Source organism: Mustela nivalis, assembly GCF_964662115.1.
Source record: "Mustela nivalis genome assembly, chromosome: 15".
Taxonomy (NCBI): domain Eukaryota; kingdom Metazoa; phylum Chordata; class Mammalia; order Carnivora; family Mustelidae; genus Mustela; species Mustela nivalis.
In genome coordinates this window covers 56,708,773-56,780,861 of record NC_139034.1, presented here as the reverse complement: position 1 = coordinate 56,780,861, position 72,089 = coordinate 56,708,773, and the positions used below count along the sequence as shown (strand labels likewise).

General features: G+C 39.1%; 1 protein-coding gene and 1 long non-coding RNA gene across 2 annotated transcripts in view; one reads left to right on the top strand and one right to left on the bottom strand.

Moving 5' to 3' along the window:
* Positions 1 to 22,752: 22,752 nt before the first annotated feature.
* Positions 22,753 to 49,683, bottom strand: LOC309849059. Its single transcript, XR_014303460.1, has 3 exons — positions 49,587 to 49,683; positions 40,508 to 40,562; positions 22,753 to 22,954 (listed from the first exon to the last, which is right to left on the bottom strand). It is a non-coding gene; the product is annotated as an uncharacterized lncRNA (long non-coding RNA).
* A 14,279-nt stretch (positions 49,684 to 63,962) lies between these two features.
* KLF12 (KLF transcription factor 12) overlaps positions 63,963 to 72,089 on the top strand; it is a 512,550-nt gene continuing 504,423 nt past the window's right edge. Inside the window, exon 1 of the mRNA XM_082701278.1 lies at positions 63,963 to 64,150. The gene's annotated coding sequence lies outside the window, so the exon portion shown is untranslated. The remainder of the gene's footprint in view (positions 64,151 to 72,089) is intronic.

The window sequence follows — 72,089 nt, the reverse complement described above, 5'->3', positions numbered from 1 at the left end:
AGGAATTCTTTTAAAAAAAAAATTAGAAACTCACCCTTCAAGTCTGGATAGTTGGGAAGGGGTCCAAAAACTCTGCCTAGCTCTTATCATTTCCTTTTTCCCTGTACCAGGATCTCTATCAAAAGGCTATGCTCTATTGAGTAAGTCTCCCAGGAAACAACAACTACCACCCTTCCCCTAGCTCTGATATGCTCCTCCCACTCCTCCCTTTCGAAGGCCTCATATCAACAATATATGAATTTAATTGCAAAACCTTTGTTTTCCTTGGGCACAGAGTCTGTACCACCTGATTTCCCTCCAGGACCAGAATTTAAAGTGCAATGCATTGCCTTGAAACCCTTCTGGCCTGAAGGCCAGGCACTGCTGCACACAAGGCAAGTACCAGGTGGATATAACCCAAGTGTGGTAAATCACCACTGCAGTTCAGTTAATTATAAGGATTTCATGGAGGAAGTGACAGTAGAACTGTCCTTGTCCCTCTGTCTACTCCAACTCACAGCTGGGACCACTTGTGCCCATACTTCCTTCCCTGACTTGTGAGATAAGTGCTATTCAGTTCCTGACCCACCATTCGTCACAGCAAGAAGTGTGTCAGAAGGTCCTATCAAATTCTATAATGGAATTAAGTCTCATTTCCAGAATTGGAGTCTGAAGACTTCCATTTTACCTCCTTGTCTCCACCTTTGCACCTCTAACCATTCCAAGGATTTTGATAAGCCATCCCTTTAATTCAACATGTGTCACATGGAAAAATCACCTAGTCAAGCCCCTCCGGGCCCGCTGATTCTCATCAGGGAACTATCACTCAGAAAACTGAAACTACGCATGTATGCTCTTTGGTCCTTCATAATGTTTTGTGATCTGAATCAGTCATAGATAAAACTACCAGTAGTGGCCATGCAATGTCCACTCAAGAATAATATTGAATAATATTATTCAACTTAAATCCCTAATATTTATCTTTCTTCCTCTAAGGAAATGCATTTTATTTTATTTATTTGATTCCTATTAGTTCCTAGTACATAAAAATGATGATAAGTGCTCAATGGATTATTGACTGAGTGATTTAATCAATGTACAAACCAGATGTAGCCAAGAGGGACAGAGCTGAAGTGATCTCTTAGCACCTGCTCTAAACCATACTTGGTCTTGCTGTGCCCTTTGGACCCTAGGCCTTAGACAATTTCTCTTGCCTCCTAGGTCAGTGCATCTTCCTATCTTGTACTCTTCAAAGTGGATCTCTACCAAGTGTCAGCATCTTTTTTTTCCCTGATATTTACTCAGTGCAGAGGGCATGAGCACTTTCTAGTGGGTCCTTGAAAGCTGGACAGTATTTTGTTAGATATATTTGAAGGTGTTTCAGAAAATTTGGTGACCAAGGATATAGAGACAAAAACCCTCTTGGTTTCTTTAGGGAATGGAAGTAGTCCTATTTAAAATGTAAGGTTTATTTCAGAGATTAGATTGAAATGATTAATGTGAATGAATATAGATGACTGTACATAAGCTAAATCCTCATATGTATGGAAATCTTGCATATTAATTCAAATTCCTGTCAAGATGGGATATTGAAACCTAAATATATTAATACATCTTATAAAATAAAGCCAAATGTTCTGAGAGTAGAAATGGTGCACTTTTAGCTGTGGAAGACATTTACTGGCGAAGAATTTGGAGATTATGGTTTGGGTATAGGGTGGTAACTTGTATGTAATTGAGAAGGTGCTAAAATATTCAAAATATGCAAAGCAAATAAATGAATTAGGTTAGGCTAGACTTTCCCCACAGCAGGTGCATCCTCTCATATATGTTAAAATGCACAGGTGGCTCTGTGATCTATCCCTTGCAAATAAGTTCAGTCTAGGCTATAAGACTCTAGAATTTATTAGGATAGATCTGCATTCCAATTTTGGTTCTGCTATTCACCGACTGTGAGACCTTGGACCATTTCTATAACCTCTGTAATATTATTTTCTCCGTTGTGAAATATAATTCTTGCCTCATAGGTTAATAGAAGGACTACATGAAATAATCTAAGTACATGTCCAACACAGTGCCTAGGATACAATTAATGCTCAGCAAATGTCAGTTTGTCTTCCCCTCTTAAGAGAACATACTCTTGGGACGCCTGGGTGGCTCAGTTGGTTAAGCAGCTGCCTTCGGCTCAGGTCATGATCCCAGCATCCTGGGATAGAGTCCCACATCGGGCTCCTTGCTCCGCAGGGAGCCTGCTTCTCCCTCTGACTCTGTCTTCCACTCTGTCTGCCTGTGCTTGCTCTCGCTCGTGCTCTCTCTCTGACAAATAAATAAATAAAATCTTTAAAAAAAAAAAAAAAGGGGCGCCTGGGTGGCTCAGTGGATTAAGCCGCTGCCTTCGGCTCAGGTCATGATCTCAGTGTCCTGGGATCGAGCCCCGCATTGGGCTCTTTGCTCAGCGGGAGCCTGCTTCTCTCTCTCTCTCTGCCTGACTCTCCGCCTACTTGTGATTTCTCTCTCTGTCAAATAAATAAATAAAAAATCTTTAAAAAAAAAAAAAAAAAAGAGAACATACTCTTTCATGTATCCATATGCATGCATACTAGGGTAGTGATTATATCTACTTTTACTAGTAAATAGAGTAAAAAAGAAGAGAGTTGTAATTGTTTATACTTTAAATAATTCTATCGACTTTAGGAAAACTATTAATAACCACACCATGAGTTTTTAAAATTTGTATATCAGGATGGTAGGATGAGAAATAAATGAGAGAAATGGGGGGAAAATAAATGGAATAAAAAAGAGTCTCAGGGAACAAACTCTAAATGATTAAGAAGTCCAGAATGTTACTAAGGTTAAAATGATCTAGCATGCCCTTTCTTCTTTCTTACCCACATATTTTTCTGTTTTTACCCCTTTCTGCTACTTTAAAAGTCCAGTTTCTATCATGTGTTGAGAATGTCCTCCATACCACATACTGTGCTAGGAACTCAGCATTACACAGGCAGACAGGGTGGAATCCCTATCAGAGGTGAAAGGCAGCCATAAAATACCATGACACATGTAGGAGAGTTATTTACAGGGAGCCAAGATAGATTGGAGCCTGGTTTTGCCAAGGAATGAAGGGTACTTCATAGAGGAGGTGAGTTGAAGATTGAGTACAAGTTAGATAGCTAGGCATGGTTATTTCAGTTATAGTCCATAACTATTTTTTCTTCTACTGTCATCCACCCAACCGTCAATGCTTGTACACACACATGTGTGCACACACACATAATCCTTTCTTCCGATTCTCTTCTCCTATGTTCTAGGAATTTAAATTCACTGATGGAGGAGAAGATGTACTAATCAGGGACATAATTTATATCAATTGAGACTTAGTTGGGACTTGAAACAGCAAATTTCATTTAAAAGATGGTGACAGGTAATTGGTTCTTGGATAAGAGCATCACAAACATTAGAAACCATTGCTTTTCACATCAGACCTACTGAGCTGAAACTCAATAAAGAGAATAAAGTAGATCACAAACATGTGCATGTATCAGAATCTTCAGGGAGACTTAATAAAAACTCAAATGCACAAGCTTTCCACTTTCCTCCATTCCCATTTCTGAAACCTTGTATTTGCCCAGACCTGCTGAATCAAAATTTCTGGTGATAAGAGATTGAATTTGGAAAACTAATAAATAAAATTCTCCATGTAAGTTAGCGGCCTTCTTGTTAAGAAATTTGTACCTAGGTATATTTCCACTTGCATTTTTATTGAAACAAAATCTTGCCATTATGTAAACATGCCCTTAGCAAATAATAGATTTTTGAATACTCACCAAGAGAAACAAGGTTTTTCTTAATATTAATAAATTAATAGTGTTCTAAACCTCCAAACAGGTTATTACTTTAATGGAATATTTTCAAAGTAATTTTAGTTGTATCTAGTTATAAATATTTTGTGTTTATACTTTCTTAAGAAAAATGTCTTTTTTACATGATATCTAAGGACAAGAAATATAAATAATATTTTAATTGTTATAACAGAATTACCATAAACTACAAATGTTTATTTTTCTTTATATCCTCATTTTTATAATTTGCTGAGTCAAATTGCAATAGCTTATTTTAAAAATAAGCAAAAATAGTTCATATAATTTTATTGTACAGCTGACTCTTTCTAAAAAAATAAAGACCAAATTAGAAAGAAATTTCTATTAGAAGCAGCTATCCAGATGGAGATGTAACATAAGATGAGCTGTTTTGCTATCATTGTTGCTATATAATTTAATTATTTTAGTGAATGATTCCATCATCTTATATCCTGAAGTGTAGGAAAATAACTTGAGAGGAGTGGGCAAGGATTTCATCCACTGAGATCCAAAATTGAAGTAGTTATGTAGTATTTTGTATTGGTGTGGGGTTTGGGATTGTCGTTTTCATGAAATGCATCACTATCGGTGTATTAGCTTTCTACCGCTGTGTAAAAAAATGATAAAATCTTAGTTGCTTAAAATAATACATGTTTATTGTCTCACAATTTCTGGGGTCAGGAGTCTAGATTTGGCTTAGCGTAGGGTTTTGCGTGGCTATAATGAAGGTATGGACGGCTGTGTTCTCATTTGGAAGCTTGACTGCAGAAGAGTTGGTTTCCAGTCTCATCCTGGTTGTTGGCAAAATTCATCCTTGCAGCTGTATGATTTGAGGGCCCACTTTTTGTTGTCTATCAACCTTAGACCACCCATAAGTCCCAGAGGTTACCACACTATGGTGGAGGATCACTAAGTTATCCATAGCTTACAATGTAGATGTTTGCTTCTTCAGGGCATGCAGGAGAGTGTGTCTACAGTCTTCTGAAATGGACTCTACTACAATGTAACGTAATTGTAAAAGTGATACCCCAACACCTTAACACAAGCCAGCCTCATTCAAGGGGAGGGGATTATTCAAAGGTACAACTCAATGGTGTGCCTCTCAAAATCAGAAGTTCTATTGCACATTTTTCATTTATTTTTTTGTCTTCCCTCTGTCCTAGGATACATGTCCTTTGAGAACAGGAAAATATGTAAATGATGTTGAAGATTTTATTTACTTATTCGTCAGAGAGAGAGAACACAAGCAGGCAAAGGGAGAAGCAGGCTCCCTGCTGAGCAAGGAGACCAATGAAGGACTCTATGCCAGGATCCTGGGATCATTACCTGAGCTGAAGGTAGATGCTTAACCAACGGAGCCACCCAGGTGTCCCTTAAGTGATATTGAAAAGAAATGCTTTCTTATGAATAAAATCTAGATACAGAAAGTGTTTAAAGTTATGGATGAATTAATTACAAATAAAGAAAAATGTTAGTTATCTTTATACTTTATAATTTAGTATTGCTTTTAGATATATCGACTTCAATAACTTGCTTAGTTTACTGACTTCATCAATTGTCTGGCCCTTCTAAGAATTAGTCACAAAGAAATAAATTCTATTTTGTTAATTAAGGAATAAGCTAAGTACATGTGACAAAGAAGCCAGTAATACAATAACTGATGTAAGGCAGAAGTTTTTTTTTTTTTTCTTACACAACAGTTAGGCCAATACAAACAGATAGGGCAACTCAGTCTTCCAACTGTATCATCCACAAGGTACCATCCTTGTCTTCTTGGCCAAAACAACACACATCCATTTTCCAGAAAAAAGAAGAGTCAAGGTCCAAGGAAATAACTTCTGCTTATATCCCCTTGGCTCAAACATAGTCACAAGGTCACACAGAGCTGCAAGGAACCAATGAAATCTAGCTGCTTTATGTACGGTAGGAGCCCAGGACAAGGGGAGAAACAGAGTATGGGGAACAACCAGCAATCTTCTATAACAGTTAAACAGTTTATCAGAGTTCCTGAGTAAGATGGCCAAATCAACTTCTAATTACAGGAGCTCTCTGGTGACCTGGTTTATTATATCTCCCTTGGAATGCTAGTGTGAGTCTCCTTTGAAATGCATTTTTTTTTTTTTTTTGCTCACTTACAAAATAGAATTAATGTAAGCTTTCCTGCGTTTGCCTAATAAGGTTTTTGTGATGAATACTCAGAAGATGGTGTTTTTCAAAAGTACTCTCTTGAGCTTAATAAGCAGCCTCTAATAAGATAGTTGCACAAAGTCATTATGTAAGTATCACAATTTTTCTTTTTAACCAATATAAGATCATTTTTCTCAAGAAAATAAAATAAAAATTTTAGCACTCTTCCTTTTTTATAAAATGGTAAGAAAGTCTCTTTTTGAATATTCATGGCTCTTAATTTCCAAATTCTTAATTTCCAAAACTGTACCTAATTGTGATTTACCAGAGTATTGTTGGGCTTTTGTTTTTATAAGTCTCATTTGGTTTTAGGCCGTTTGAGTGAAAATTTTTTCTCTAGATGCAAAATTCCATACTGAACAAACTGTCTCTTATATACACAAGTTTCTGGAAGAACTAAGCAAGAGGATTTTTGTCCCCTGACACAGCAAATCATTTTTTTTTTCAATCTGAATATTTAACCTCCCTTAGTCATCTCTACATGTCTTAAGTGATAATCGCAACTATAAAAATTCTTATATAGTGATTATATATTCTAACGAGTCCTGATCCCACAGAAAGAGTATTTTAAGGTATAAGAAAGTGTGAAAGCACTGTTTACAACTGTAGATGAAACATGATACCCGTATACTGTACTCTACTTATACATTAGTCACAAAGAAAGAGCAAGTATGGGAAGAAAGACATAAAAATAGGCACCCAGCCACACCACACTTAAAATTCTATCAGTTCTAAGTCTAATCCTAACTGCCCCCTCCACCACACACACACACACACACTCATGCGCGCACGCGCACGAACCACGCTTTTTTTCACTTAGTTCATTGCTCAAGCAAGCTTCCCTGCATGACTTGCCTTTATATCCTCCACTACCCTAGTTCGTGCTCATTTTTAACAGTTCAATTATTGCCTCCTCTGGAGATCTTTTTGGGAACCTCAGGATGGATTGAGGGCCCCTTGTCCAGCATATTTCCATGATTGTATTTACTATGATGTGATTGATTTCTTTTTGTCTCTACCTCCCCATTAGGCAGAGAATGCCTTAAAGGCAGCAATGCATTTTATTTCCCTTTACTAGAGATGCCCAGACCAAAGCTTGGTACATGATGTACCCTCAATTAATGTGTGTTGAAAAATTAATGAAGTTTTAAAATCATAGTATCTGTGACAACATTGAATGCCATGCATTGAATGTAGACAGACTAGTTTAGGGATCTAATTTATCTAGAATTATTGTCAACATTAATTGAAATAATTATTTCAATGCTCTGTTTGGTAAAAAAAGAAAGAACAAATTACTTAGTGTTCAGCATCTAATATGTGAAGACACTGTTCTGGCACAAATACATTGTCTCATCCATTCATTCATTCTACAAATATTTATGGAGTGCTGACTATGTACTACCAACAGCTTTAGTCAATAAAGATACACAATAAAAACAGCAGATAACGGGATGCCCGGGTGGCTCAGTTGGTTAAGCGACTGCCTTCTGCTCAGGTCATTATCCTGGAGTCCTGGGATCAAGTCCTGTATCGGGGTCCCTGCTCAGCAGGGAATCTGCTCCTCCCTCTGACCCTCCCACTTCTCATGCTCTCGCTCTCTCTCTCTCTCTCATCCTCTCTCTCTCAAATAAATAAATAAAATCTTTAAAAATATATATTTTAAAAAAAGCCAAACAGCAGATAACAATCCTGCCTTCATGAAACTTACATGTGGTAGGAAAGGTGGAGGCCAGCAGGGAGGAGATAAGGCAGAAAGTAAACAAGACAAATAAGTAAAATATATTAAATTGCTAAGAACAGCAGGAAGCAAGAACATGAAATACAGGAATAGAAGGTGAAATTTTGAATTGGATAATCAGGATGGTCTTCCTGAGCAAATGAATTTGAGTAAAGACCTAAGTCAAGTGAAGGTGATGGGTGTACACCTGTCCAGAGGGACATGTGATAAAACAGGTAAGATAAGATAGTGAGAGGCTTCTTATATTCTTGCCAATGTGAAGGCCATCGTGCCTTTCAGTAGAGTGATGGAGGTAAAAACTGATAGAAAGGGATTCAAGAGTGAAGGAGAGGAGAGAATATGGCAAAGTAAGCCTAATTTAATCTTCTAAACAACTCTGTGAGCTAAGTAGTTTTAGTCCAGTTATAGATGAAAATGAAGCCCAAACATGTTAAATAATTTGCCTAAAGTGCTCGTGGAGGCAGAGTTGGGATTCCAATCCAAGCCGAATCTATTTTCCCAAGAGCCCTCCAAATTAGCAAATTGTTCACTGGCTCTTTTGGCTATATTAATCAGTAGTTCAGAGTCAGCTCCACTGCACAGTAAATGAATTTAATATAATGGGTATATGACTGATCATCATCACAAAAAAAAATGATTTAACTAGAAAGCTATTAAATGGGTGACTGCATGAAGGTGTGAATACTGATTCCAACACTTAGCAAGATACACAGTTCAAATCAGAGTAAGTGCCCTGCGCTGATATTTGCACAACAAAACTGTAAGACTAAAAGAGGATCCATGCACTCTCCATGCAAAGCATTAAAGTAGACAGTATCCACAGTATTAAAAGTCAGCAAGGCTGAAACCCTACTCCTTTTAAAGCTAATAGGAATTATAAATGAAATTATTGTAATAGATGGTTGTAGAAATGTTTTCCATGTTCTTCCTTAAGGATATGTGTGTGCACATTTAATTTCCTATAGATTATTTTTCTGGTTTTATACATCACTGGGGAGTCAGAAAATTTGGCAGGAGAGATAGACATCAATTTCACAAGAATGATGCATCATGCAGATAAAGTAGGAGAATGTTTTTTAAATTCTTTTGTTATGGAAAATGTCAATAAAAAAACAAGTAGAATTGTATACCAAATTTCATGTACCCATAATTCAGCATCAACAGTCACCAACTCATGACCAATTTTGTTTCATTTCTATCCTCACCTCCTTTTCTCTTCCACTGTCAGATTATTTTGAAGTAAATAAACATCATACCATTTTATCTGAATACATTTCAGTGTGAGGAGAAGATTTAAAAATAAGTAATTTGCAGGGCTTAATTACATGATAACAAGGTTTTTTAAAAAAAAATGTAAGTTCATCACCTTTATTTGGAAGTATCCAAGTTCAAATTGTACATAAATAATGCTACCTATTTATTTTTTTGAAAAGTTTTTTCATATGTGTCTATTTTTATTTAATTGAATACAGCTGGCACCCAATGCTTCATTAGTTTTAGGCATACAACATAGTGATCCAATATCTCTATGTGTTATGCTATGCTCACAAGTATAACTACAGTCTGTCATCATACAACACTATTACAGTACTACTGACTATATGCTCTATGCCATAGCTTTTATTCCCATGATTTATTGTGGGAGATACAGGCTTTTAGTAACGATATCTATTTTAGATGACCACATAGGCTAGGGCAGATTGAATCTTGGAACACACCTTGCTTCTCATGGCTTTTCAACCTAGCCTTCTAGTATATACTGATCCACTGTTTCCCGCTGTGTCCTCATGGCCAGGCCTCTCTTCTCAATCTCTTTCATTGGTGCCACATTCAAACCCCTGTTAGCCTCTCTCAGGTCTAGAATACCACTGTCCCTCATTCAAAATGAACACCTTTTTTTTTTTTAACTCAAGTCCAACCTAATTCAGGAAGTCTTCCTGAACTACTATGAGTCCCAGTGACCTCTCTGTTTCTTAACGCTATTGCTCTCGTAATTTTGACCTCCACCATGCAAGATTTTATTATATATACTATTCCATGTTTGCTTTCCCAATATTACTAAAAGCTCCTATAGGACAAAGATTATAATCTATAATTGATTTGTATCTTAAACTTCATAGCCTCTTCCACATAACTGGTTATATAGCAAGTATGCAATAAATACGTATCACTTATTAATGAACTTAGTGGATTCAAATATATGCATTGGACCAGAAACACCTTGAATTTCGTTGCATGTAATACTGATTTAAATTTGCAAACTGCTCAAGTTCTCCCAAAGAGAAATTTACTAATAACCTACAACCTCTTAGGACTTCAAAAAAAGAGTCAAAGCTCTAATCTAAATTCTTCAAGATTTAAAATTTACCTGGGACGCCTGGGTGGCTCAGTTGGTTAAGCAGCTGCCTTAGGCTCAGGTCATGATCCCAGCATCCTAGGATCAAGTCCCACATTGGGCTCCTTGCTCAGCAGGGAGCCTGTTTCTCCCTCTGCCTCTGCCTGCCATTCTGTCTGCCTGTGCTTGCTCTCTCCCCCTCTCTCTCTCTGATAAATAAATAAAATCTTAAAAAAAAAAAACCTGAATTTAAAAAAAAAAGAAAAAAGATTTAAGATTTACCTAATCATGATGATAGTCCTGACATAGAGTTCTTTGGTATTTATTTCTTATAAAGTCCCTGAAAGTCATCTCCTTAAGAAATACCAGGAACACTTCAGTCAAGACTGAATGTTCTCTCTTATTTCAAGAGAGTTCATCATAAATGCTGAATAGGGGACAGCCTCGAAAATAGCACTACTCAATCTATTTCATTTATATTGCAAGGCATTTGAAAATGGAATATTTTATGTGCTGAACCAATTTGATTTCTCTGTATGATTTGCCATTCATATTTTTTTCTTTTTTCCACTCAAGCCTGTGATTTTAATAGTGATTATATATAGAGACAAACATGTGAATGAAAGTGATACAGAATTTGTTATTATTCTTGATAGAGACAGTATGCTAACTCTATGAAAATTTAGTATTAAAATTGACTTTATGATAATATTAGAAGGAAAATAAGCTGGCTATCTTAACAATATTAAAATATCTGGGGTAGGTGTCACAAAGTTCAGGGGTTATCATTTCTTAGAATATTTCTCAATTGCAAACTCTTTTAGAGCATATCAATTTTTGCATACCCTATTTCCTCTGAATATCAGTGAGTACCTAATATACATGTGACCCTCAAGTATTTGATGGGAGTAATTATTGGATAGATGATGTTAATTTCATGATGGAGTAAGAAAGAAGATGCCTCTCTATGATAATATTTGGGGAAAAAAAGATTATCCATGCAAACTGCTGTACTCCAACTTAAATTTTAATCCCCAATAGGAGAAAGTCAATAGGGGAAAGAGAAGAGTGTAGACACCCCTCCGAACTCCCCTCCAGTGCTGGAAGGTCTGAATACCAACAGTCAGCAATCCCAGCTCTCAGCCCCTAGAGGAAGTAGAGAAATAGCTCCGTGGCTCAGAATCATTAAAGTAAGTGGTAGTACCTAAAATGTACTGAGTGTTTATTTACTATGACAGTCATTGCACTAAGTGCTTTGCAGGCATTATCTCATTTGATTTCATCACAAACCTATGAGATATCATTTTTTATGTCCATATTGCAAGTAAGGGGCTGAGAGCCCTGAAGCCCTAGGACATTAACCTAGAGCCCCCACACTTAGCTTTCCTTCCTACTGCCTCTTTCCCAAAATAATTCCTCTCCATGCAACTTTATCTTGGCACTTACTCTCTAATGTATGTAATAGCTTGTATCCCAACCTGCAAAGGGCAAGTTTCCAAACTTGCTACTATAACTAGTTAATGTAAGTTCATTCATTTGCCCACAAGCCTAATGAAACCAGAGTCTTTTGTGTCACTTTGCTCACTGTCTTCCCTTGTGAAATATATATCTTCTAATAATATAGGAACCATTATCAAGCATGGATATCAGTCCTAGAAATTTAACTCAGCCTTCTCTTCTCTAATTGAAATTAAACCCTAATGTCTGCATTTAACTTTGCCCTTTGCCATGATATAAGCAACCTGCCTGTCCCATCCTCAGAACTAGGCTCCTGGTCTAATCCAATCTTCTGGAATCACATCTCCATGTCTGTCTCCCATAATGGAGACATTATGTGGTATCACCTGGTCCCTAGTATCCTCTCTCCTCAGTACCCAGTCAGGTTGGTTCTGCTCCAATGCTAACTTAGAGTCTACCTTCACAGAGAAGGAAGTCATGCCTGAATCTGACATAGTCTCCTTCTTCTCATTCCAAAAAATAAACTTTAAGAAATCCACGTGACTCCAGACCCCAATAGATACTTTCAAACTCAACGTTCATTCAATAGAAGTATTTTTCTTGAAGGGAAGTGTGAGCTTGTGCTCAATATTATAATAAAATTGAGGTCATCTTTCTGTATCCTCTATTGTCTAATGATGTCTAATGAATCAAGCTCGCAGGGACATCTTTAGATACAGAAGGCAGTGGGAAAAATGTGGACTCAAATCTTCCCGGTTTTCCTTCTCATTTTCTTCCTCCATTATATTCCCTCTCCACAAAAGTCCAAATGCTACCAGTTTCAGCACTTCAATCAGGTCTGCTCTTCTTGAATGTTGAACTATCACATAAACTTATTTTCTCTATTCTGTTTTGCTCGAAACAAACAAAATGACCCCTAACTTAATCAGTCTTAATCAGGCTCCTTTGACAAATTCACATTTACCATAGCAATTACTTATAACAGCTTCATGCTTTCTCCTTCTTGATAACAACTCCATATTTAATGAGCACACTTAGAAAGTGAACCATAAGCCATAGAATATATTTCTACTTCTGAAGTTTCAGGAAATGTGATAAAAGATAAATTAGAGCCCGGTGCCTCTAAATAACACCAAGTGAGAACAGTCCTGTTGTTTGATCTTAGAGTCATTTTTCCAAATTTCGTATAATGATACACCTTCTTTAAAGAAGGGAAATGATATTTTTGAACACTCTATGCCTATGCACTGTGTGTTTTGCATATGCAATTTCATTTAATCCTCAGTAATAGTCCTGTTCAATGGGTGATATTTTCCCCCATTTTATAGTTAAAGAAATGGAGATCTTCGAGATTAGGCAGATTCTAGTTTCTTTCTCAGTTAAGCAATTGGCTGAGAACTAGAACCCAGCTGTGCCTGCCTCCAAACCATGGTCTTTATTCACACTGCTCAATTCAACCTGGCCCAGCAAAGGGTATGTTACTAAATGATTGCACATATTTTTTCACAGATGCATCAATATCTTGGCCTACCATTCACCCTCGAATAACAAAAGCTCCAGGAAGTTAGAACCTTGGATTGGGGGTAGGGAGGGGTTGCAGATTTTTGTTTGTTTTGGTTTTTGTTTGTTTGTTTTTACTTTACATAACTAGTGCCTAGAAAAAGGAATGAAACACACTAGTCATTGTGGTAAGTGGCATGGTGGTCCCCAAAGGTGTCCACACCCTGATCCCCAGAACCTGTCAGTATGTTACCTCACACAGCGAAAGAAACTGTGCACGTGTGATTAAGGGTATAGTCCTTGGCACGGGAGATCATCTTGGATTATCCAGGTGGACCCAGTTAATCACATGAATCTTAAAAGTGGAGAAATTTTTCAGGCTTTGATCAGAGGGAAAGATGTGAAGACAAAAAAGGGTTAATAAGAGAAGCGACATTTCTGGCTTTGAGTTTGGGGGGAAGAAGGTTTAGAAACCAAGGAATGTAGCCGCTTTATGAAGCTGGAAAAGGCAAGGAAATAGATTCTCCCCCAGAGTCTCCAGAAAAGAATATGATCTTGCCAATACCTTGATTTTAGCTCAGCGTGACCCATGTCAGACATATGACCTATAGAACTGTAAGGTCATACATTTTTGTTATTTTCAGTGATTAAGTTTGTGGCAATTTTTTTATAGCAGTAATACAAAACTAATATAGTGCCTTAATATTTGTAAAACAAATAAATAAATTAATCCACAGATTGACATTATCTCCATAAACTGGACTCCCATGTCAAAGATCAAAAATACAGAGGTCTAACCAGCTGCTCATGGAGTTTGCTAAATGAGGACTTTATGACTTAATGAGGTTTACATCTGTTTAATTTTATTCTACATTGCATATTTCAAACAATGCTCAAAATATATTTGCCTTTGGGTGGGTGTCATCAAAGATTCATAAGGACTCATGTACTGAAAACTTTGAATTTGATTACTCTTGATTTGCCTTACCCGATCTAATGGTCATATAAAATCAAGTGTCAGATCAAGCTGATTGCCTTTGTCCTAAAAGAGGAAACGCATTTATTCTTTAATGGTGTCTAAATGAGTCTAAACTCTGGAATAAGCTAGAGAAGTGATAGGAGTATTTAAGACTCTCAACAGCATGGGTGCCTGGGTGGCTCAGTGGGTTAAAGCCTCTGCCTTCAGCTCAGGTCATGATCTGAGGGTCCTGGAATCGAGCCCCACATCGGGCTCTCTGATCAAGCAGCAAGCCTGCTTCCTCCTCTCTCTCTCTCTCTCTGCCTGCCTCTCTGCCTACTTGTGATCTCTGACTGTCAAATAAATAAATAAAAATCTTTAAAGACTCTCAACAACATACTCCAATGAGCACAGTGAATTTCGGGTACAATAGACCAGTACCTTATATTCCTAGAATTGAGAGCTCTTTCCTTGCTGTAAAACAAATTTTTCCAAATCATTACAAAGACTTTTCAAGACACTGTGCTTTAGTGAGTTTAGCACAAAACCTGAGTTTATTCTGAAGCCTAACACCCAAATTTTGTAATATTAGTTATCACTCTGTATCTGTATCTCTCATATCAGTCTGTCTATGATAATATTGGCCCCACTTAGAGACAATCTCCATCTTTAGAACCCCAAGTGTCAATGCCATTGCCCAAAATGGGCAGAACAGAATGATTCAGGTCACTGAAGGTTCTCCTATGGGTACTAAAAAGCTTGCTGAATGAAAATAAGGCTTATGTTTTTAAGTGATTCCAAGGAAAGGAGAATTAGCTTTGCTGTGACAAGGGCATGGGTAAGGCAGGAGAGTGGCTGCGGTTCCTCCAATGGTAAGAGCCTACCCTAAAGTTCAGTATCTCTGATGATGGCAGGTGGGAGCTAAGGGGGTGATCACAAAAAGCTGAGGCCTTGGGAAGGGTGACAAAAGATCCCCAGTTCTTAAGGAAGGAGCAACCATGTTGGATTCTGAGGGTACCACTACCAGATGAACTACAGCTCTGCTATGCACAAAATTAGTGCTGCAGTCTACCCTAGAGCACCATGTCTCGTTTACTTTGAGCTAGCCATGCATCATTCTCAGGTGGGGCCCTCTTGAAATATATTTCTTAAACATCAAAATGGTTAACAATGCTGGATCTTCCTTCCCTACAATTGTTAGCTAAGCAAAGGCTCTGTAACCCCAGACTCAAAAGTTCCCATAGCTGTTACTGTGAGACCATAACTTTTTTCCCATTGCCAATACTGCCACCCAGGTGCCAACAGGATCTAGTGTCCATGAACTGGCGCACTAGTCCTGTGCCATTGCAAAACTTCCAGAAAATGGTCTCTCCAGATGCCACGTGTATGTGCTCACACAGACACACACACCTTTCCCTCAAGATGCACAGATATATCATAGTGGCTGCATTGGAAGGAACTTCCCTATCAGCTGTCTTGTAATATCCAAAACATCTTTTCTCTCCAGTACTCAGGTTTTGTTGTTTGGTCTAGCTTACTCTATTTGATAATGTCTTCATTTTACTTTTAGATTCCTCCATTTTTCCCTCTGCAACTCCACTTCCACCGGTTTAGCCCTTTAGCCTTACCCATTAGGCAAAATTGTGTATGTCCAGCCATAAGAGTTCAGTGGTGGACTGGGTTATTTTCAGAGAGACCGTCAGCCCCATGTGAATCAATAGATATGTCAGGTGTTGGGGGCAGAGGGGAATCCTAAGATGGAACTGTGCCAGATATGTTCACAGAGGTACCAAAAAAAAAAAAAAAAAAAGAGGCCACTGTGGTTTGAATAGGGTTAATAAAAAGAAAATAATAGGATTACAGTGGATTGCTGAGAAATGAGAGGCAACCAACTGAAGAGAGTGAGTATAGCTAACTCCTGAAGAGGTTTGTTTAAAGGGGAGCTGGGAAAACTCTTAATAATGCTCTGTTTGCCTACCCGGATAGCTTTCCACTCTGACATGCTGATTTACGTACTAGATTTGCTTTATCATTTTTTTACTATTTTGAGGGACCGAAGATTATGATAATCGTTGGTTCACCAAATATTTCTGGCTCTCCTTCAGAGCACGTGATAGGATTGAGCTTGCTTTCTCCCCATGTGACCTGTTCTGGGAGTGCTCTGTGTCACCTCTGGGAAGCTTTAAGAGATAGTACAGAATTCACTACACTCTCTTTCCACCTGCATTAACAAACAACAGCCTTCAAGATGAGGTCAACTGCATCAGCCTGGGGCCCTGGAGTAAGGACACATGAGCCAGGGTCTCCAGTCAACCCTTGATAGGCAAGTGATTTCAATAAAAAATAAACCTTTTGTGGACGATTAGATCTTAGGAGTGTTTGTTACCACAGCATAACCTAGTCTAACCCAACTAACAAAAGAATGTTTTAAGTTTACTTATATTTTTAGCAATATGTAGAAAAGAAAGAAAATTTGAAGCCCCAATCTGTATTCAAGTTATGTAAATAAATCACCCCAAATGAGGTTAACACTATATTCATCCCACCAATTGTAATAAATCACAAAAATTACATTCAAACGTTATCTCCTAAAGCTATGTCATGTTTTATGTATGTTGTATTTCATTAACCTAATTGAATACAACCCTCATGCAAGTGACAGTTTTAAGGGAAAAAATCATATTAGTTTCAAACTACATAATCTTAAGTGAGAATAATAATAAAATATAGAATGTATGTATTGCTAGCTCCTTCAAAACCCTCAGGATTACTTGAAGGCCTCTTTTGCCTCAAAAGATGAGTAGAGTTATGTGTCATTTTTATAATCTGGACACATTATAGTAAAACTAGAATAACCCAGATAATTTAACACGTGCTTTTCCCACAAGGCGCTTATAACCTAAGAAGTTAGGGATGAGGGTTGGGAACCTAACAGACACGTACAGCCTTGTTTTACGGGTTTGTTTTTTCTTGTTTCAGTATTACATGATCAAATGTTAAACACATATCATTCTTCCATATTTACTTAGATGCAAAAAAAAAATCCAGCACTTTTACTTTATATTTTTCTCAAGATACAATAATGAGTCTGCAGGGAAGATCCGCCTCCTCTAGTCTCCATTAGCTTAATCTAATTCTGATTTGAGTTCTAGTGTATTCTCCCTATGCTTATATTGCCCATTGTATAGTAACTAGCCTTCTTGAAGGCAGCATCAATTAACAATTATCTTTCTATCTCCTAGAACATCCAGATTGGTGGGCGCCTGGGTGGCTCAGTGGGTTAAAGCCTCTGCCTTTGGCTCGGGTCATGATCCCAGGGTCCTGGGATCAAGCTCCGCATCAGGCTCTCTGCTGGGCGGGGAACCTGCTTCCTCCTCTCTCTCTGCCTGCCTCTCTGCCTACTTGTGATCTCTCTGTCAAATAAATAAATAAATAAATAAATAAATAAATAAAAATGAACATCCAGATTAGAGCCTTACACGTGGTTAGCACTCAACAGTTGTGTGCTGAATAAATGAATCATTCAATATATTAAACAATACACATAGGCAAAAATATAGACTGTCATCAACAAACATTACAATAAAGCCAGAGTTGTGGCTCTAATGAATTCATTGGGAAATTAAAAAACTGGAAAGAGGTGATTAGAAATGAAACAGTAGAACAAAGCAAGTCAAGTTCCTAGTGAGGGGAGAAAAGAAGATAATGATGTATCTGGGGCATCTTCTAGAGACCTTCAAGGCAGTCAAGAGAATAAGTGCTTGAAGAATCCTTGGCTTCTGAGTTCGTAGGGGGTATTAAATGCTCTGTGTATGGGGGACAAGCTCTGCTAAGACCAAGGAAGTTGGTATTTATGTAATCTCCCCATAACTGTATTTAATTTCTTTTGGAAATTAATAGATAAATCTAGTATTATAATTAGTTTGGGAAGTCATGAGATGAAACATGCTCTATAAGAAGAAGCAAATTATATACGTTCAACCATTTAGCTGTACTCAGCTTCTGATCATTACTACCAGAAATATTCAAAAATATGCCATAAAAAGAGAAGCATTCGTTTTTCTTATAGCTTTTAACCAACTTAATGGTCTTTCAAGTGGTTTTTGGTGTATTTAAATGGAGAAGCATTGCCAAGCAGCTTTTTGAAACAGACCTGATTAAACCCTGCCTCCTTGACCATGATTAAGTTGTATTTCCTCTTTACCTACCAATACTGAGGAGAGTATTAACTGCATTAAAGCACATTCAGCACCCAGTATGATACCTACATCATAGTAGGTATTTAATAAATATTTGTTTTCTTCTTTTCTTGCAGATACACTAAACTAGGCAAAATACAGGTTAAAATATTGTGGATCCTGTGGATTTGCATGTTCCATACAGATGTTTGCTTCCAAATAACTCTGACCCTACTGAGTAAATATTGTTGTGGATAGTATATTATTACATTTTTATAATCATTAAATTATGTTTGATAATTAAATTAAACTATAATACTCCAGTTAAATAATAATGATAATTAGATTATCTTTCATAACTTGACATACAATCCTTCTCATCTTCAGCATCTTTAACTTCTTGGAATCCCACACTAAATATATACCAAATAGATGTACGTTTTTTTGGAAGTCCAATGCATTATTCCGCATCACCAACATCAATGCAATTACTGCAGAACCTTGGTCACTGTTACAGAACTGCAGTACCAAGGAGAAACCAGTGCTTTATGTTATGGTTTAAAGCTATGCAGGATATAATAGGAATCAAATGAAAGTTTAGTATCTGTATTACTATACACACATCCATATATAGAATACCAGATCAAGTATAAAATTAATCTTAGCAAATAGCATATCTAGTAAAATGCTCTTTAGTATAATAAAATCAAGTATGACTCGTTGACTGTTGCACCAATGTATAATTGCAATTACCAAAAAGGGAACACAGAATATGCTTCTAGCAGGAGAACAAACTCTTTCCAGTTTATTGCTTTGGCTCTCACAGGATTCAGTACACTCCCCATAGTCAGTAATTATAAAGTCATAATTGTACAAGGTTCTAAATGTCATAAGTCTAATCAGTACCTCACCTAATTATCCAACATGTTAGACTACTTTGTTCACTGGTGTTTGTAAATAAATAAATAAATAAATAAGGAGTTATTAGGAAAATGAGCTAACATGCCTTCGGGTAAATTCTGAGATCGTGTGTATGCCGTGTTCTCTTCCAGGTCAAGTATTTCTTTAATGTAATTATTCATAATATGGACAGCAAGTGCTCCATTTGTTATGTTTGATAAATAAGCTGAGCCATATTCTATTAAAATATACAGTTTTAAATTATGTATCATTCCTGGTTATTAATAGGGAAAACCTGTGTAAGCACTATACTTCCTACCTGTGTTCATAATAGTGGCTTCTAATACAACTGTCTGTTGCACATGAGCTTTGTCTAAGCAGACTGCCAGTTATGTGGGGGGCTTATTTTTTTCCCCATCCTCTTTCTCTTTCCTTGACAACTGTTGTTTGATGGCTGCTGTGTAAGGGAGGATGTGGTGTTTGGTTCATGTGTGGTGGGTAAGGAAAGTACTACATTCTCCAATAAATGACAGAAATTCCTTCCTGACAAAAGAAATGGACATTAGAAATGAGCTCTCTGAATAAAGCTTTAGTATAAACAGACCACAATCATATAAGTAACACCTTGCTTTCCCTATGACAAAAAGTTGCCATTAGTCACCAATGAGAGATAATCCCTAGGTAAGAATAAATCTCAATTTCATGTGCATCCCTGCTGCTATCAGAATTCAAACCTCAGAGGATGCTTCCTTCTGTAATGCACATTGAGTCTACGACTGAAAATAAAATACTTTATAGGTAACCACATCTGAGAGGTGCAACTGGTACATTGTATGACACAGATGGGGAGACAGGGAAACCTTCCTGGGAAAACTGGATTTAGTCCATAAAGAATGCCTGCTTTGAACCTGTCGCCCTAAAAATAGGGATCATAAGACTTCCCCTACAGAACATGAACAGCAAGGCAGACTCACAGAGCAAATTTAAATTGCAGTGTTTTAGAGTCTGAAACCTTTTGGGTAATTTTGAATATCATCTAGTATGGATTAATAACTGTACGTATTACACGATCTTAGGAAGACTCAGCAATCATGCATCTGAGCCCAGAGTGAGGGGAGATTTCTGGAGGAATTGCAGAAGGTAATGTCTGGGAATTAACCACGAAGGTTCTTAAGATTCAGCCTTCCTTGGGACGCCTAGGAGGCTCAGTTGGTTGGACGACTGCCTTCGGCTGAGGTCATGATCCCGGAGTTGCAGGATCGAGTCCCGCATCGGGCTCCCAGCTTCACGGGGAGTCTGCTTCTTTCTCTGACCTTCTCCTTGCTCATGCTCTCTCTCACTGTCTCTCTCTCAAATAAATAAATAAAATCTCTAAAAAAAAAAAAAATGATTCAGCCTTCCTTGAATTTAATGAGGAACCTCCTGTTTTCCCCAAGTAATCTCCCAATTCATTCCAAAGCACCCAGAGCTTTCTAAGATTAAGTTTGAGTTAATTTGTTAAAATGTAAAATAAATATATTTTTAAATTTTTATTTTTGAATTATATTTGACATACAATGTTATATTAACTACAGGTGTACAACATAGTGATTGGACAGCTCTATATATTATGCAATGCTCAGCACAACCATTTTCCACCATACACCATTATTACAATATTATTGGCTATATTCCTTATGCTGTACTTTTCATCTCCAGGATTTACTGTTTTATAACAGGAAGTTTGTATCTCTCAATCCTTTTCACCGATTTCATCCATTCCCCCCACCCTCCTCCCCTTTGCAAATACTCCACATATTTATGGTCTATTTCTATTTGTTTTTTTTATTTTTTAGATTCCATAGACAAGTGAAATAATACAGTGTCTTTCTCTGACTTATTTCATTTAGCGTAATATCCTTTAGGTCCACCCTGTTATTATGAATTACAAGATTTCATTTTGTTGAGCTGAATAATCTTCCATTGTATGTATATGCTACATCTTCTTTATCCACGTATCTATTAGTGGACACGTAGGTTGTTTCCATATCTTGGTTATTGTAAATAATGCTGCAATAACATATAAGTACTTGTATCTTTTCAAATTAGTATTCTTGTTTTCCTTGGGTAAATACTTAATAGTAAAATTACTGGATTGTGTGGTGTTTCTGTTTTTAATTTTTTGAGGAAACTCCATAGAGTTTTCTACAGTAGTTGCACCACTTTACCTTCTGACCAACAGTGCATAAATGTTCCCTTTTCTCCACACTTTCAATGACACTTTTTCTTGGTTGTTGTTTTTTTTTTTTTTTTTTTTTTTTGATACTTGACATTCTGACTACTATAAGGTGACATCTCATTGTGGTTTTATTTTCGTTTCCCTGATGATGAATGATATTGAGTATATTTTCATGTGTCTTTTGGCCATCTGGATGTCTTCTTTGGGAAAATGTCTATTTGGGTCCTCTGCCCATCTTTTAGTCAGATTATTTGGGGTTGTTGGTATTGAGTTGTAGAAGTTCCTTATTTATTTTGGACATTAAACCCTTGCCAGAGATATCATTTGCGAACATCTTCTCCCATTCCGTATGTTGCTTTTCATTTTGTTGATGGCTTCTTTGCTGTGCAAAAGCTTTTTATTTTGGTGTGTCCCTATAAACTGCTTTTGCATCCCTGAGGAGACATATCCATAAATATTTTGCTAAAGCCAATGTCTGAGAGATTACTCCCTATGTTATCTTTAAGAAGTTTTATGGTTTCCAGTCTCACATTTGGGTCTTTAATCCATTTTGAGTTTATTTTCATGTACAGTGTAAGAAAGTGGTTCAGTTGCATTCTTTTGCATGTAGCTGTCCAGTTTTCCCAACCATTTGTTGAAGAGACTGTCTTTTCCCTATTGTATATTCTTGCTTCCTTATAGATTAATTGGCCTTATACTTGTGCAGTTTATCTCGGGGTTGTCTCTTCTGTCCCATTGATCTATGTGTCTGTTTTTTCTGCCAGTACCAGACTGTTTTGATTACCACAGTTTTGTAGTATATCCTGCAATCTGCAATTGTGATAACTCTAGCTTTATTGTTCTTCCTCAAGACTGCTTTGGCTATTCAGGGTCTTCTATGGTTTTGTACAAATTTTAGGATTATTTTTTCTAGTTCTGTGGAGAAATGCTATTGGTATTTTGATAGGGATTGCATTGACTCTATAGATTCTGTAGTAATAATATTTTAAAACTTTCAAAACCCATATTTGCTGTAGGACAGAGGGTAAAAAGGAGCAGTGGGAAGGCAGGTAAGCATCCCACATTCATATATGCATACATGTGTATGAAAGCAATGGAGGTGGCTGAACAGTTCATTTTGCTGCTCTTTGCTAGCTTGGAACCTTCATTCAGTAGATAAAATGGAAAGTGAGAATAGTATACTTAATATCCAAAAAAAAAAGAATTACATTAATGATGTTTAGAAAATCATTTTCTGGGGTGCCTGGGTGGCTCAGTGGGTTAAGCTGCTGCCTTCGGCTCAGGTCATGATCTCAGGGTCCTGGGATCGAGCCCCGCATTGGGGCTCTCTGCTCAGCGGGGAGCGTGCTTCCCCCTCTCTCTTTGTCTGCCTGTCTGCCTACTTGTGATCTGTCAAATAAATAAATAAAATTAAAAAAAAAAAAAGAAAAGAAAAGAAAAGAAAAAGAAAATCATTTTCCTTTTCGAGCACCTGTATTGCTCAGTCGGTTAAGTATCCAAGTCTTGATTTTGGCTCCGGTCATGACCTCAGGGTGGTCGTGGGATCAAGCTCCTTGTTGGGCTCCATGCTCAGGGAAGAGTTGGCTTGAGATTCTGTCTTTCCTTTCCCTCTGCCCTTCCCCCAGCTTGCTTGCATGCTGTCTCTAAAAAAATAAACAAGGAAGTGCCATTTTCTTTTTCAATAAGGAAAAAAAATGTAGCAATGGGAAAATGCGTAAGTTAGGCTTTAAGGTGATTGACTTTTCGGTCCTAAGGTGGTTTCTTTATTTTTGCTCCAGATTCAGATTTTAAATGAAATTTTATAGAGCTCCTAATTCTCTGCCATCCATTTTTAAAAATTTACTTGTTTTGCTTCTCCACTAAATAGAATCTTGATAATCCACATACCTTCTCATGTTGATACGGCCTTTCCTATTTTATTCTTTTCTCCAATCTTTTTCTTTCCAGGCTCTTAAAGCATGTACATTCTTGGCCTAATGAGAAAGTTTATACTTAGAAATTGCCATAAATGGCATGCCTCAGAACTTATCTTGAAACTGCTCAATATCTGTTACAGTTGGAGCCAAGAAAGACTGGTTATGAATGTCTTGCAAGTGTTTTAGGGTTTTCATAACCATGTTATGTTGCCTAGAATATAGTTCAAGAATTTTTGGAGAACCTTATTTTTATATCATATTACTCTATCTTTGAGATAAAATCTAGTGGTAGAATCGTCAATTTTGTTTACTGGATCAAGGCATTTCTTAAGTTTCAGGCCTCTTTTTATTTTTTTTATAACAAAATTTATTCCTTCAAGTTTGACCCAGGCAATGCTTCTCAGACTTCAATTTTTTCTCACTTTAAAAAAACAGATCATTTTAATCTATTTGTAATAGTTCTTATTCTAGTGGTTTCTAATCATCTTTGAATTTTGATACTAATTATTCTGATTAATCAGTGTTTTCCATTGCTTTCTCATCTAGGATATGTATGAATTAAGTCAAATATAATTAATCTACTTTTGAGACTTTACACAATACCTTTTGACATATGCAGGTACACTTGTATACAAAAGCAGTTTTCAGAATTCACTGTTTCTAGTAAGTAGACTATGTACCATGTGATATGCTTGATAGCATCTTCCAGATTCAAGGACTATAATTGTACCAGAGTTGGCTCCTTGGACGTCCTTAAAATTCTTGGAAAGCGGGGCACCTGGGTGGCTCAGTGGGTTAAAGCCTCTGCCTTCGGCTCAGGTCATGATCTCAGGGTCCTGGGATCGAGCTCCTCATCAGGCTCTCTGCTCCACAGGGAGCCTGCTTCCTCCTCTCTCTCTGCCTGCCTCTCTGCCTACTTGTGATCTGTCTCTGCCAAAGAAATAAATAAAAATCTTAAAAAAAAAAAAAAATCTTGGAAAGCAAAGGTTGTTGGCACATAGGAGTTTAGAGAGAAAAGAGTATCTGTACCAAACCCCTCTGTGCTTGATGAGCAGCTGAGCCTGGGCAGTGAAGGGACAAGCCCAAAGTCTACCCCTCCAGTTCAGAAGACTCTGAGCTGCAGATGTGGGTAGCATGCCTTGCCCTGTTTCTGAGATGAAAACTAACAAGTACCTTAGCTTCTTCACTCTAAAATTATACTTCCATGCCTCATAGGGAAGATGTGTCTAATGAGTCAACCTTAAAACAACTTCATTTACTTAGAGAAAGAAAGAATTATGTGCCAATGAAACAGGTAGCAAAAAAATGGTGGCTAAACCTTTTCCTGTCAGTGTTTTGCTAACCACTAGCTAATGATATATTGTCTCAAGCCTCAGTTTCCTCATTAGAGAAATGACACTAAAATTAATGCCTAGTTATTAATGCTTAGTTTTTCTAGCATTTACCAGCTATGAAAATAAATGCCACATAAATAAGTAAAAACACAAACCAAGCGTGTCATTGACCATTTACAGACTTAGATTATTACATATAAAACTCTTCCATATTTTTGTTATTCCATGTAAAAAAATAGACTATTCCATGTGAATTTTTATGTCTATTCCATTTATGTTCAAACAAGTTTCTCCAGAGGCAAAAAAAATAATTGGAGGGGAGGGGGCATTAGCTACATGGATACACATACTTGCATATATACATATACAGAAGGAGAGACTTTTCAACTTGACCTTAAATGTTGGACAGTTTTTTTATGTGAAATGTTTTAGCTGAACATCAAGTTTTATAGATAAATATCTTGCATGTTTTATAAATATATATGATAATTGTATTTAATTATCATTACTGGTGGTTATCCTGATTTTACTAGCCTCACTTTGCATATTTAGTCAAAACCTCTCTGAAACATGATATATCAAAAAGAAATCATGGGGTCCCACTATTGTGACAGTAATAGTTGCTGGGGTGCCTCAATTCTGATGATTTTCATCACTCTTCATCTCAGTAAGTAAGCCACACTCTGCCTGGGTGTTAGCAGCTGAATTGTGCCCCGCCCCAGATTCACATGCAGAGGCTTTATACCCGGTATAGTCATATATTTGGAGCCATGTATTTGGAGATGGGACTTTTAAGGAGATAATTAAGGTAAAATCCGTTTGTAAGGGTAGAGCCCTAACCCAGTAAGACAGATGCCCCTAGAAGAGAAAGAGACATGAAGGGCTCTGAGTAGACAAAAGAAAGGCCATGTGGGGACTCAGAGAGAAGGCAACCGTCTGGAAGCCAAAGAGACAGGCCACGGGAGATCAGTACCTTGATGTGGAACTTCCAGCTTCCACAATGATGAGAAAATACATTTCCGTTGCATAAGCCATCCAGTCTTTGGTATCTTGTTATGGAGCCCAGGCTGACTAACACACTAGGTGACCATAAAATCCAAACCCTTTTATGACCCCTGATCCTTCCAGCTTCCTCTGTTTTCACTTCCACTAACACACTCTCTAAGCTCCATGAGAACTCGGTCCCTAACAGCTGATTTTCTTCCCACATTCATCTCTCTCCGGCTATTCACGAGATAGGTCCAATTGGTCGGCAGCTTGTGCAACCACCAGGTGACAACACATGCTAGCAGAAAATAAGGGAGGAAACTACAATCCTCTTTGTAAAAACCTCTTACCGTTCTCCTTACCCGATTGCCTCGCTTAATGTTTTACTCCTGCCACACCTGCCTGACAAGACCCCAAAGCTGAATTGATAGGACTGTCTCATTTCTCCACTCAAACACCCATTCCGACACCTATTCCAGCTGAAGAAACTCAAACAAGTTTAATTTGGTATCACCACAGATTCCTGCTGCCTCTGTTTCTGTTCAATTTCCTTTCCCATTTTCCTCAATCTCAAACATTTCACTTCCTCCTCCAGACTCCCTTCAGTGTCATCATTGTCTGCAGGCTTCAGCGAAGGGCTCTGCTTCCCAGCTTCCCTGGGAAGCCCGGGGCCTCTAGATTTGCTTTCCCCATCCCCTCTGAGGGCCAAACTTCTCCATTTGTTCCGCCTGCTGGAAGGTATGTTTCTTTTTTTTTTTTTCTTTTCTTTTCTTTTTTTCTTTTTTTTTTAAATTTAATTTCTTTTCGGGGCGCCTGGGTGGCTCAGTGGGTTAAAGCCTCTGCCTTTGGCTCAGGTCATGATCCCCGGGTCCTGGGATCGAGGCCCGCATCGGGCTCTCTGCTCTGCAGAGAGCCTGCTTCCTCCTCTCTCTCTGCCTGCCTTTCTGCCTACTTGTGATCTCTGTCTGTCAAATAAATAAATAAAATCTTTTTTAAAAAAATTAATTTCTTTTCAGTGTAACAGAATCCATTGTTTATGCACCACACCCAGTGCTCCATGCAACCCCTCCAAAATACCCACCACCTGGTTCCCCCAGCCTCCCACCCCCCGCCCCTTCAAAACCCTCAGGTTGTTTTTCAGAGTCCACAGTCTCTCGTGGTTCATCTCTCCCTCCAATTTCCCTCAACTCCCTTCTTAGAGGGTATGTTTCTGAGTTATTCCCCTCCTTTCTTGCAAACTTATAAACTATCTTGGTCTTATCCTGCCTCCAATAAGCGTTTTTATTCCCCATTCATAAAACAAACAAGCAAAACCAAACAACAACAACAAACACCTCCACCCTGCCACTACTTCCAGCAACCATTCCATTCTTTCCTTTCCCACACAGCCAGGTTCTGCAGAAAACAGCTGCGTCTGAACCTCTGACGCCCACCCCACATTCACTGCACCTTCCGCTACAACTTGGCCTCAGCACTACCCTGCTCCTAAGCAGCGGTCAGCAAACTTTTTCTGTAAAGACCCAGATGGTAAATATTTTTGGTTTTGCAGATCAGACGGTTTGTGTGGCAACTACTCAGCTTTGTTGTTACAGCATGAAAACTGACACAGACAATACATAAGCAAATGATATTAGATACATTCCAATAAAACTTTTTATCACTGAAATCTGAATGTAATATAATGTCAGTGGAGAGCAAAATAGTATTGTACTTTGGATTATTTTATAAGCAACTGAAAATACAAAAACATTCTTACCTTATCAACCACGCACAAACAGGTGGCTGGCCAGATTTGGCCCACAGGCAGTCTTAAAACTCATGTACTAAACCTGTTCTTTCCAGCATTACCAATCATCTCCATATTACATTCAAACCAATGGGTATTTATACTATCCTAAACTCAGTAGACTTCTTCCCTGAATTGTTCTCTAGACCACTTCTTCTTTTTAAATCTCTTCTCTTCCCCATATTTTGTAATACTGCTCTATGTTTTATTTTTCTCCTGTCTGGCCTTTTTTTTTTTTTTTTTTTTTTTTTTTTACAGACAGAGATCAGAAGTAGGCAGAGAGAGAGGAGGAAGCAGGTTCTCCTCGGAGCGGACAGCCTGATGCGGGGCTCAATCCCAGGACCCTGGGATTATGACCTGAGCCGAAGGCAGAGGCTTTAACCCACTGAGCCACCCAGGCACCCCCTGTCCGGACATTTTTTTCTGTTTTCCTTCCTGGTCCCCTCTACTCCAGCTACCCCTTAATTGTCAGTGTCCCCAGGTCCCCAGGCTCACACGTCACCTCCTTTTTCTGTACATCATGCATGTTCTCACTGGGGGACCTCATCCGCAGCCATGGCCTCAACATACCCATGTCTTCCCAGTGTGCCAGCCCATCTGTGATCCTTGATTTCCCCCTGAGCCCCCCACACAGACATGACAGACATTTCTCTTCAGGGATCCCAGAAGCATTCAAATGTATCTTTTATATATCTATATCTATAAAGTATCTATATATCTCTATCTATATATCTATATATATAAAGAATTTTCCACCCATGAACAAACAACTGTTCATCCACTTTTCAGGACTAAAAAAGCACAAATTGTTCTACCTAGAGGTTTCCATATTTTCTCTTTTCCTCCCTCTCACTCTCTCTCTCTCTCTCCACATACACAGACCCACACACACACTCACTCCCTCACCAGGACTATTAAGTCTATCTCCTTAATTGTTCTTCTATCCGTTAACCATCTCTAGCTCCACCTTAGTGGAGGTCCTGATGGTTTCTGTCCTGGAGTACTATGCTAGACAGCCACACGGGTTATTCTTTATTTCCCATCATCCTCCCATTTCAAGATACTTTCTCTACCCTTCTCTATGCCCCGAGAGACCAACCTAGAATTACTGCAACTTCCAGCGTCCCTGCTCTCTGGCTTCCCATTGGGTTCATTCCCCCGTAATAGGCATAGGGCATTAAGAGCTTCCTGCTCTTGTGGTCCCCTGGGTGCTTTACCATCCTTAGCCCTGTCTGTACCCTGTAAATAGTCCTTCGGTAATCTCTCTTCAGTTAAGCCCTTTGAAAGTGTCATTTGCTTCTTGCCAACTGAAATACAAACTAACTGGCGTTCCTAGTTCCAATCCATCCCCACCCATTCCGTGCTACCACTGGACTAATACAGCTGAGTCACAAATCTGATTACAACTCCTCAGTGACCTGCAGTGGTTCTCAAGTTCAAGTCCATATCCCTTAGCTTAGCTCACAAAACCGCCATGATTTGATAATATCTGTCGATGCAGTCTTACCTGCTATACTGCTCTTTCCTCCCATAAACCAAAAACTAGTTGCTGTCTCCCCAACAAGCCACGCTCCCCATTCCTCCTTTCCTTTCCGTTCTGTTTTCCTAATGGAACTCTTCACTTTCTCTCTTTAGCTCACCAACTCCTACTTCAAAAGTCAGCTCAAATGTCTCCTCTTGTAGAGTCTTCCAGTCTCGTTTAGATGCTCACCAATGTATTATATACCTGTTGTATTTGTATCAGACTTCAGCAGTAATTGTGGATTAATGTTGTCTCCCCACCAGTATAAGACATTTTGAGGGCAAGGAACATGACTTATTTTGTTGATCCTAGCTACAAAGCAGAGAACCTTTGGTACTCCTCATCCTTGTTCTTAACCACAAATTAGAAAGAGTCCTCTTTTTTCTCTGTCCTTTCTGCTCACTGTGAGGAATGTTCCTAAATATCCTAAATATGCTTAGTATTATTCTTCATAATGGCAAAATGATCATGAGTCTCTCACCCCAGACTGGAGTCTGAGAGCTACTAGTAAAAGGATGTCTCTGGAGGTCATATTCTCTGCAGCTATTCCTTCTCTTGGAACAGATAGCTTGGCTCCTTCAAAGCACGTGGCTGAGGACAGAGTCTGAGAAGACCAGGAACACATTCGCAACAGAGCTGAGCAGGCCAGACATACACTAGTAACATATTTCCCGGTTCCCAGCCTTGGGAATTTTACAGAGTATTAGTTTGCATGTGTATTTACTTGAGAGTCAAGTTCTTAAGAGAAAGTAGGCACGAGACTCTTGAGAAGACCCTGATTCAGTCACCCCTGTCATCATCTTAGTCCTTCTCCACACTCTGAAGTTTAAGAGAACGAGATGAAAAGAGAGATAAAGGCCAATGGACAAACTGACAGAGAAAGAGAGAGGTGGTGTGGTGTGATAGTATCATATCCTGAATGACCAATCTACTTGCTAAAATGTTCCCTTTTTTATAAGGAGAGCCCTTGCCCCTACATCAGAAGTTACCGCAGTCCGCAGGGATGGTTGCGCAGGTGGTGCAGGGACTCTGACCGTCCAGTCCATCGCTTTCCCTCAGTCCCTGCAAGATCCTCACCCCCTGAAATCTTGCACGTGGTTTTGGTCTGTAAATCACCATGGTAATGAGCACTACATAAATAACTCATAGAGTTCAATAGAAAGAAAAAAACTAACAATGAACATGAATAATGAGGAAGTAAGGGCTTTGTGCACTAGTTCCAATTAAACTGCTCACAATAAATAAACACACTTACGCTTTCTTGAATCTGTGGGTGCTGGCTTTCTTTGCCTAGAGAGAATAAAGACCAAATAAGTAATAGAGAGGAAACTGGATTTATTGATTCAAATATAGTTTAAAAATAGGAAAGGTGGCTTGAACATTAACGGGAAATGAGAGCCAGTCACGCAGTGATACTGTGCACCTTCAATCAAAACAAGCTAAAGAAAAACAGATTTTTAAAAAAAAAATTTTTTAAAGAAAAAAAAAAGTCTCCCAACAGGTTAGAGTTAAATATAAAAGTATTGACTAAAATGGAGCTGAACATGCATAAGAAATGGTTAACAATGCTTTGTAAGTTCAGCCATGACAGTATCCGTGTAGGAAAAGTCTGCCTTTCAATATTTTGGCAATAGCTTGATAAGGAGCCAACAGGAGTTTTCACACAGCACCTTAAAAGCCTGTCTTATCCTTGGGGTTTCTTCAGCCAATGAAAGTTTGTCATGATGATGTAATGCTCCTGAGTTGTGTTTCAGCACCGAGTATGTGGTCACCGGATATCATGCCTGAGATATAGGTAAGTTTCTGGATCAAATCTTTCTTTCCAGCCTGTTCCCCTGCTTAAACTAATTTCAGCAGAGATCATTTGTTTCTCATCTAGTTTACTATCTCTGAACCATTTTTTTAAATGTGGGCTAGGGTTATTATAGAATTGTAAAGACAGCTGGTAAACAAAATGATGGGATCTAAGAGTCAATTTTCCTCTGTGATTAGTATGAAGGCTTTTACTCCCCAGCAATTTATCATCACCTCAGAGGGGAAGAGCAGCGATCAGGGTTATGCTTTATTTGTTAAGGGAGTTCTAGTGCTTTAACAAACAAGTTTTACTAGAAAGACATTTTCAGGGAGATGGAAAGATTTCTTTTTAAGGATTCACACTGAATTTGATTTATATTATTAAGTGAGCCCCCACTGAACTGTAAGCAGGGAACAAAGTTTCAATGTTTATTCTAAATAGGGAATATATAGAGATTCTGCCTCCACAGAGGTTAAACCCTACAAGAGAGATAGAGAGACAGCATGCTCTTTGTTTTCTGTTTTTAATTAAATCAAAAACAATTTACAAAGAAAAAAAAAAAACCTAAAAATTGGAAGATCTTTAGTGACCTATAGTTATATGAAGTTCAATAGAAAAATAAATCAATATGAATTAATAAGCTAATTCTGATACATGGATGTGTATCAGATGCTTTTATATGTAAGAACCATTTTTAAATTTGGAGTTATTTTGAAAATTGGAGCAAGGTAACCAGCACAACCAATGGCTGTGTACCTCTTTCTTTAATGTCCATGATACCCTCTGCAAATGTGGAGATTTTTAAGGCGCTCTTATTGATTCCAGTCAAACTGTGTATATTCAAGCAACTTGAGTCACAGAAAACAATTATGCAGATAATTTAAGAATTTTTGAAAAATCAAGAATGCTACTGGGAAAAGAGAATGAGTCAGGGGGAGGGGACTGCAGGGAAGGGAGGAGTTTAACAACATGTCACCAATAACACTGATTGAATTATCCAAGTAGTCATCTTTCCCTTTCCTTCTGATCATATAGATATAGACTCTGAGAAGAGCATCTCAGTTAAGAGTGGGAATAAAATTATCTTCAGCAATGAGGAAAAACAGAAAATGTTAAGTGTTACAGACTTTCTAACAGGAGAAAGATGTTTTTCTTCTTTTGTAGAACTTGGTATCTGATGGGTGTTGATGCATGTATCTTTTACTAAAAACTTTTCAACTTTTTAACTTAAAAACTACTCTGCTCTGCCCTCGGCTGAGTTCCTACACTACACATCACTTGCCACTGCATCTTCATTTACTTTGCTTCCAAAGAGTGAGGTCATCTCTCTACCATACTTCCTAAATGGTTAATAGATGCTCACCCCTTGCATAAAATTATCCTCCTCTTTTTTGTTCCACAGCTAATTCATTTTTCTCTAAAGCGTTTGGTACTACAAAGTAAACCTTGTAGAAATTCTTTAAAATGTATCAGTCAGCATAATAGAAACATTACTCACTTTCCTTTTTTAGCCATAATTTTCCATAACATTGCTTTGGTGCAGTGCTTGGTACCAACGCTTGGGACTTAGATAAAATCTCCCTATTTCCGTCGCATTCTATGCTTTGTTTCTTGCACCATAAATTCTGCACAGGGAACCAACACGATTATAAGAAGGGGTAAAAGTCCTGTGCTAGAATCGAATGAATGAATGAGAGGTGCTCTAGAATGACTGATGGAAAGAGAAAACATTTCCAAGAAAGGGAAACAGTATGGATAAGGTAGAGAATGATGAGAACGCCAGGAGGGATGACCTAGTTTCTGATACAGGATGCCTTTGGCTTTGGGGCCTTGGTCTGTGCTGAAATCCTGGGCCTTTATCACAGAGCTTTGGTGTAGCACGTTGTAGCTCATTAAGCTTGGGTTCCCAATTCTCACAGCACCCAGCTGGAAGCAGAAAGGACATACGTGTGGATTAAAGCACAACTCATTAGTCTGCCAGCCAGGACTTCAGAGAGGCCTAGAAGGAATCCGCTTGGGGTTCTGCTTGATCTAGGAAACCTCTTTGATCCTTACTCTATGATGCAACTATGCAGAAAAATTCAGGAATTGTTAAAGTTCTTTTTTTACGAGGAAGATACTGCTTAAGGAAGAACCTCAGGGCATGATCCGACCACAGATGGGGACCAATAATGCACCTTTGTGATTTATTCTGGGGACAGAGCAGGCCTTGGAAAAGACAATCCAGGGTAGATCTCTTTGTATGCATAAGGTCAGAAGGTTACAGTCCAATTCCAGCTTTTCTGAAATCAGAAGGTTATATCAGCCCGAAAGACAGCCTAGAGGATTTGTAAGTTCATGAAGTCTGGTAACCCAGAAAATAAGATTCTGGTAACCCAGAAAATAAAGTTTCTATCCCTAAAGAGCTTTCAGTTTTCCTTGATTTGGTAAGTCTTAAAGAATACTACTCTGATCGATTAAGCACAGAGAAGTAGAAGTCTGTGGTAAAAAGAGGATGGCCACACACCCCCCTGTGCCAAAGATAGTCCCAGTATATGCCCCTTATCTCGATATAATTATCCATAACACTTCTGTTCATTTTCAGAAGTTCCTGGTTTGTCACTCACAAATGATGAACCATTGAAAGAATTTAAATGTGAGCTAAAGGAGGATCATTAATCCAGGCAAGAAATTCTGAGGCCCCGACCCAAGGCAGTGGTCATGGTGATAGGGAGGAGCAAACAGTGTCCATTTCCCCTTTTAGAAACGGTACCCCCACCTCCTCTGGGAGAGTTTCTCCCCTCCCTTTGTGAGGTGTCTCTGTGCGTCAGTCAAGGGCCCTCACAGGCCACAGGATGGGCATGGCCAATGAGGACATGGACACTCTCCTGGAACTTTGTGCCTTAGGCAGAGTGATGAAATGAGAGAAGGGGAAGCAGTTGAGCAGGGACAATCCCAGTAAGCAGGTCCTACTCCAGAGACCCCCCCCCCAAAAAAAAACACCAACCCCTGTCATCTCCGGGTCAGCTCTTGGGCCTTCCTTTCAGTGTGTGAGTTCCCTAGTTGACTTCCCACAAACATCTTTTTGGTTCACATCTGCCAGAGTTCCAGTTCTGCCGCTCACAAGAAGCCCCACGCAGGTAACAATTGTCAGCGTGCTCCAGGTCCATATGGAGGAAAAGCAAGGCCATAACACTCACCAACGAGCACTTTTCTTTTCATGCCGTGTCTGAGCCCTGACTTTTGTAAGGCAACTTCCTACTGTCTTCTCCCTCTACCCCTTTCATACAGTTCGTCAGATGCCGTATCTACTTCGCAGCTAATTTTCCAAACATCAAGTATGAATATATCCACAGCAGTAGAGTTTGCTTGGTTCAAAGACAATTCTTGCTGTTGGATTTGAAGGTCTGGCTTCTGTGGCCGAGAGTCCAGGATTTGTTCCTTGCCTCTTGTGGTGGTTCCAGTACTACACGGGGGTGAGGGCAGAGTGGGGGTGAAACCGGAAGTGTTTATTTTGGTCTTGTTCTCCTTTAAACCGTTCGAGGCACGTCGTGTTGTCCCTGCGGTTGTAACACAGCTAGAAGGTGCTGAGCAGGGACCCAGCCCGGGCTGCACATGCTGGCTTCAGGTGGGGGGCAGGGGAGAGGGGGCAAAGGGAAAACTGGGGAGGGCAAGACCATACCCTGCGATTGGCTGGATTTTGATGCAGCATATACTCCAAGGTCCTGAAATATGGTCTGCAGGAAGTCTCCACAGATGCACTCCGCTGCAGTTCTTGAAAGGCAGGAACAAATTTAAACTGGGTTTTGTAAAAACAAATGACATCATTCCTGCATACTCTGAAAAGCTGCAGCCCCAGTGGAACATTTTCCCATTTTCCCCTTTGCTCTTTATGTGTCTGACGGCGGGGCTTCAGGTTTTTATGCTGCACGTTTAACTGGCTAAATCTTGCAGGGAATAACCTTTCATCACTTGCCTCTAAAAATAATAAAATCCAAGAAGAAAATATAGAGGCATGTAAAAGTTCATTTAAACTCACGTTTAATCTCCATGTGGCTGTTATCTAGAGACGTGACAGCACATGGGAAGAATTCTAGTGATTTGAAAGAAACAATAACAAAATGCTGTATTGGGGACTGTCATCATGGAAATTACGGCACTGATTTATTTTGGGTGGCCTTCACTGTACAGTGTTCGGCAGTGGTGGTGGGGAGGACGAGGACTTCCATTTAGGGATTTTTCTGAGTTTGCATTGTTAGCTGCAAATGTAATCAGGGATCTGTTGTAGTTAAGATGGTCACTGAAGAACTATATTGAAATGCTGTTTTAGATATGCTATTCTTCGATACAGAATTCCACAAAATAGAAAAGATATGCGAATCTGAAAGGTTTTTGGTTGTTGTTGTTGTTGTTGTTGTTGTTTTAATGCAGCAGATCTAGCGGACTTTCAAAATGTGGTGTAAGAAGCTAGACACCTGATAATGCAATATTGAATCTTGGACAGATCAAAATATGATGGAAGTTTTCTCATCAAGAAAACATTTGTTTAATCACTGTCCTTAATCAAAGGAAGGCCCAGGAAGTTCTCTATTTGTCAGTGTCCGGCCTGTATGAGCATCTGCACGGACACATACACAGTGACAGCCCACCAAGGCTCAAAGCCTACCTGGTTTTCTCAGTCCCATCCCTGAATCCCAGACCTAACTGCTCACCTTCCTAAAACCAGTTTCCCCACCTAATTCTAGAAACTGCTTTTCTTTATTAACTGGACTATGAAAATCTTTTCAGTTTAATTTTCTTCAACATTGTTATTAGATGGCAAACAAAAGTGAATTTCAAACCACAAGGATGAATTTTATATGAAAAACTATATCAGATACCTTCTGAACTGACATATGTACCTAAAACCATACACCCTTAAAATTCTCAGTGACATATTCAGGAAACAGAGGCAAGATGATGCCTGCCTTTCTTTCTGAAATGAAAGCAGTGCGGAGATAACCTTAAAGAGAAATGAAGAAACAAGTTCATATGTCCATCCTTGACTTCCCCCCTAAACATTAACTTTACATTTCTGGTTCTGCAAAGTTCCTTTGACCTTCAAACCCTAGAGGTCATCTTTGGAAACCCCACTTCTGTTCATCTCATTATGAATTAAGTACTGGCTACTGCTTAGACCCAAAGAAAGTCATATGCCAGCAATTATGAACAATATCTAAAATAAATATATATTTACTGGTTAAGAAATGCAAGGCATTGGATTAAGTAAACATGTCTTTGTTATCAAGGATGAGATCATTGGTTTATTTTCATTGCCCTTCTCTTCAAAATTGCCCTCTCATTCTGAGAGAAAATTTTTAAAAATATTTTTCTAGATGATTTTCTCCATTCTCTTATCTGAAATTGTTTCCACTTGGAAAAGATGCCCAACTAGATCTTCTTATGGAACTAAACATGATTTTCTCTTGCTATAACCCCTTTTTTCCATTAGAAACACTTTTTAGGGGCGCCTGGGTGGCTCAGTGGGTTAAGCCTCTACCTTCGGCTCAGGTCATGATCCCAGGGGCCTGGGATCGAGTCCAGCATAGGGCTCTCTGCTCAGCAGGGAGCCTGCTTCTCCTCATCTCTCTCCCTGTCTGTCTCTCTTCCTATTTGTGATCTCTCTCTCTGTCAAATAAATAAATAAAATCTTTAAAAAAAAAAAAAAAAAGAAACACTTTTTATATGTGGGAAGCCTGCTTTATCCTTCCCAGTTTGAGAAAAGAGGAGAGAACTTCCCAGCACCTCCTTCTGAACTTCTAGCTCTCTTCTTTTTTCTTACTTTGTCTTTTACCTCCCTGAACTGTTGGAGCTGAGGAAACAGAAATAGAAGCTTGGGGTTGGAATGGTTGCTTGAACCCTCCCTTGAACCTTAAAATTTTTTTTTTTAATTTTTAAGTAGAAAAGAGGAAAACTACATAACGATTTCTAAATTCTACTCACTCTGCTTGAATTCTTCCCATGGCATGCACATGTTGAATGATTTACACCAAAACTGTCTATGGAATTTTCTTTCAAAAAATACCGACAGGCACTTAAAACTTCAAGTTTAATTAAAAAAAAAAAAATAAAATAAAGGTGGGGAAGGGGAGTATTAAGAGATGTAAAGAAATCTAAATTCAATTATCTTTGGCTGATAATTGCTGTGTAACCTAAGACAAGTTTATATTATTGTAAAAATGCAATGGAAATTCTACCATTTATTAAATTTGCCCAAAATTTGGTAGAAACAAATCCCATAATAATTGTATATATCCACTCCAATTTATACGGCAAGCAAATAAAAAGGAGTTGTGAAACGCATGCATGGGATACAAGGACAGAAAATCACAGCAAAGCACGAGCCCAACTGCTCTTGCTCAGAACATTCTGATGGCTTCCCATTTCTTTTAGAGAAAGCCCAGAATTGCAGAGGTCAAGGTCCTGCACTCTGCTCCTTCCGGCCTGACCACAACATTTCCCCTCACCTCACGTGCTCAATTTCAGCCACACTCAACTCCTCACTGTTTATTAGACAGTCCAAACATATGTCAACTTCAGAATCTTCGCAGACACAAATTCCTGTGCCTGGGACAATGTCCCTCGAGATGGACATGTGCTAGCTCCTGTGTTGCCTTCAGAGCTCTGCTCAAAGGCCATGGTTTCCGGGAGACTTTCCCTGACCACAGTATATAAAATAGCAGCCTCCTCTATCATTCATCAGTACTTGCTACTTCCAATATCCTTGATCCCCTGTAGCCCTCTTTACTTTTTCCAGAGCACATATAAACATCTGGCATTCTCTGTGGTTTTTTTTTTTTTTTTTAATTTGTTTATTGTCTGCCTTCCCCCACTGGAAGGAAAACTCCATTAGGGCATGGGCTGGGCTTTGTTGCCCAGGGTCTACAACAATACCCATCACAAAGAAGGGGCTCAGCAAATATGTGTTGAATAAATGAATGAAGAATTAATGAATGTCTGATTTTTAAATCCTAACATAATTCCATATCTCTAAGACCTCTTTATTGTTAGGTCTTCACAGAAAAATTATTCTCCTTGTTCCCAAATCCTACTTCACTGAAGTTGAAATTAGACGTATTTAACATTAAAATATAAACCCAAAGGTTTTTTTTATTTGAAAATTGTACATTAATATCAGTGACCCTCTTTCAAATATAATCCTCTTCTGTTCTTTCATTATTTTACATACTGCCTTCTCTCTTCTGCCCTTGTTTAAAAATTAATGGAAATAGTAGTACTCACTGGTTTTTCCAGTGACCCCTTACACAGTAATTTCCTTAGTTGGTTCAAATCTGTGTTTCTTTTGGCTCCAGCACAGAAAGTTCTCTCACACCTTCTCTTCATTCTTAATATTTTTCCCACTCTTGTCCATGTCCCCAGAGCCCTTGAAACCATGAAGTTTCAATAATTTTTAAAATTTTTCTAATTTCTGCTTGCAATGCTCTTACCCTTACCCATTGCATTGTCATCTCCTTCCCTGCTAGAACTCTGTTCTGTGAGGTTACTCCAACTGTAATCTTTAGACAAATACAGTGGACTGAGTGGACCCTTATGAAAGTGAATTCTCATGAAACAATGAGCAAAGGAATCCCTGACTTGGATGAGTCATGTAAGAGATGTGCTTTGAAACAAGCTGGCTCATTACCTTCCTTAACAATAATAGGTTGCAAAACAGAAGTATGTTAAATACTGAGCTAAAGGATAACCTGTTTTTTCCTGTGCTTCTGCATTCTTAATGGTTTTTTACTGTTGTGCATAAAACTCCTTTTTTATAGAGCTCTAAACTTTAAAAGAATTTAGGACATTATATTTTCCATCTTCTACAATTTCACAAACTACCACTTGCTGGTAAAATCCTGCCATTCTAGCTTCTCTTCTTTTCCCTATTCCTAATTCCCATGTGGGTCTGAAATCTGAACATAAGCTTTGCTGTCCAATAGAACTTTCTGCAATGATGGAAATGTCTTAGAACCACACTGTTCGAAACAGTAACCACTAGCCCCATGTGGCTATTGAGAGTTTGAAACCTGACTAATGCAATAGAGGAACTGAAGCGTTAATTTTCAGAAGGGTATCATTAATGAAGATAAATCTCCCCCAACAAAAATGGAGAGTAGATAAACTCCATCTATATCTCCGTGTAGTCTACATCTATATTCAAATCTCATATCCTTATCTTCTCTTGGTCACACACTTTATTATTCCCAGTGTTTTTCAGGCAAATTTCCTAGAAAAGTAAAACTGGAAAAGTACTTTGACAGTCAACTCTCAGGTATCTGTAGTGAGAGAGTAATGTTTATCAATATTACAAAGAAACTAGGGCTTCGTGTTAACTTTGGTTTAGAATCTTGTACAGTGACTCTGCTACTACAATAGTTGAATTATACTTAATTTTGTTACTTTTACCCATACTGCACGGTACTTTTAGGTCATGATTTCCAGATGTAAGATTCAGAATAGAAAGAGAAAGTGACCTAGAGATTTTGATAACCTAAATTCTGAAATATCAGTGTTTCATTACATAGAATCTAAATACTCCCATTTCTGTCAATGCACTATTACCTGTGATTAAAACTGAACAGTGTTCTTAGCAATACTGTGGGGAAAAGATGAAATTTCAGGCTGCTCCAAATGACTTCACTCAACTTAAAATGTGTTTATGATACTATATAAAATTCCTTTGATTCTTAAATTTTTCAGTCTTTGTAATTATAGAAATCTCTCTATATCATGAGCATTACCAAAGTTTAACTTGTCTTTGCTTCTAAGTTACCAAAACTTATCTTTGTATGTATATAATGGACTCCTCCCTTTAATCTTTTTTTTAATTTGCGTACAGTTGGCATACAATGTTACATTAGTTTCAGGTATCCCTCTTAGTAATTTAACAAGTTTATACATCATGCTATTGTCACAAGTGTAGCTACATCTGTCACCATATAATGCTATTACAATATCATCTACTGTATTTCCTATGCTGTGCCTTTCATTCTTTTGTCTTATTCATTCCATAACTGGAAGCCATATCTCCTGCCCCCTCTTCACCCATTTTGTCCAATCCCCTGCCACTTTGGCAACCATCAGTTTGTTCTCTGAATTTATAGGTCTGATTCTGCTTTTCGTTTGTTTATTCGTTTGTAGTTTTGCGGGTTTTTTTGTTTTGGGGGTTTTTTTTGGATTTTATTTATTTATTTGTTAGAGAGAGAGAGGGAGAGAGAGAGGGAGCGCAAGCACAAGCAGACAAAGTGGCAGGCAGAGGCAGAGGGAGAGGCAGGCTCCCTGCCGAGCAAGGAGCCCTATGTGGGACTTGATCCCAGGATGCTGGGATCATGACCGGAGCCGAAGGCAGCTGCTTAACCAACTGAGCCACCCAGGCGTTCCTTTTGGGGTTTTTTTTTAATTCCACTTACAAGTGGCATCATGTGACACTTGTCTTTCTCAGTCTGACTTATTTCACTTAGCATAACACCCTCTAGGTCCATCCATGCTGTCTCAGTTGACACAATCTCATCCTTTTAATGCTATATAATATTCCTGTGTGTGTGTGTGTGTGTGTGTACCACAGTTTCCTTAGCATTCACCTATTGATGGACACTTAGGTTACTTCCATGTCTAGGCTATTGTAAATAACACAGCAATAAACATAGAGGTGCCTGTATTTTTTTTTAATTAACGTTTTCATTTTCTTTCAGTAAATACCCAATTGTATGACTCCTTTTTTATTACTCTCTAGACATCATGCCTTCACAGAGTTGCTCTAATGGTGCCATATCAGTGAGTAGGATGTTAACCTATAGCCAGACAAAATATTTCAAAACCTAGGGGAAAAAACACTTACCCACAGCTCCATAGGGTTTATTCTGCAGAACACTATTTTTGAGATACTCCCTGACCTGAACAAAACAAATCGAAAAGACAGAAACTTCATTATACCAGGAAAATTAGAATACACATTGACATATTAAAGATTCTGAGAAGTCCAGTAGCAAAGAAACCTATTGATTGTTTTTTAGATTCGGTGTTTCCTCATGAATTTGGACTTAAAACACTTTGTTTTCTCACCTGACATCTCTGAATAGCCCATAAAACTAATGTTCCAGAGAATACACTTTGAGAAATCCTGTCTCAGCATTAGGATACCTCTGGTATCAATTTCTTGTTTCCAGATATTCTGGTGTATTCCAGGTCTAGATACATTCACCATATTCAGAAACCTTCTTGATTCTATAGACTCTTGATTTGAGAGGGCTTCCCGGAGAGGTAGATGGATGATAGGTAGATATAAATAGATAAAGAGTCCCCAATGAGAACTCCTCTAACAGTTTGTAGTTGCTTTGCCAAGAGGCTTCTAACATATTTGGAATCACAATTGCTCAAGTCAGAAATTTGTCATTAATTGCAGACGCAATTAGCTTTATGATGATTCCTTGTAAGTAAGCTCTTGTAGACAAGATTTACCCCACTGAAAATACCTGGAGGGTCTGTTACAAATAGCAGTTCCCAGGACCAGATAACACGCAGTAGTTTGCATGATTTGCCTTAGTTTTAGCTTGATTTCTTGGAGACTACAGGAATGAACTCTCCTACATGACTCAGTTAAGGAAATTATCTGTGTAAGGATTGCCCATGAAACTGCTATGAGGTAAAAATGAAAAATATCTCTAAAAGTCAGAAAAGCATCATTTAAATAGTCTTCCCTCAGGAACAACATGACTTAGTGGTTTTTTTCCAAACAAATAATAAGTAAAAAGGAAAGGATTTACATGATGTCCAGATTTCAGAATTCTACAGTTCTGAGATATGCTTTATCTACCTAATAACTACTCTCTCCAAAGCACTTTAATATGTAAGTCTCACAGAGAGTGCCTTTATCTGCTTCACAGATTCTTCTCTAGTAAGGATCCCTAGCCGTGCTTTTAATCTATATTTAAGAAATTGAAGCCAGGCTATGGCAGTGGATCACATGAGATAGTACTGTATAAAAAATGAACTTTGGAATCAGAAACACATAGGTTCACAAATTCTGACTCTAACAGCCATCAACTGTATGACCACTGGAGGCTATTTAACTTTTCTGAATGTCATTTTCTCCATCCGTGAAATGGGTGATTTGGCACCTACAACAAAAGATAGTTGGGGGAATCGAATGAGATAGTGGATGTAAAGCATTTAGAACAAAGTCTTGAAAATAGTAAAATGTATCCAAAAATGGGGACTATTACTCTAAGCTGTTATTTTTGTCTAGGAAAACTTTCTGAATTATTTTTTCTCTATCTAGAGCCTCTAGAATATAACATTCAAATATCCATTTTTTCTAAGCTGCATATCCCATGGATTCTATTCCTTTATTCAACAAATGCTCTGGTCACTAAGGATCAGGAAATAAGACAAAGTCCTGAACTGTGGTACAAATCATAGCGGCACATCACAGCAAGTATATTATGAGAGAGGCGTGATCACAGTGGTGTAGGATGACAAGAAGGGCGTAGAAAACTCTGCCCAAGTGTGGGTTGGTCTTTTTAGGGAAGAAAGCAGAGGATTTATGCCCTGAAAAACCAAGGGAATTTGCCTGGTGGTGGAGAATGTGCAGGGTCTTCCAAGAGATGTATCGGGAACTGACATGTCCAGTGGGTCTAGATGTCCATATGTGGCTTTAGGATAAGGGAAGACAAAAAAAAAAAAAAAAAAAAAAAAACAAGGTTCAAGGGTATCTATATAAGATGTTGGAGAAGGCAGAATTGGCCAGACTAGACAGAAAGGGGAGAAAAAGTAATTAAGTTATTACACATCTACTATGGTTAACATTGTACCAGATGCTTTATCTATACCTTGGCATCTAAATCAAGTGACAACACTCTGAGATATGTAGTATTATTTCTGGTGTGCAGGTGAGGAAAGAGTGGCTTTCAGAAGTTAAATGAGTTGCCCAAAGTTATATAAAAAGAAATTGAAGGAACTTGGCTTCCAGCCCAGGTTTGTCAGATGACAAGAGTCCATGCCAACCTCTATTTTAAACAAGGGGAACCAGCAGGGGTCTTCAATCAAGGAAGAAATCTCATCAAAAAAAATTTTTTTGAAAAGAAAGTATGGTGACAGAATATAAAATGATGGGCTGGAGGGAGATAAGTCTGGGGATTGGGAGATAAATTCAAGGTTATCACAGCTTTGAGGGAGAAAGATGAGCAAAGACCCTGAGAGCCAGCCCATGTGCAGGTGGAGAGAGAAACAGTTCTTAGAGAGACTCAAAGTGGTTTGGATAACAATTGGATGTGAGTATACCTCAGAATAAAATCTCCAAACCCAGACATGATAGAATGTATGTGGGGGAGAAGTGTGGGCTTCATTAAAATTCATTAAGATGCTTTATGTTAATTTGGAAGAGCAGAACCAAACACGTGGCATTGTGTCATCTAAACCTGTGCTGCTCAGAGTATGGCCCACAACCAGCACCTAGATGTACCCAAGAAATGACAAATTTCAGGCCCCACCCAGGACATTCTGAAACAATCTACATTTAATGAGATCTCTAAGTCAAAGAAAAACTACCATAGGAAAACTAAAATTGTGGGTAATAGAGGAGGAAGGGGTCAGAGAGGAGAGGCAATTTTCTGTAATCTATAATTTTTATAATCTATAATCTCTCAAAAACATTCTGGCTAGCAATGATTTAATTTCATATTACTTTTATTATGTTAAAAAGTTTCTAGAAGAGGGGTGCCTATGTGGCTCAGAGGGTTAAAGCCTCTGCCTTGGGCTCAGATCAGGATCCCAGGGTCCTGGGATTGAGCCCCACATGGCAACAGGCTATCTGCTCAGCAGGGAGCCTGCTTCCCCCTCTCTGCCTGCCTCTCTGCCTACTTGTGATCTCTGTCTGTCAAATAAGTAAATAAAATCTTAAAAAAAAAAAAAGTTTCTAGAAGAAACAGCAACAGGTGCTGACATAACCAAGATGTAAAAGGCAGATGCTCCTTCAAATTTGGTGTTTTATAAAAGACTGCCAAATCCAAGCTGTAACCGAATGATTAAGTAGCATTTGATGTGCTCATTTGGAATGTCAGCAGGGCTAATGCTTACATAAGCTCTATGCTGTCTCATAATGTCCTTCAGTTACCAGGAAAGCAGGAAAGTAGAAATCCAAAAGAGAGTCTACTTTATCATCATGATTGCCTGAGAAGGGGACAGAACAGAAAGATATTGAAGTATTTTCTGAACATTCAATTTGTTCATTCAATACATATGTGAATTAATGTGTGTGTAGGTATGTAAGGTCTTGAACACTGTCCTGAATTTACTATTCTGCTTTCTAATTTCTGTTGATCCAAAGTCCCAAGATTGGACCCAACAATTCATGAGAATCAGATCCAAAACAAGTACGTTCATAGGAGTTTCTAGGGGGAAAACAATGATAGACTTGGAAGGGTTATACCAGCTAAAACTCTCCACCTGAGATTTGACCTCAGATCTCTTCTAGACCTCTGGCCCAGTGATTTACACCAGACTCACCCCCCTTCCCCTTCACTTCCTCTACCCTAATGAGCATTGGCACCCTTTGCATAAAGAACACCAGGGCTATATATTCTCATTGTCTTATAATTTGATCCTTTAGATGTGTTGGGGAAATTGAAATACTTCTTCTTGGCTCAATAGGATAATGTATGCATCTTAAATTGTGTTATGAGGCAGGCAGTAGTGTTCAGATCCCCTCTCCGGTCAGAATACCCACATTCCTGTGATGGCAGTGTCCTGAAAAACTCATGGTTCCCATTGCTGTTTTCATCAACATCATTTTTCATTAACTAAGAGTTTGAGACCCTGCTATGCCCAGACACTGTACTAGGCTCTGGGGGCACAGAGGGGAACAAAGCCACTGCTCACATGAACCTGACATTCAAGTGAGCTAAATAGATAATGAACAAATAAAAAATACAACCATAAAGTAACATCTAGTAGTGATAAGTGACAATGAAAAAACATAATATGATAATATGATATACTGGGAAAGAGCCATAGGGATGCTGTTAAGTCAGATTTCTCCTGGGAGGTGATCTCTAAGCCGAGATCTGGGTCAAGAGGTAGACCTGAGAACAGTTCCAGGCAAGAGGACATGCAAAGACCAGGCCTTTTGGGCAGAAGCCCATTAGGAATGTTTGGGCAGTGGCAAGGTCAACACGGCTGAGGCAGAGTGAGAATGAGGAAGAGGAAAAGGAAATAGTCAGCCGGATGCCAGACCGTGCAGGTCGTCAAGGGACCTCGAGGGTCACAATAAGTTCACGACCTCACACAAACAAATCGTTCATTTACTGAGACAGGCACTACACTAATAAAACATACACATTACTCAGTCTGATCCTTACAATAATCCTGCCTATGGCTGTCATCATTATCCCTCAAGAAGACTGAGATTTGGAGAGATTAATTAGTACGGTCACATGGCTACGAACTGTTGGAGCTGGGATTTGAACCCAGCTCTGTCTGACACCGGAGGCCATCCTACTTTTCATAATGCTGTTATTATAGATAATTGGAATCAAAATTTACTTGCAGCTTCTTGGCGGAAATACTGTTGCAGTTCAAGTATATTGCTATGGCTTTAGGTCCCTCTAACTTTAGTAGAAGGGTGGAATTATAATCTCCATTCTTCAGCACAATCAAATGTTATTTTGGGTCATATTTTTCATGTTCTCGACACAGTAAGATTTTCATTGAATGTTCAAAGGTTCACAATAATTTTGTATAAGAATTGAAGGTATAAAATAAATCAAGTTTTTATACCATCTGGTTAAGCCCACATTAGACTGAGCAGATAATAAGCCATGCTACATAGCAGGGAAAACATTTCCACTTCAAAAATATTTCATGGGAGGGCACCTGGGTGGCTCAGTGGGTTGGGGCCTCTGCCTTTGGCTCAGGTCATGATCCCAGGGTCCTGGGATCAAGCCCCACATTGGGCTCTCTGCTCTGCAGGGAGCCTGCTTCCTCCTCTCTCTCTCTCTCTCTCTCTCTCTTCCTGCCTCTCTGCCTACTTGTGATCTCTATCTGTCAAATAAATAAATCAAATCTTTAAAAAAAACAAAAAAACAAACAAAAAAACCCACAATATTTCATGGGACCCCTGGGTGGCTCAGTGGGTTAAGTCTCTGTCTTCGGCTCAGCTCATGACCTCAGAGTCCTAGGATCCACCCACATTGGGCTCTCTGCCCAGCGGGGAGCCTTCTCCCCACTTTCTATTCTCTTTGCCTGCCTCTCTGCCTACTTGCTATCTCTGTCTGTCAAATAAATAAATAAAATCTTTATTTTATTTATTTTTCCTGAATTTGAGGTATGGCTGTTCAAAATATTTGGTACTTTCTACTTCTTCCTAATTTACATCATCTTTGCTAATTTGAGTACCTGCTTTCCCAAAAGTATGTCACAATACACATGTCCCTTCACAGAGGTCTGTTCCATACACACCCATCCTTTCTCATGCCATCCTTCTGCCTAAGAACCCTTTCTAGTCTCTTACTACCCATGAAAATCTGGCTGTTTCTTTCCAACTGTACATTCTGCTTCACCAACTGACCATAGATGGCTAGATTCTGTCCTCTAAGCCTTGGAGGACCTGACTTTGCCCACTCACCTCCTCAGATAAGAACACCAGCACTTGGTTCTTGCCCCCACCCCCCCAACCACCAACCACTAGTCTCTCCTCCTGACCAGACTGTTTCTTACACTATCTTCAGTGGGTTCAATAATTCCTAACTCATGCACAACTGATTTATCTGTCATCTTCGCTATAAGGTAGTATCATTTTCAAATCTGTTTACAGGAGTTCCCTCAGAAAAGCTCTAGAATCTGAGAAGTCTGAGGCACACATTTTAATGACATGAAAACCTAATTTAAAAAGTAAAATCTACTTAGGACAAAAATAAACCAAGTAACTTTTCTTTCCTCTAATGCCTTGTGTCCTACAAACGGGTACATTTTAGAGCTAGTTCTTTTTAAGAAAGTTCTGCTCATTGGGGCACTAAGTTGTCTAATAAATGGAATAATTCTGTTTTCCAGTAAGCCATTGATGACAATATTAAGCTTAGTGTAATTGTTGTAGGAACACTTTAATAAAAGTTCTGCTCAGGTGGGTATTTTTTTAAACAAAAATCAGACATTTATTATGCTGCTTTTACACCGCAAATGGACCTATTATTGGAGGGCATGTAAGTCAGCTCTGAACCATCACAGGCTTTTTTTTTATTATTTGTTTTCAGGATAACAGTGTTTAAAATTCTCTCCAACAATTTGGTGGATTAATGTATTCTCCAACAATTTGTTGAACTGCAGGAGCTGAAAAATTCTGGGCTTGTAAAGAAACTGCAGTGTCTAAAACTCTCCAGAAGCACTCAGAATGACAGGGCTCTTGACCAATAAAATGTGAGATTCAAGGAACACATTGTCACGACTCAGCAAATAATAAGGAGCAGGTATAAGTATGACATCACTGAAAAACCTTCTCATTGGCGGTCCCGCTTTGTGCTGGCTACTGTTCTATTTGTGGAAGCAGCAGCCTTATTCAAATTAACCTTTTCACGCAGAGGGGAGGAGGAAGGTGGTGAGTAATACACTGCAGTCTTTTCCCTGAAGGTGATGTGCTCTCAAATTCGCTTTACATTGCCTTTGAGCAGGCAAAATAAAAATAAATTCAGCTGTGGCAGTGTTTCACAGGGATAATAGCTGCTTGAATTAGATCAGGTCAGTGAAAAGGAATGGAATAGAAGCTGTTGCAGAGTTAAAACAAATTTCCGAATTTTCCCTTTGCTTTTATTCCTACCCACAGTCCCCCACCACCACCACCGCCCCCCCCCCCCGCCGCCGCCCCACCACCCTGTTATTATTTCTCCATGCCTCATTCTTGGACTCAGTTGCTGTATAGATCAGACTCAGTATCCCTCCAATCAGCCATTGGAGGGAGGGATTTCTTTGAACACTAACACCTCCTCCCTGTGCCATAGGGGTCTTGCAGACAGGTCAGATTAACGGATGGTTTTCTGGCATTGTACTAATACTCAGGAGTCTGCAGCTGATGAGATAATTTAATCACATTTACTGTAGTCTGTGAGGAACTGTCATTCTCTATCCTGTTGCTGTTATATAATATAGGGCCTCCAGCCATATCAATGATACACAGGAGAGCCCACGCATTTTTAACTCTTAGTCCTCGGCTTTAACTCAGGAGAGCGCCAATGGAGGGGGCATTTCACGGATCTATTCCCCTTCTAGGGCTGGCTCCTGGTACTTCGCACAACTGTGCTTAAATATAGTGCTTCCGGTCTTTGGCCTTATGTGATTTTATATCTTCAAACTTCAGTCTCTGTCTTGTCATCTGCAAAGATCATTCAGGATATAAACCATGTAAAATTTTGAATCTGGCTTTAAAGAAATTAGCTTTAGTCGTTTCTCGCTTCCACTATTTATATTTTATTCCCTTCCCTCGTCACCCCTTCCTTCCTACCTCAGAATGCCTCTACTTGCCAAAGACAAAAAAAAAGGTGGCAAAAGTCTACAGAAAACTCACAGTCAGCCTATGATCTCCACCACGATACGGGGTGTCCTACTCTGTTTGGGCTCCTATAACAAAATACCACAGACTGGGGGACTTATAAACAACAGACATTTTAGGCGCCTGGGTGGCTCAGTGGATTAAAGCCTCTGCCTTTGGCTCAGGTCATGATCCCAGGGTCCTAGATCAAGCCCCGCATCAGGACTTTCTGCTCTGCGGGGAGCCTGCTTCCCCCCTCTCTTTCTCTGCCTGCCTCTCTGAGTACTTGTGATCTCTGTCAAATAAAGAAGTAAATTTTTTTTAAAACCTTATAAACAACAGACATTTACTTTGCGCAGTCGTGGAAGCTAGAAGTCTGAGACCAGGGTGAGGTGAGCGTCCTTTTCAGGTGCAGATTTCTCCTGGTAACCTAACATGAGGGAAGGGACTAGGGCTCTCTGCAGGGTCTTTCATAAAGGCACGAATCCTAACTACCAGGGCTCCACCCTCATGACTTAATTCCCTTTCACAAAAACCCTACCTCCCAATACCGTCAACTCCGGGGGTTGGGATTTCAGCATATGAATTTGGAGAGAACATAAACCTCAGACCCTGTCAGGAGGTCAGGGTTTTCGGTCTGTATTTTCCGTCAGAGAAAGGTCTGTCCATGCAAAGAGTTAGCTGTCTCTGCTCCAAACTCAGGACTCCTTGCTGCACCACCACTCTGTGTCCTTAAAGAGGCGTCAACCTCTGAGATCTTAGTGGCTCCCCAGTTACTCCACTAAGAATACCAGTAACCCTGTCACCAAACGTTAATGACAATGTCACCCAGATGACCCTACATGGTGCTTTCCCATTTGGTCTCTTTCCACTTGCCTTGCCTCTCCATCTTAGAGTTCCCTTAATAAATGTATTCGGGTGTTGTAGCAGTTCCTGGGTTCTGAACAAAACGATACGGATTCGGAAAATAGTGGCTTGTGTGAGGAAGGTTAAGGGCACTAGGTTTGCATCACGGCTGAATAAATAATGCAGGAGGAGGTGGAACACGGAGGAACTCCGGGATGCTCGTTGGCGGCGGGGAGCAGGTGTGTGCTGGGGTGATGAGCGAAGCCCAGGCAGGGAGGACCGGGCCTAGGCCGCCCGCGTCAATGCCAGCTCACGACCCGGCCCTGCCCTGCCCAAACCCTGCGGGTTCTCCGCCATAATCACCCCACTGCTCAGCTCGTTCATGGCTAGCTGCCGACGTCCCAGGAACCAGGTGTCTGGCGCGGGTTTTAGCACAGCTCTCTGTATGTCGCCGAAACCCACCAGTCTGGCGTGCCCAGCTTTCCATATTTTGACTTGTTGCAATTTTCCCTGCCTAAGCACAGACCTTCCTTTGAAATGAGACCTTTCCGTGGCCTACCTTGGCAAACGGGATCTTGGAGAGGAGCTCAGAGGCTGCTGACTTGACCTGGCGCACCGGGCACTTTCAGCTCATTATGCCTGAATGCTGCATTGTTCCCGCGCTGAATGAAGTTTTAGAAAATGACTTTCAGATGTTAGATTCCCATTCTGGTGCTGTCTAACCACCACCACCACCCCGCCCCGCCCCACCTCTTGCCGTTTATAATCTCGTAAAACTCATCATCTTTGTTTGGCTCTGGACAAAAATGAAAAGACTCGTAAAATAGCATTGTAGATGAGAGGGGGACTGATACCAATTTGAAATGCTTCAGCTTAAGACCACTACCAAAATAATAATCATTGCCCTTCCACTGTACTTACCTTTTTTAGTTTGTCAGTTTGCCTCTTTTGCTGGAGCTCTCTAACCCGTCGGGTTATTTTAGGCAGTGCCCGAAAATGACTGTGACCCTCTTTATTTGAACTCTGATCAGAAAGCTGCCTAGTTCTCCTCGGGTTTTTTTTTTTTTTCTTTTGTCCCCCCACCCACCCACGCCCACCACTCCCACCCCCACCCCACCCCCAACACCCCCTCCTCTAAACCAGAAAAGTAGCTGCTGAAAGCAGAACAGTTGCCATGGCAACCTCTTGGCAGCTTCCTCCGCGGGCGAGTAACAGTGCTGATTTCCCGAGGAGGGCTGGGTGGGAGGGGGTGGAGCTCTGAGGAGGTAAAGGAAGGTTACTGTGCACTTCGTTAATATGCAAAACCACTTACGCAGTGCTGGATGCGCAGTGAGTTAGTGCAAACAAAGCCATGCTTGATCAGCTAACACGGACTTTACACACTAGTTGATCTGTCCAAGGATGCAGATGTTGGCTCAGAAAGAAATTTTGCAGTTGGACAGTGAAGGACACAAGAGGTAATGCTACAAGAGGTTAAGCACGATTTTTGTGAGGGTTGGTGAATAAGGACAAAATAAACAGAAGCTGAGGTGTAATTGCCTTGCTCCTCTTTTGCTTTGTTCAAGGAAAAACACAGCCCTCTAAATCACAGCGATGGTGTTTTCTCTGAAATTCTAACATACTGAAGTTCAAGTTTGCATCAATTAAACTCTATGTAAGATAAACCAATATGTTCAGATATAAGCAAGTATAGCATAATTTGGTTTGTGCTTGAACAAAACATACGGCTCAAGTAGCATCTTTCACCTTGGAGTTTTCAGACAAAGCAGCCGCTTAGAGTAACTTGGGGCTGGGAGTGGGGGCGGATGCTATTGGATCTCTTTTCTCTCTCTTTCTCTCTCTCTCTCTCTCTCTCTCTCTCTCTCTCGCTGCCCCTCTCTCCCTCCAACTTTGATAGATCCTCGTTTGTTTCCTGGGGGCTGGACAGGGTGGACATCAATCCTCAAGAGAGTCCTGGGGAGACTGGTGCAGAGTGTTTCTGGCAGAGGTCACCTGCATGAGGAATGAGCAGCCTGGCTGCGAGCGGAGGAGGCGGCCGCCAGCCCCTTCCTAACCCCGGGGCCTGCAGCCTTGCATGTTAAAGAAGAAGCAAGCTGATGGAAAGCCCGCAGCAGTGAGCTGACGTCTGCCCAGCAGGTGTCACTAGGGATTTAAAGCTTACCAGACCTTTGGGAGGAGGCCTACGAAACAGCCAAGTAATGATTAATGAAGCTTACTTTAAAATATTTTTGAGAGGCTATAAGTGAAATAATTCCAAGGAGTTCGCCTTCCAAGGGAAGTTAAAATCATAGCTACAGCTTGGTGTGAAAGATTTCTGGCCCATTCTCTCCAAGGCTCTATCTCCATTTCTGAGTCCCCATTCCAAAAACCAGACATGGGCATAAAACTCCCAGAAGGCACACAGTATCCTGCACGATGGGGAAAATATACAATGCAATGCTGGAGAAAGTGTAAGAAATGATTATTATGGTAGGGATTCCCCCTTGCAAAACCAACCTCCATGTGCTAACCCCGTACATGTTGATTTTGTAAGTAATCTCAGAGTAAGATCAGAGTCCACTCTAAAAATGCAAATGCAAATACAGTCTCTGTATAAATGAAGTCAGCTTGTATTTTATCAATGATTAATATTTAGTTAACATTATTCTATGTAGATCTACTTTAACAACAAAAGCCTGCATTGAAGATATTTTCTAATGTAGACACCTAGGATTATGGAAGTGATCATCTTTTCTAAGAGTTAGGAGTAGGGAAAATTCATCTCCCTTAAATACTTTTTTGCTGTTTTTCTCTTTGTCTTGTCTGCCTGGAAGCTCAATATTAAACTTCACTATGAATTTCAACAGCTTCCCTAGCTTAGATTTTCTTGATTTTCTTCCCCCCCCCCCATCTATCTTACGTTATTCAAATAATAGCTTCGTGTCTTGTTTTAATTATTTTATGATTTAACAAGTCTGTACTTTATGCTGTGTGTGTCTCCTACCTCACATGCATTTTGGCGAGGTGTATCCACTTGGAAGGAAGAAGGAGCATGACCCTTTCATCAACACTCAACATCTTGTGTTGAATTCGTTAAGAACGTTTATCTTCACTTATGCTTTGGATGATAGAAAGAAGGAGCAGAAGGAGTGAGAGTCGTGGTCTGCGAGGGGCTGAGCTTGTAGGCGCACCTAATGCCCTCCAAGCACTCTGGGTGTCTGGAATGGTGTGAAAGCCGTAGCGTGGGAGAGAAGCTGGAAGCCTAGGGGTGATCTTTTAGAGCATTTTACGAAGCATCCGTGGATGCAGTTTTTCCTTGCAAACGAAATGAAATTTCTAACATATAGATAGAATCCTTCCCATCTTACAGATAAGAAAAACTGAGACAGTGAGGTTATCATTTAGCCACATGGCATTACGTAACAGACTCAGGACAAGGAACCAGCCTCCCTGCTCACAGCCTGGGAAGAATGAAAGAAAGCCATAGGATGCCTGTGTAGGGGCGCCTGGGTAGCTTAGATGGTTAAGCGTCTGCCTTCAGCCCAGGTTATATCTCTGGATCCTGGGATTGGGATTGGGATGGAGCCCTGCGCTGCGCTACTAACTCAGCAGGGAGCCTGCTTCACCTTCTCCCTCTGCCTCTCCTGCTTGTGCTCTCTCTGTCTCTGTCTTTCTCTCAAATGAGTGAATAAAATCTTAAAAAAAAAAAAAAAAAAAAGAACAAGGTGCACAGGGACAATCACACAAAATCACACAAATAATCCTTCATTTTTTTCTCCTGGGGATGCCCCAGCACAAAATACCAGCAAGGAAACTTTCCCACAAATGAAAAAACCAGTCTGTAGTTTTGTGACTGTGGCAGAATTTCATTAAGATCTTAGTTATTATATTTATTTCTGTCTTATGAGGGAAAGAATAAATGATTTCAGTAGTATTGATGTCTACAGACCCATTTCCTAACCACAACTCTAATCATTTCTCTTATCACTTAACTGATGTTGTTTTAATGAGAGCTATTGTTATTATGCATTATTAATAAAGGACCACCATTACTATTAATATCACTTAGGAAAGATTCTATAAAGAGCTTTGAGACTATAGATGCAGTTAACAAGAAGCCCAATTGTCATGGTGTGAAAAATACCAGGTAGGGCTGGCTTCACACATTTGATCTTACAAAAGTGTTACAAGGTGTTGTAAGTGGATTTCACATGCCCACAAGAAAAACCAGGAACCCCATGAAAACTGATGTATGCAGTAACTTGTCTTCCTCCATAAATAGAAAAATTAGATGAACTGAGAGGAATTTTCACAAACCTCTGATCTCATGGCCAAGAAGATAGAATGAATATTTTACCTCACATTTCAGGGAGTACATGCTTACCTAAAAGATGTTATTTATGGTGGGTGAAAACAAACATATTTATACTTTCAAATAAGGTTTGAGTTGTTGGAGTGGAAATATCATAATTCTATGACATAGTCTACATTCACTGTGAAGCCCATAATTCTCATGGGCTTCGTAGAGAGGCTCTAACTTCATAGAGAAGCCATAACTCTCATGGGCTTCATAGTATGTAATTGAGAGCCAAGAACAAGGGCGCAGGGCAGACCCTTTTCACACATTCTCCCTTCAGTGATATTCCCCTTCAAAGGAACTCCCCTGGCTCCCCAAGCCACCATTACCTACCATTCTCATAGCCACAGGACCACTCTCTCCCTTTGTCAGGGCGGGATGAATCAGAGCAACAGGAGCACAGCCAGAAGAAGCCTCTGACACATCTGTTCCATAAATGGAGAAGGAAGATTGTGATCTCGTTTGCTTTTAAAACGTGGCCGAAGTTCTCACTCTAACAAAGGGATCACCTCAGCAGAGCGGGCCAGTCGACTCACCCTCCAGGGAAGTCCTGTGTTCTACGAGAAGCATCATACTACTTTACATTTGTTCTGTGAGAAAGGGCTCTTTCTCAATGGGGCCTGAAGGTTACTTTGGAAATAAGAGCACTCTCACTTCCCCTTCTAAGACATTCTGTGTCTGAGTCTGCTGTAAGGATGTACCAACCCCAGGTCTTGAACCTAGTATTCAGCCTCACTGTGAGACTAAAAGACACGGGTGAGCTGGATGGCCGGAGGGCATAAAGGGTGAGCCCACCTACTACAAGATCATAGGCATACCTGGAAATTTTGAAGGGCCCTGAGAAACTTACAGGACTTTTATACACACTTAGAGATGATACTTTTAGCAAAAGCTTCAGTCTCGGTAAAATAGCAATAATCCTGTATCTTCTTCTAGAAACGCGTGGCTTTTGTGCTTTTAAAGTCCATAATTAAATCTCACGTTGGTCAGCTGAATATTATTATCCCTTTTTTAACAGTTGTGGAAACAGAGGCACAAGGTTTGAGAGTAGAGCCATGTAGTAAAGAACGGGAGAATCCAAAATAAATCCACATTCCCCTGACTTTTAGCCCAATGCTCAGTCTACCATTGACATATGCTCTCTTATTAATTAGTAAAAACACAAAACACCTGTGAAGGAGTGTCTGCATGGAAACATAGTATGAATCTTTAGTTTATGCCCGTCTGGATGAATTGATTTTTCGTGATTGATTAATGCAAAACTCTTAGGTTATTCCATTGGATTGATATGCATTTTTACTTGTTTTGCTCTTTTCCAAATTATAGTTCATTGGGTAATAGCAATGAGGCTTTCACAGGGTTTTTGGATTATGCCAATAATGTCTTCCTAGTAGTTTTATTAATCAAAGGAAAGCATCTGGTTTACATTAAAATATTCATGAAGGAACCATTGAAGGAAGATAGTATTGAAACAACATAATCTTGAATTTTTGGAAGACACTTTCTAAGCAGCTTAGCTGATTTACACAGAACAGATTTTTCTGTGTAGATTGTAGTCTGTGTTTTCTCTGAGATCTCCAACTGGGTAGGTTGGGAACTGATGTGCACATTGTTAGTTTTCAAGGTAGAGGAATTTTGTGAATTTTAAGTCTTTTTGTTTGGCCACTTTTAAACTAATAGTCTTGCTAAGTCATTATCATATGTCATCAAAAATCAAGGCTCATTTGTGTCTTGCTATAATAAGTCTATGGCCATATTTAAATAAAAATATGAGTGGTAGAGATAATAAAATAGTAGGATGTTAGTATTATAAAATACCATATGAATCATATGGTCAAAACATGCTCAGGAGAGAAACTGGCACCCAGAGAAGTTAAGCACCTTGTCCTAAGTCACACAGCATTCAGGAACAGAACTGAAACCATAATGAAGGTCTCCATTTCTGGGAATCATCCCTTTGTCATTACTCTCTCTATTCATTTTTGGCTCTTTGGTTCATTTCTCTTTTCTGGTTCACTTCTCCCTTCTCCCCCACCTTGAAGGTATCATTCCCATATTTCCTTTTCTGCACATGCTGCTGTATAGTCATCCATAGATTTGAATTTTCACCTCACTACCTCTCAGGAGAGACACCTCCATCACACAGAAGCCACGTTGGTGTGCCAGGATTTTAACACCATCACCCTTAGGGAACCTCAGACCATCAATACACTTCACTCTCTTGGTCCCCGTCCTTGCAGGGTGAATTCCCAAAAATGCTGATGATAATGTATCGTATTAACATGAAGGGAATACAGACATCCAATTGCCCAGATTCGTAAACCATACATGTGGCAAACAAGAGCACTAGATTTAAAACACTCGCCGCCAAGATGGCATCTTAATCACATACTACCTGCTTAAGTGTGCAGAATCTTAAGGCTAAATTTTCTACTAAGCTGTGAGCTCTGAAAAAGAATATGAAATTAGGATTTGGGAAGGAGAGTGTGCTCCTTCCTAGAAAAGCACTTTTATCGCAACATTTAATTATGATGCTGCCCCACAGAGGAGCATTGAGCTTGTTGCCATTAGAAACTGAGTCATGCTTGCTGGGACTGTGGTCAAATAGCAGGTACCACCCCCACCTTCTGTCACCTCCTCCAGTAATTGAGTGACCTTACTAAGGTTGACTGGGCTGAACTTTGAGATGGTCCCAGGTGTTCAGTGGCTGAGCTGTGCTTCTGGTAATACGTGCGTGGAAAGGACATTGTTTGTGAAGGCAGAAAGGGGCCCTTGCTACAAGAATTTTCAAGGAAATCTCTCGGTTGCAGAAGCTAGCGATGTTTGGTGGGAACAATTTTGGATCTGCCTGAAGAAAATGTCAACCAAGTTTCCATTTATTTCAAACTTTTATGAGATATATTGAATCACTGTGCAGGAAAAATATTTTCTATACCCACCAAGAAGATTGCAACAATCTTCCAAAATGGAGAATGCCTTACAACCTAGCACATAGATCAAAAATTGATTTATGCAAGCCATTGAGTTTGTACATATTTTGATACTATTCATCTTCCAGCCTGATTCCATTACCTTGGCAGAAGGAAACACTCATCTGTTCCTAAAATTAGATTCTAGCTAGTTTTGTTAATGTATTTATAGTTTGTATACAGCTAAATGCAATTTAATGTATTTTACAACAAAATATATAACCAGCACTTACTTTATTCCTTCTTTATCTAAGACAAAATCTGATCTTCTTTGACTAATAACCATATTCATATCCAATTTCTAAATGCCTTTCATCTTTACTAGACATGCCAAAATACTTCAACATTCCATGTGTCTTCATCCTTATTGTCTCAGGTTTTGAAGTAAAGAGGGGCCATAACAACTTTTCACCTTTTCTTCTGATGACAGTCACTGCAAAACAACTTCGGCATCCCATAACATCCCATAACGGAGGGCAAATAGCATCCCCAGCAATTAACATTTGTACTAGGACAACTCATGAAGTGTGAGAAACCATGCAGGCTTCTCGAGATGATGCTTTTTGAAACATAGAGAAGAAAAATCATTCCTAAAATGGAAAAGGTTAAAAGAAAAAAACATGGGCAGAAAAATAAAATACAACAACGTAGGGATGTACAAGAATGTGGGAGGTAGAAATTTGGGAGAGGCTTACTGACCAGATACTAATGGATTACAGATAGATTTTACCTCACTGTCAGTCCTGAGAGAAAGTACCAGACTTGTGATAATGCATATGATATGCAGTTGGTAGGGGGATTGATATGCAGCTGAATTTGTTTTCCCTATTTTCTCAGTTTCTTATGGTACAGTATTTGGCCAGAAAACGTGAGCATGGTTTCTGTGCCACAGTTGGTTCTGGTTTCAAAAGTCTGCTAGGGAAAAGAGCAGAGGGGAGTGTCCAAGAGATAGTTGTTTCCTATGCTCCTCACAACTGGCTGCAAACCAAAGGCTCTTCCACTCTAGGTCTCACCCTTCATTCCCTCTACTAGGCACTTCCTATCATCAACTTGCAGAAAACTAGTGGATGTGGCCTGAGATCATGGTTTGATCCCCAGATCTGCTTCCCTTCATGTCTCTCATTAGGCTATCCACCACACCCATAGTGACAGCTTTCACTGGCAAGAGATACAATCTATGTACAGAGTCAGTAAACTTCCAGGGTGTATTTTTTTTTAAAGATTTTATTGATTTATTTGACAGACAAGAGATCACAAGTAGGCAGAGAGAGGGGAGGGGATGAAGCAGGCTCCCTGCTGAGCAGAGAGCCGGATGTGGGGCTCGATCCCAGGACTCTGGGATCATGACCTGATCCGAAGGCAGAGGCTTAAGCCACCCAGGTGCCCCTCCAGGGTGTATTTTTATAGTACTTAAGAGTCAGTCAGGTAACAACACAAGCTTACTTCTCTGACCACAGCTTTTTCAGCAATCTGAGGAACAGATGTAAGTTAGTAAGCTTGTTTCTACTTGTTCCAGAGACTTCGATACAAGGTTGAGGGTGGGGAGGGGACACAACGTTGGGCATCAGAGTCTCTACCCAGAAAGGACATTAGACCACACCAGGCTGCAGTCTTAGTTTTGAAAACTTGGACAATTTTCTTAATTTTGAAAACTTGGACAATTTTCTTAACTGTTCTGAGCACCTGAATCCTCATCTATAAAGGAAACAGGAGAATGAGTTGCAATGTTGTGAGGTTTGGTAGTTATTTATATGACACACAGTAGGCATTTAATAAGTGCTAACAATTGCTAGTATTCTTACCAGCCACACAGGATACATTTTAAAAAGAAGACTTACATGCCCATTTCCAACCCCACAGTGGGGTATCCCACCATGGATGGTAGCAGGAGATATTACTATTAAAATCCATTCCTTGTCCATTGTCCACACCAATGGCATTCAACAACATTCTGTGTTCTGGGCTTTAAATAGTAACCTTGTACATCATTCAGCTTCTAGAGACTTTCATCTTTTCTCATATATTTACCCAAGCCTCACATTTTCTTGGCCCATGAGAGTAAGTCCAAGCTTCTTAACATGGAATTTAACAGTCCTTAAAATCTCAGACCGAAGAAGCTTGACAATACTTCAAAAAGCCCATTATATACTTTATGCTTTTATTCTATCAAGCCCACTATATAACAGCCCCCAGGGTATTTTCCTATGCTATGTGTTTTCATTCTAGCTAAACTCTCAGCCTGTAATGTCATCCACCCTTTTGTTCATTGGTTACAAACCTGATTTCTCATCCTTGTGCTTGTTCAACATTTTTATTATTTTCTGCAAAAAGCACTTATGACTAAAGAAAATGTCAACAAAATTTCCATTTATTTCAAACTGTTGTGAGAAATACTGAATTATTGCACAGAAAAAAAATTTTTTTCTTACCCACCAAAAATCAGGCCACACTTAACCAATGTGAAGAGTTAGTTTCAGGATGTCCATTAGCATATCTTCCATCCAGAGTTTCTATCCAAGAGCCCAAGGAGGGGGGGGGGGAGCCAAATGTATTCCCTCTAGATGCAGCTGTCTAGTATCAACTAAATTAAAGAACATAGTGGAACGTTCTACCCCCCATTATGATTTAAAATCCCAGGGCTATGACTGAAGAAACTCTTCCCCAGGGGATGTTAAAGACATGTCCAGGAAGAAAAGAGTGGGTGTAGAACTGTGCAGGCAGGTAACCTGACCCTCCAGTACAAAGGAATGTGGTAGGATATGGGCTGTCTCCAATTTCACCAATCAGTGTTGATACCTGTCCTTAGGTTGCAGCAGGAAAGGATATACAGCCCTGGAGAAAGCAGCTAAGTCATCTCCCTACCATGGAAATAAGAAGAGCCGGGGAATAAGTGTTCCTCCCTAATAATAATATAATTATGTAATTGGATATTAAAGTGAGATTCTCTATCAGTGTTTTAGCCAAAGCATGAAAATTACAGATGCTATATTTCACAGTAAGGTTTGAAAAATGAAGAATGGCAGAAAATAAATTTTGTGGCCCCTAAGATGACAGCATACCTTTAAAAAATTAGGAAGAGCTAAGAAAAGTGAGAGTGGATATTGAGGAAGACCATAGGGAGAGGGTGTGGTGCTCACTCTCTTGACCTCAAGGCAAAAGGCAGAGTTTTAAAGGGACAAGTAGAAGGATTCAATAGATGTCCAACCCTACTGGGGGTACAGTGGACCAGCACCTAATTCTTGCTTGGAAATCTAAAGGGTTATAGGTGGATTGGCAGGATCTTTGTGGGAGAGTGAAGGAGTTGCTGCTGAATTGAGATGAGAACATAGACCCACTATTTCCTGGGGTGTTGGGTTGACAGGAGGATGGAGGAGAGGGATTAGACAATGAATCAGTGAAAGCTTCCATTAGAAGCTTTCTTGGCTTAGAAAGTTCCCCCAAGTAGGAATAGAGGGAAACTGGTAGTAATACAGCATTCCTACAGCTGAGGGAATAGGACATAACACAGAAGTACGCAGTTGTTGGTTGAGGCAAGGGAAGGAATGCTGGGAAAATTGGGAAATTGGAGGAGTGGAGATTCCAAAGAACCCACGAGAGCACTGTGAGAGAGTGCCGGTATTAAGCATTCACCAGGACTGAAGAACAGCACTGCATGGCCACAGCAGTAATAAAGTAGTGGCAGGAATACCTTGTCCCAACCTATCTCTCCTCCTACCTTCCTCCCCCAGCAGACCCAGGAGGGGAAAGAAATTCCATTCATAAGAGGAGATCGAGAGTTGGTTGTGACATTCCTTAGGACAGGACATTCTAATTACTAAATTAATTGAGAGGGTTATGTGCCATAAGACTGAATCCTAAATCATAGTTCCTGCCTGATTTTCATCCGGGAGAAGAGGGACTACCCCTACAAAGCTCAGTTTAAGGGACTCCTGAAAACAATCACAAATGCTTTATAATTACATCCCCTGTGCTATGTTTGTTTCATTATAATATTTTTGTTGCTTTTGTTGCAATATAATATTTGACACGGCTCTCTGCCCACCTTGGTATCCTTGATGGCACTTCTTCTCTTGTTGTGTTCATTTTTGTATCCTCGGTACGTAGGGTCATGACTGGTCCATAGTTAGCACTAAGCACTTGCCAGAGAATACAAGGGAGAATACCACAACTACCTGGGAAGAAGTAAAGAGAATGACAAGAATGTGAATGACAGAGGAACTACACCCGTTTGGATAGATCAAGAAGCCTTCATAGACATGATCATATATGACATGGGCCAGTTCAGATTTATATCATTCCGCCAGGTACATATTTAGACCAACAGAACTGGAGAAAATTGTAATAACAAGGAAAGTGGTGTTGAGATGAAAAGATGTAGTTAGCCTCCAGAAATGAAAGAAATAACCATTGTACAGATGGTGATATGAAGTAGGCATAACCGTTTTATAGTAAATGAGAACAGAAAGCAAGAGAAGAACTGCGATGAGATTGGAGAGGCCGAGCCCATCAGATCAGCGGCAGGTCCTGAGACAGAAAAGATGAAGCCAGTTCAAGGGGAGCAGACTGGGAAGCACACCAGAGGCCAGTCGAGGGCATGGCTACATACATCATCCATTGGATGCTGCCAAATCAGGGGTCAAACTTAATGAGGAGGGTGGCATCTACCTGAAGTCTATATAGCAGAGTTATTTTCCAGATATCAAAGAACTTTGCTTCTCCAACCCCCAGCTTGCAAGCAAAAGAGAGCTAGCTTACCCTGATCGTAGGATTTAAAGGAAAAACCATGAGAAGAAAAGACTTGGCTCCACTATGGACGAGCCTGAAAATGGATTTCGCTGTGTCAAACCAACTATGTTAAATAAAATGGATAGCTATCTAGTCTGTATATAGCTAGCTGATATCTCAAATTCCCTAACTCTCTTGTAACCCTCGTTTTATTCATTCAAATGGTTGGCTTTTGTGTCTTATTGATATAGGTGCTAACTTCAGATAATACAAGAAAGGCAAGGTTGTTACTTCTTGGTGGTAAAATCTGTCAAGGAAATGTCCCCAGTTTTTCTCCCAGTTGTTAGTAATAGAAAGTTATTTCAGTGAAGCAACATGGTAGAGACCACTGGAATGCCTCTTTTTAGAAGTTGCCTTCTGTCACAGAATATAATTTCTTAGGATATTATTTATTAACTTTGTATAATGATTTCAAGAGAACCAGTTTGTATAAGACTGAGAAATGGGGGTGGGGGAAGGTAGGGAGGCACTGGAGAGCTGGTACTTAAGACCCCCAGATAGACACAGCATCTACTTTATGGGGGCACCTGACTGGCTCAGCTGGCTGAGCATCTGGCTCTTGGTTTTGGCTCAGGTCATGATCTCCTGGTCAGTATATCTGAGCTTGAGCCCCTCATAGGGCTCTTTGCTCAGTGGGGATTCTGCTTCTCCCTCTCTCTCTCTCTCTCTACCCCTTCCTCCCCTGCTCATGCTCCCCCACTCTCTAAAATAAATAGATAAACTTTAAAAAAAAAAAAAAAGTTGTCTACATTTCGCATTGCATCATATCTGCCCTGTGGAGACTGAATATAGACTGCAAGGCTAGGAGGAAAATAAAAATCAGTAGAAAGTCAAGAAATGAAAATGTGCCAAATGACTATTATATCCTACAAAATTTACCTCATTCAGTTCTCCATACTGGCCCTTTGAGGGATTATTATCATCATACCACTGAGCAAACTGAGACTCCAACAAGTAGACCAAACTTCTCAAGGCAGAACCAAGATTCAAATCCAGACCAGTCCAAAATCAAAGACCTTGCTTTATCCCAGTACCAAGATATCTTTGAGTATAAAGTGCAAGCAGCAAAGGAAATAGAAAAACACAAGTCATCCAGTCATCTATATAATAATTAAGAAAAAGTTATTTTTTATAATACTGAAATTAGGGTAAGATAAACATCAAAGTATCTTGAAACTATGGAACAAACTTAAGAACTGACAAGAAATGTATATGATCTGGATGTGGTAAATTGCAAAATTTGACTAAAAGGCTTTAAATGAGGCTTAAAATACTGAAAGACAGGATTGTACAGATTTCGATTCTTGCTCAAAATAATCTAGGCAGTTTTTTCAGACATCCAAAGCCAATGGATTTTATTAACTTGATCATAACATTAAAATTTATATAGAAAAAAAGGAGGGCCAAAAACCGGCAAGAAAAGTTTGAGGAAACAGTAATAAAAAGGAATCTGCTCAATTAGACTTTAAATATACTTTAAGGTACAATTATTAAAGCAGTATTATTATATTTATGCAAGAAAAAGTCAAGAGACCAAAGCAAACAAAATGAAGGTTTCAAGTATATTTTAACTCTATGCGTCATGGGAATTTAATAATTAATATAAATTGTATCAAAAAGAGCAACCTTCTATCAGCTGTCAGTAGAAAAACATTAAGACTCAATAAATATTTTGAATTAATTGATTAAACTATGAAAGAATAAAGAATAAATCCTGTTAGAATAAAAGATTAGGTCACATGACTTCTGTGATTAAGCCCTCCTTCTCCAATGGTTTCCCATCTCTCTCAGAGTAAAGGGTTTATGGTGACCTTGAAAGTCCTTATAACATGGCCCATATTTTCTTCCCCTTCAGTCAGTCTGCTTCAAACACACTGGCCTCTTTGCTTGTCCTCAAACCATAACAAAAGTTCTGATTACAAGATTTTTGCATTTGTGGTTCTCTTTGCCTAGAACGCTTCTCTCCAAAATAGGCGTGTGGGTCCCTCTTCAACTCTTGTGAGATCTTCACTCAGATGTCATCTTCTCCTTGATGCCTTCTCTTACTTCTCTGAAATTATAAAGGTTCTAAGAAAGAAAATGTAGGTGAATATTTACATAATCTTGTGGGTGTGAACAGACTCCTTAGCAAGACTCACAAATTACTGACTTCTAAGTTTTGCTACATTAAACATTTAAAACATCTGCTTCTTCCAAATTTGACAGATAAAACAAGATAGCAAGCAAAAAGTCAGAGAAATATATGGGTAACACGTGCAAACAAAAGTTAATTTCTTTCCTAGAAAAAACTATTAAATATGAGAGAAATGCCCATATAAAGATGGGCAAAGGAATAGAAAATTAAATTCTTACACACACATAAAAACAAATTACCAGCATACAGGAAAATAATTTCTAGCCTCATCGATAAGAAAATAAGTAAAAATTAAAATAATGAAACCACAAATTGGCAAAGATAAAAAGAATGATCATACACAACATTGGCAAAAGTGAGAAGAAAAAAAAGTTGTATTTGCTACACAGCCAGTAGATGCATAAATAAATATAATCTATCTCAAGAGTCAGTTGGCAATATGAATTAAAAAAGAAAATTTAAAATATGCTTACCTTTTGACCCAGGGATTTCACTTCTGGAAATTGGTCATAAGGAAATAATTAGGGACAGGTGGAAAGATTTAACTACAAAGATATAATAAAATGGTAATGTGCAACCTTGGAATAAAGAATGTAAGAGGAGGCACTGCAATCATTTTTTCTTGTTGATAGGGATAGAGAAAGGGGATAGCTGAGCTGATTATATGTAAATAAGCCTTGGGTCTTTTTTTTTTTTTTTTTTAAAGAACCATCTGGAAGTGGCAGCTGTATTGCATCTTCACTAAAGCTGGAAGAGGAAGTAGTGGGCTTAAGCTTCCACATAGGGATTTAGGTTAAATATAAGAAAGTATTTCCTTACAAGAAGATTTGTAAACATTGGCCTGAGTCGAGAAGGAGGTGGTATAATCACGTTCCCTGGAGGACTTCACCACAGAAGAGGTATTTGTCAAATTAAGACGCTTTTTGGTGCGTGCCTACGAGAAGCAGGTTTGTTGTTGAAGTTATGCTCAGTCTTCTATTTTTAATTATACTTCAATATTTGAGTAGCTTGTTGTGCTTTGTGGGGTATGGATTCGTATTAGGGTAACTGTCACCTTGTCTCATTAAAAATAATAGTTAGAATGAGCCCTTATCACCAAAATAAAATAGTTTTTTTAGTAAGAATTAGAGTGGGGTACTCGGTCTTCAACCCACCAGCTGCCACACTTTACATAATCCCAGTAATATTTGAAAACCTTTGGGTGATCTTCACTTTTCCTAAAAAAAAAAAAAAAAAAAAAAAGTAAGTCTGAAATTAATTAACCAATCCTCTGAAAGCCAATGATACTCTTTTTTTTTTTTTTTTTTTTTTTTAAAGATTTTATTTATTTATCAGAGAGAGAGAGATGGGGAGAGAGCGAGCACAGGCAGACAGAATGGCAGGCAGAGGCAGAGGGAGAAGCAGGCTCCCTGCTGAGCAAGGAGCCCGATGTGGGACTCGATCCCAGGACGCTGGGATCATGACCTGAGCCGAAGGCAGCTGCTTAACCAACTGAGCCACTCAGGCGTCCCGCCAATGATACTCTTAAGTTCACTTTTCAATTACAGTGAGAGTAAGTTTTCTAGTTCCCATAACTCATTTAGGTTTATAATTTTTATTATAGTGTTTTTATTGAGCACTAATCACTAAGATTCTAGCAAATATCACATACCATTCTATTAGAATATAAGAGAATTGACACAGCCATTGCAAAGTTCTGATATAGAGGGGAAATTTCACAAATATAGAAAGAAAAATATCTGTACATGCTCAAGAAAAAAGCTGGCTATCAAAACTATGTTATAGGAATAGATTAACATTAAGTCAATTCTGATCATTTTTCAAGGCAGTATAGATACATTTACCAAAGAAAAAATGAGCCTAAGGAGAAAAGAATATGAATTGCTTATATGGAAAGTAGAAGGGGTATTACTGTATTATTTACACCTTAAAGAATCATAGGTTCATATTTAATAAACTTCACATTTTCTCATTTTTCAAACAAACAAAATCTGACATCATTTCTCTAGTTGCATTATAGCTATATGCCACCAAGTAAGGCATTCTGTAAAGACGACCTAGTGATTATTTCTATCTTTAGATATTTCTAAGCAGAAAAGAAAAAACTAAAATGAACATTAGTTGAAAGAATACAAGTAGAGCACACCCCTTCCAGAAGGAAAAGGAAGTCTGCATCCATGGTTTCCCAGATGCATGGGACCCAGTTTATTCATTATATTAAGGCAATATGAAGTTCTTCCCTGAATTCGAACATTTACTATCTTTTTTTTTTTTTTTTTAAGATTTTGTCTATTCATTTAAGAGAGAAAGAGCACAAGCAAGGAGAGGGGCAGAGGGAGAGGAAGAAGCAGACTCGCCACAGAGCAGAGCCCAATGCTGTGCCAAATCCCGGGACCCTGGGATCACGACTATGTGGAAGTCAGATGCTTAATTGACTGGACCACCCAGGCGCCCCTAATATCTTTTTTTTTTTTTAATTCACTTTTACTTTTATTCCTTGGCCACAACCTGGCTTATCTTGCTCAGAAATCCAGGTACCTGGCCATTTCAGGACATTTTCTGTCTACAAATCAAACCCTTCTCTTGGCTCCAGGAAAATTTTGCTCTTTGAATTGCCTGAACTTCAATGTGACAATAGTCCTTGGGTCACTCACTCTCCCTTCTAGACACACAGCCTCATTCTAAATATTTATGATTGACTTTTTCAAAATACTCTAAATTCCTGCCTCCCAGTTGGAGGAAGGATCCATTCTTGCTTCTTCCGGCTGTATATTCTCACATTATCTAACTGTCTGTTCTGCCTGTGTCCCATCTTGAGTCCACTTTACCGCCCGAATCCTCCTTTCCAGAATCTCACACTGAATCTCTGCAATCTTATCTTCAGACCCTTATATGTAGACCTACTCCCTTCTCAAATACTTTACTATGACAGCTATCATAGGCACAACTTATAACATTTAAGTCTGACACTGTAGATCCTCTATCCATTGAGTTATTTTTAAGATCTGCTATGCTGTCCTCACAAATTTTTTAACATTACTGTTCAGTGATGATCCAAAAGAGTGACCAATGGCAGGAATTTTCATCAAAGAAACATGAAAATCGACTTAACATTTTCCTACATGAACATTTTAGCCATTATTTGAGTACTTACCAAACCGAGTATCCATCTATAAATCAGCTGTTAAACTGGTAATCAAATAAGTTCTAGATTAGACAGAAATTTGTTTGATGAGAGTAATTAGAAGTTAAAACAATATGCTAATTTTACGACCTTGATTTATATTTGTGTTGACAATATATACCCAAAAAAAGTAAATACATATATAAGCTACATTTCTAGATTCTTTTACAGCTAAGGCTGGTCAAGGAACACTGTTCTGGCCAATAAGATGTAAATGGAATTGCTTGGAGGTTATTCCAGAAAAGCTCTGTTACAGGAACTAGTTCCCCTGGCATGAGTTCTTTGCTCCTTGCCTTTCTCTCTTCTTCCTGGTTAGAGGTTGGTTGCCGTGTCCATGAGGGCAAGAGTCTTCTTGCAATAATGTGGAAGAGATCATATATTCCAAGGGGAAGTTAGTAGGAACCTGGATCTCTGATGACACGACGCACACGGTACTTAGCCTGCCTATCTCCAGACTTCTTTCACGTGAGAAGAAAAATTATCCCCTCCTTTTTATGCCACATTTTTAAGGTTCCTATGGTTACCAGTCTAACACATCCTTAACTAATATAGTTGGTAATAAGTGTGATATGAAATTTTAAACAAAGATATTTCAGGAAGTGGTGCTCATAATCAAGAAAGTGACTTTCCTTTGGAGTAAAAATTAAACTATTGCTACGAATGCAATTCATTAATTTTTTTTTTCCTGAGGAGGGTCTTCTGCTTCACAAGTGTTTATTCTCTGTGATATAAACATACAAGGTGATCCTACTATCTTTTTACTTTTTTACTGTCTATTGGTCCTAAATTGGCTTAGGGAAAAAAAGAAAATGGAGTGACGAGAGACTTCAGATCAATGTCCAAAGCTTAATTTCACTTTCTGCTAAAGCTTGAATACAGTTTCTCTCTATATTACTTCTTCTTATCAGCATGCTGGATTGCAAACAGCAGCAAATTGCTCTAACTAACCGAAGAAAAATAGGGAATTTGCTAGACTGATAGGCAGGGAGCGCACAGAATTGGCGGGAAAGTTGAATACAGTGCCATTCTGATCCTACATACCAGAGTTAGGTAAAATTTCACTTGTTAAGGGCACAGTCCCTCACAAGCCTCTAGTCACAGGCTCCAGGGTTCCCAGACAACTCATGCTTCCCACCAGTTGGCACCAATTTAAAGGTTCCCACTGCTCCCTCAGGTTTAGTAATGTGCAAGAACAACTCATACCACTGCCACTGTTGGAGACTTCCCAGAAACTCTCCACCGGCATCGCAGTAGCCGGAACCACTGCAGACACCAATCATGTGGATACAACCCTCATGCTAGTATTGTCTCGCTCCCTTGCATCACCTCTGCTAGATTCAAAGCTCTTCAACGTGAGCATTTCATTACCCAAATTCAGGTTATATGCACACACAGAGAAATAGGAATATGCATGCCATGTGGTTTCTAAGAAGATAGTAAGTATACTGCCTCAAATAGTGGAGAATTCCCCTATCTTAGGAATCCGAGTCCCTGGGCAGTGAAAATACGACAGATAACCCTATACTCTACCTCTGTCACTAATTAAAATCCACGTATGCCCTTCTTCTCCCCAAACTCTGCTTCTGTAAAATATAGTACCATCTCTTATATAATGAAAACACACTTTTCTACTCTTATAACAAGGAAACCATCCAAAATCCCATTATGTACAAATCCAATGACTTGACTCAGACCTTTGGGTAATGTCCCCTCCTTCTCCAGTTTTGCCTCCATCCCATAGAGATAAGGTTCAGCCTCTGAACTAAATATGCCCTATATATAATAGTGGGTGCAAATGGACAGGAATTAAAAGGTAAACTTGTTAAATATGTAAATAGAAGGAGAGAGAGGGAGGGAGAGACAAAGCAAGTAAGATCATATGGAAGTGATAACAGTTTTTTTTATGCAAAATCATGAGAACAATATACCCCTCCATTACCCATTCCACATTCTCTTTGCCATCAGCCAGCACAAAATCTGGTTGAGTAACTTTACCTCTGGGGCAATACAAATCTTTGTTATTAAGAGATCTGAGTCCTGGATGATCCTGTTGTACAAGACTGAAGTCATCTTTAATCTTTTTTATGTCTTACTGCTAAAAATGGTGGCACAAAGGTCTCTACCCCCACTCTCAACCTAGCTGATTCTATCCCTACACTTTGTTGTGTGCATTGTGAACTAGCAACTCCATTTTTCTTTCAATGTCAAGATGAACCACTCTAGATAGCACCATAATCTCTCTTTTTTTTCCTTTTTTTTTAAATTAACATATAAGATATTTTTTGTTTCAGGGGTACAGGTCTGTGAATCATCAGTCTTACACAATTCACAGCACTCACCATAGCACATACCCTCCCCAATGTCCAACACCCACCCACCTCCCCTCCAGCAACCCTCAGTTTGTTTCCTGAGATTAAGAGTCTCTTATGGTTTGTCTCCCTCTCTGGTTTCTTCTTGTTTCATTTTTCCCTCCCTTCCCCTATGATCCTCTGTCTTGTTTTGAATTTAAGAAACATAATCTCTCTTTTTAATATATTCAACTTATGGTCAGGAACCAAAAGCCCAGTGGCTGTCTCAGCTTCCAACTCAAAAGAACACTTGTTTTGTTTTGTTTTTTAATTTTTTTCATTTTATTTTATTTTTTTTATCATGGTAAGTGTCCTTTTTAATCCCCATCCTCTATCTCCACCATCCCCCAACCTACCTTTCAGGTAAATGTCAGTTTGTTCTCTATGATTTAGAGTCTATATGTTTGTTTCTCTCTCTCTCTCTTTTTGCATTGCTCATTTGTTTTCCTTCTTGAATTCCACATATGAGTGAAATCATATATTTATCATATGGTATTTATAAATTATATCATATAGTATTTACCTTTCTCTAATTGACTTCTCTCACTTAGCATTATACTCCCTAGCTCTATCCATACTGTTGTAAATGTCAAGCCTGCACTCTTTTTGATGGCTGAGTAATATTCCAGTATATACATATTCAATTATTTATATATATATATATCTCCCACTTCTTTATATTATATATAAAATTCCATTATATATATTGCATTATATATTCCAATATAGCTATCCATTATATATATTACATATATTCCATTATATGTATACATATATATTATATATATGTATATATATATAACATATATTCCATTATATGTATACATATATGTGTATATATATATCCCACTTCTTTATATTATATATAAAATTCCATTATATATATTGCATTATATATTCCAATATAGCTATCCATTATATATATATTACATATATTCCATTATATGTATACATATATGTATATATATTTATATCCCATCTCTTCTTTATCCATTCATTGATGGACATTTGGGCAGCTTCTGTAGTTTAGTTTTTGTAAGTAATGCTACAATAAGTATAGGGGTGCATATATCCCTCTGAATTAGTGTCTTTGTATTACTCGGGTAAATACCCAGTAGTGTAATTACTGGATTATAGAGTAGTTTTATTTTTAATTTTTTGAGGAACCTCCATGCTGTTTTTTACAATGACTGCACCAGTTTGCTTTCCCACGACTGTGCAAGAGGGTTCCTTTTTCTCCACATCTCCACTAACACTTGTTGCTTCTTGTGTTTTTTATTTTAGCCATTCTGACAAGTATGAAGTGATATTGTAGTTTTGAAAAAGAACCCTTGTTATGATGCCTAGAGGATACACCCATCCCTTCCTTACTAAATCCTCCAAACCAGAAGTATTTGAGGTTAGCGCAAATTTCTAGAGCACATTATACAGTATAATCTTGATAAGCACCAAACTTTCCATCATCCCTTCTCCCCCTCATTTAATCTGTGAGATAAATGGCTCCGTGTATTACTGCCCTGAGTAGGATTCCAGTCTCACAAAGAGGATCTCCTGGCACGGACCAAAAGGGCGACTTCCGTAGGCCACCCAATTATTCTGTAAGTGAGCTGCTTTAGGGTTTGGCTATATGACAAAACCCATAGTCCCCCAAGCAGCAGCACATCACCTGATTTCATTCACTAAAAATCAATTGTTGGCTAGACAAATGTTGAGCAAAATATTTTGATGAAGTTAAAGTCCACAATCAATGATGCTTCCAGAAGCATAATAGGCAGGGAAAGCAAATCCATACCCTGAAGGTTTTTTTCGGGGGGCACAAATACTTGATGGAAAGCATACAAAGTAATCAGCTTGCCAGGAGTTCTTCCCAGGTCCCAGCCCCTTTGCTCACCAGTAGACGAATTCTACTGCAAAACTGAGTGCTCAGCCATGGTGATGGTAAAATGAGCTCAATGTAGAGAAGTCCCAACTTTTGGTGTATTCGTTTCTGTGGCTGCCATAACAAATTACCTACCACAAACCTGGTTGTTTAAAACAATAGAAATTCCATCCCTCATAGTTCAGAAACCAGATGCCAAAAACTAAGAGCCCATTTCTTCTCTAGGAAAAGAATCTAGGAGAGAATCTTTCCTTGCTTCTTCCAGATTCTGGTGACTCCAGGTGTTCCTTGGCTTGCAGCCATGTAACTCCAATGTCTGCCTCCACCTCACGTGGACTTCTTTATGTCCATGTCTTCCTCTGTCTCTTGTAAGGGCACCTGTCTCTGGATTTGAGTCCCACTCAGATAATTCAGGGTGATCTCATTTAAGATCCTTAATTACATCTCAAAGGCCTTTACTCAGATAAGGTCATATTCACAGGTTCTAGGTGTTAGGACAAAGATATATCTTTTGGGGGCCACCATTCAACCCATCATAATAGTTTTGATTGTTATCACCATTACCGCTACTGCTGTCATTCATGAGATCATTAGGTAAGCACTGCGTAGAATAGGAGAGGAAGCTGAGTGACATCCAGTCATCCAAGAAAGCATCTTGACCCTTAAGACGCTTTTGATGGGGGCACCTGGGTGGCTCAGTGGGTTAAGCCTCTGCGTTCGGCAGCTCCTGTCATGATCTCAGGGTCCTGGGATTGAGCCCCGCATTGGGCTCTCTGCTCAGCAGGGAGTCTGCTTCCCCCTCTCTCTCTGCCTGCCTCTCCACCTACTTGTAATCTCTCTCTCTGCTAAATTAAAAAAACAAAACAAACAAACAAACAAAAAACCACTTTTGATGAACATTGAAATGGTTACTAATCTTTCCCCACCCTGGGTTCATCCCATGTGGTTTATTCACATACCTCTACCAAAACAGTCTTTTTACTTTCAAATTTCTGATTACCTGCTCAAGCTATTAACCACTACTCATTGGTCTGTGCTATTCTCCTTTTTTTTTTTTTTTTTATTTTGACAGCCCTCTTCTTTTTTTATGTTTTTTTTCCACTTGTATTGAGATATACTTGACATATAACATTGTATTGGTTTAAGATGTACAAACATAATGATTTGACATATGTGTATATTGCAAAATGATTGCCACAAGGTTAGTTAACATCTATCACCTTATATACTTACCATTTTTTCTTGTGACAAGAACTTTCATGATCTGCTGTCTTTGCAATTTTCAAGTATGCAATACAGTATTGTTAACTGTAGTCACCGCATTGTACGTTACATCCTCAGGATGAAACTAGAAGTTTGTACCTTTTCACCACCTTCACCCATATTTCCTACCTGCTATGGTTTGTGTTTTTAGTTAACTCAATCCA